Consider the following 72,089-nt stretch of genomic DNA (forward strand, 5'->3'; position numbering starts at 1 on the left):
TTCTTTTACAATCAAATAAGTTTAGAAATTCAACTAAACACAACTTTTTTCTAACATAAATTTATATCATATAAGATTTATAATCCTTGACTCTTCTAACATGTTTTAGTCAATATACACTACAACATTTTTAGGTTGAGGCAACATTTAAAAAGTGTTGCCTAAAGGTTGATAAAATGTTGCTTTTGATCCATGGCAACACTTTTGGACCTAAGGCAACATTTTTGGACGGCGTTGCATATGCAGCCGTTGCCTTAGATCAAGGCAACACTTTTTTGTTTCAAAAGCAACGCTTTTGAGAGCAACACTGGGTAAGCGTTGTCTTTGGTTGAAAAACAACAACACTTCAAAGATGTGTTTGAGACAACACTTTTGTAGTGTTGTCTCTTCTCTCATATTTTGGTCACTACTAAAAAGTGTTGCCTATTTGCAATAAAATGCAACTCTTTTACGTGTTGCTTATAAATTGGAATTTGCAATACTTTAAAGTGTTGTCTATTAGTTTTGAATATGCAACCTTTTAAAGTATTGCCTTTTCTTTTGAATATGCAACCTATACAAGTGTTGTCTTTTCTTTTGGATATGCAACCTATACAAGTGTTGCTTTTTCTTTTGGATATGCAACTATACAGGTGTTGTCTAATATTCAAAATATACAACTAATAAAAGAGTTGCCTTTTTGATAAAAATAAAAATTATTTTTGTAATAAAAATACAAAAAATAAAATTTACAATAAAATTTTTTGTTCATACATGTGTAATTATTTTAATTAATAAATAAATTTGTGCACAATAGAAAAAAAATTATAAAAGAGACAAAATAACTAATAATAAAATTCTAATTAAAATAGATATTAAAATGTTTAATTAGTATTTCAAATACATGTTCATCAATAATTCTCAACAAAATAATAAAATTCTTGTCTAACAATAATTGTCATAACAAAATAGTAATTAATATTTATCAAACAGATGTCAATCTACTTGCATATTTTATATCCATGCTTGACTTGTTCTATATGCTAAATCTGCAAATAATACACAACAAAAAATAAGCAACTTATCATTAAAACTGAAATTATAATAAAAATTTCTTTATGATATTAATAAACAATGATCAAAAGTTGCTACTTTACCAATAAACAATGATCAATGATCCATAAACAATGATCAAAAGTATAGGTAAATTCTGTGTTGAACAATCTATGTTGTACTCGCTGTGTCCTCGCTCAAAGGATTAAAGACTTAAAAGTAAATAAAATGGGAAAGAGGAGCAATTAAGGTTGGACAATGAAAAATTTAGATTTGATTGAGAAAATTCATAGAGAAGAACAATGAGTTAATGTATGTACTACATTAACAGTAAGTTATTAAGTTGAACAGAAAAGCTAGTGATCAAGTGAAATCAAAATTGAAAATTGAAAATTGGCCAAAGATAAGGCTAGGGATTCATTCTGAATCGAAATAGCTAGAAAATGAACAGAGGCAGGGGAGAGAACGTACCATATTTGTGTGAGATAAAGTAATGACAATGTTCCAGATATGGTGTATTAAACTATTAATTGATGATCTGAGAAAATAGCACTTCACCACCAAATTTAGAGTATAGTTGCAAAACTGTAAAATAACATATAACAAGAGAAAATTACAACTAGTAAGTACTTAATTGTTGATCAGAGTTTCATAAATACTTCAGATTTACTCACTTATGTACCAGATATGTGCATTGTATAGTATTCGATACTCGTATTTATATTCATGCAACATAAACCATAAAGAGAGAAGTGTCATTACTTGCTTGTGATAGAAGCATTTCCCTCAAGCTGGTCATATAGAAACTCCACAAAGTCTTTATAGAATAAAATAACACCTGCAGTAACACAACAAACCAAAAAGTTAGATGAATATTTTTTTAAAAAAGAAAAAAAAAGGGAAAACATAAGCAAACAAACAACGGAAGCCATACCTGGTTCCCAGGCACAAGGAGAATATGCATAATTGGAGCAACAGCGTGAATCTCCAATATTTCAGATTTGTAACTAAACAATATATATATATTATAACACATCATCACATGAATTATAAAATAATTCAATTAATTAAAAAATTATTATCTAACAGGTAAGAAATTCACATACCCTTGTAGCAAATTATTGTCTCTTGAAAGGGAAAAAAATTACCTACCTATACATATAACAAATTATTGTCTCTTGAAAATTTTACAATGACGAGACAGAAAAAAAAAGTAAAAACACAATAAAATTTAGTTTCATCTACTGATTTTTGCCAAGACTAAAGATCTAAGATGAACAGATTGATAATTAAAATATAGGAAACAAAAAGACAATTTGTAAAAGAGAAAAAATCTTAGTGAAACAAAATTTTTTTAAAATTTACCTGTGATTTCGTGTATGTATCTTAAGTAATGTTGTAGAATTCCTGCACATTCGAGGGTTGATTTTCTCATAATTCCTGAACATTGAGAAGTGAAAAAGCAATAATTAATTAATTAATCAATTAATTAGAATTAGGAAGTTTGATAAGATATATCATAAAGAATTTATAGATAGGAATTTATCAATGTTAAAAATGGACAGAAAAAAAATTTCTACTGCACACAACACATCACTAATTGCTTTATTTTTATGAAAGTTCTAAGTATAACAGTTTTGACCACTAACATGAATTCAAAGTATACTGAGTTGAAGAACTTGTCAAGAAACTCTCTTGAACTTTGCTGAATCTATCAACCTCTTCCTCCTACCTGAAGAAGTAAGTTCAGTTAAGCAGAGTAAAAGAAAAAGTGAAGATAATTGGAAGCATTGTAAAAAACCTGGCAGCAAATTGATTGAACCAGAAGCATTCTCAGCCAACTCCAACACCTACAACAACTATGAATCTAATGTTAAGTTTCCTAAATTGAGATTTCACCATCTGTTGTAAAGCATGATATAGGGGGAGAAAGAAGAGTAAAGCAAGGAGCCTATCTGTTGTAGTGCATGATATAGGGGAGAGAAAGAAAAGTAAAATAGAACATACACCATTGAGTCCAGGAACTCTGAATTCAGGTTATCTTCCTTGACATTGTTGGAGTTAGATTGATGATTCATGTAATTCTCCAAAGTCACTGATATAATCTATTATATAAGCCAACCACCCAAACAAGAAACAAGCTAAGACAGGAAGTCATCTGATTAAAGGGGGAAAAACGAAAGCTGTTGCAGCGAGTCCAAGATAATCTTGAAATTTAATAGCCAAGTTTTGGTTCGAAGTTTAGAAAATAAATAAATAACAAATTGAATCACAATGTTGAAGACAACATTTCTTTCTCGTATATAACTGTTTGTATCATTGAGCAATAGCCAAGAGTCAAAGTATGAAAAATATACTCACATCATCGAAATCCATGGAAAGATGTGAGTGCTCACCCATGAAACGCACCTAGCCATGGAAACATAGGAAAGAGAAAAATGTATGAACATGGGATAGTACAAATGACCTTAGGGAACTACCAAAAGGTATCAAATGGTATTCAGGCATGAATAACTGACTCAAATGATTTAAATATCTCCCTCTTGTAACCATAAGTTCACCCCAAATATGTCCTACTCCTCCACAAAGTTGTGTTCATAAAAAATAGTTAATGGGTGCATTTCTTTGTGTGCTACTATATCTTTAATAAATTTTTTGGTGTGTATTTTATTAAGAACAGTCCTAAATATATTGAATTATGGGAATGGAACAAGAATTAAGCAATTTCCAGAAGCAAAGGAAGAACCAAAGCAAGGAGCAGTACCATATAGGATAGATCTTGTAGTCCTGCTGAACGTAGATGCAGAGTTTGTTCATCTTTGCCCACTTATTGAGCTAATTGGCATAGTTTAAGTATAAAACCCTCTAAATTGAACACATATGTACCATCTATCTATTTTTAACTCAAAAAGTCAGAGATACAAAAATTGTTCCTTTTAGAAAAGAAAGAAAATATATAGGGCTAAAACATGCAATATCTATAGAAAGAACTCTGCTTTTTCTTTTTGAGCTAAGAGGTACCCACTTTTACCACCAAAACTAACTTCCACACAAATACTTTTCAAAGGGATTGTATATCGCTGCACAGTATCCACGGAAACCAATCATACATTGATGTTAACCCTAAGAAAGGTTTAATAATCAAATACCTGGCATTTTATGAAATCAACAAGAGTGTCGCAGCCTAATATCCTGATTTCATCTATTCGAGACTGTTCTAGAAGAGTCCGAATTATCGCTAATAAACTACTGGCATATAGTGGCCTGCAAAATAGGAGTATCACTTGCATACTATTACATATTCTGATTATTTGAAATAGAATGAAGTGGCAATCCAACAATCAAAATCAAATGAACCAAAACTTTATAGTACAGCAAAAATTGGCTGTCTGAGACTGGTTCAAAACATTTGGCAAACTAAAAAAAAGTAAAACCACTCATTAGGAGGGAATTTATCAGAATAATGACAATTAGTTTAATTACTATATATGTGCCACTGAACTTACATCTGCTCCTTACATGACGATAAGAATTTCCTATATATGCACAAGACAAATTTATTTGAAGGATTTAAGTATTGCACACTACATGGCCAGTTGGGAATCTATTCAGGAGATTCTAATTAGGCATTACAAAACTAATACATTTTTTATGCAGGTTATGTTCAATTAAGTTAATTGCCAAAAAAATTAGACCACTATATATATATCACTTAGCTTGAATTTAAGAAATTAATACCACTGAGCCTGAAACTGGAAAATCTGTGTGCAAAATAGAAGAATTTTCTCATTGTTTTCCATCAGAAGAAAGAAAACCTTGGCAGGAGCATCAGCAACTCTGAAAGCTTCTGCGGTTGCCCGTACTAACCACAAGCTAGGAAAAACACTGAAAATTCAGCACAGTAAATACATGATGATGAAAGTGAAAATAGAAAGAAAAGAAAAAATACACAGTACATACAGTTGTTTCTGAACATGTCTAGGCCTCGAACCTCAAAGCATAACATTATATGCTAGCGACTCAAAAAAGCATATTCAATAAGCACATACACTTGACCCTCTCAAAGAACATATATACATCCTAAACACATTCCTCAATTTCCCCAATCTGAGAATAGAATTAGCTTTCTAAGATTACAGAGGAGAAAAAAATCCTAACCTGAGACATGATTACAGCGAGCAGTGAGGAATACAGCAGAGACGGCTCAAGCAGAGTTAAATTTTTGGAAGAGCGGTGGCAGCCTCCAACAACTCAAAACAGAACCAGAAAGAGTGGCGGCAGCCTCCAACAACTTCGGTGAGCTTCCTCAACGATAGTGGTGGCAGGAGCTTCGACGGTGCTAACCGAGGCTTGACGGCGGCAGGAACGGCGGCGACTCCACACGCGACCGTGACAACAACGGCTTCACCTCCTCCACGCGCGCTCTTTCTTCTCCGTCCGTGGCTATGGTTCGCGCTCCCTTCCGTTCGCATTTCTGTTTCCGACGCGGCTCAAGGACGATCGGCGGCGATGACCAGATCTCCAGCAACGGCAAGAGGATGCACGACGGTGCCTTCTTCCTCCCAGTCCTGGCTTGCGCTCGTCACTCTCTCCCATGGCACCCTCCGTGAACGCTCTATCTCTCTCCACGGTTCGACAACGACGCGACGGCGGCGGTGAGGCCCAACGCGCCGGCGCGGTCTTCTTCCCCGCTCTCCTCTGCTTTCCCCAGATCTCTCTCTCTCTCTCCAGTGATGGTGGTGCGGCAGCAAGACGCATCACGGTCCTTCCTCCCTTCCCGATCTCCCTTCTCCCTCAGACTCCCCCCTTTCTTCTTTCTTCGTTTCTAATTGTTGGAGTTAGAGTTTCTAATTGAAAATAGGGCTTGCAATTTTGTTTTGAACTCAGGATTTGAATAAGTAAATCAGTAAATAATATATAAATTATAAAGATGTATTTTGTGTTAAGTTAAAAGAAGAAAAAAGCATTTTTTGTTAAAATATTGGGAGGAAAGGTCAAAATTTTAGAGGAAAAATTTTAATTTATTTTTGGCAACATTTATAATGAGTAGTTTATTAAAAATTTAAGAATAACACTTATAAAGTATAATATATAAATATCACAAATGTTGCTTATTTAATTTACAAAAGCAACACTTTTTATTTGTACTTTTAATTGATCAAAAGGAACATTTATGATCTGTTGTTAAAAAAGAGTTGCAATAGTTTTATTTTTATGTAACAAATATTAAGTGTTGTTTTTAATTAGTTTAGACAACACTTTTTGAGTGTTATTTGCAATATATGTTGCAATAGCTAAGAAATATTGTAGTGATAAAATTTAGCATGTTACTATCAATTTTATACTCCTGCAAATATAAACAACGAAAAGCAAAATTAAAAATAATACATAACACTATTTTTATCAAAGTAAAAATTAAGATAAAATCATATAAATTAAAATTAACTAATTTTTTGAGAATCTATTTTCAAAATTCACAACCAATCAATGAAAGATATAAATTATCAAGAGTTGACAATTTAATATATAAATTCAGACTAATTAATCGTCATTGAATCACAAATATACTTGATATGTTTTCTATAATTTTATACTCATAAAATTTCATAAAAAAAAATGAAATTCATGTCAAAATACAAAAATAAGACCTATCAGAAGAACCAAAAGAAACCAGTAATACATAAGGGATTAAGAACATATATACTACACCAATATGAGGGGAAAAAAAGCATTAACATCTAAAAAACAAAAAAAACTTAGACACCTAGTAATGCCACAAATTATCGATCCACCACGCCTTTGTCAACTATCACAAGAATAAAGCAAGACCTTAACTTAGCTTAATCATGTGACCATATTTAATTTTCTTTCATTTCTTATTTTCTCTTATTGCAAGATCAGCCTCATTATTTTTCCTTTTATCTCATCCAAATTTAATTTATTTCCTTTAAATACAACTCTATGTTTAGCATTTCAGAACACTAAATTAATAGATAAAATAAAGATTTAGGGTTAAATATATACGATATAATAAAATTAGTTTAGGAATATATAAATATTTATCTTTTAATTTACTAATTAATTTTAAAAAAATTATTTTAATTCAAAATTAAAAATAATCTCATTAATTTTCTTTATTCATAAAATCAAACACTAAATCTCAATTATTCAAATTAATTTATTTAATTTTATTATTTTTAATTATTAAAATTTTTAAATTTTAAATATGAAAAATACTCAAGATTATAAAAATGATTAAGAACTTTAATTAATTTCAACTTAAATTATCAAAAATTTGATTTATTAAAAAAATTTATGAAGTGGAGGTGAGGCGGAAGAGAGGTCAACAACACGACAACTAGGTAGGAGTGTCCGTAGATCGGATCGGATCAGATATGGCCGAAAATTCGATCCGATCTGCACAATTTCCATCGGATCGGATCGGATATGATATCCGCACTTTTTAGTGCCGGATCGGATCGGATATCGGATATATCCGCATAATTAAACCTTCTTTTTTTAATCATATTTCAATGTAAAAAAATTCAATAAAAATATTTCTTTCATACTTTTAATCTTATTTATTCCTAAAATATTTTTAATTAAATTCTTTCTAAATAACAAAAATAAAATAATACAATATATGAATAATAATTACTAACTAAAATATACAAAAAAGTAAATATAATACCAAACATATATATATATATATATATATATATTTTAATTATTATTGTGCGGATCTACGGATTTGCGGATCGGATACGCAGATGTAGAGTAGATATCCGCGATCTGATCCGCAAAGGGTGCGGATCGGATCCGATCCGATTCGATCAATTTGCGGATCGGATCGTATCCGCATTTTCGGATCGGATGCGGATATTTACTGCAGATCTGCAGATACGATCCGATCCATGGACACCCCTACAACTAGGACGACATTGGTGAGGTAATACGGTTGGAGAAATAGAGAGCTGTGATAGTCATAGCTCAGTAAGAGTGCGAAAAGAGCTTACTAAAAGAGGAAGAGTAAGGAATATTGGCTAATAGGACTTTAATTTTATTTTAATAAATTTTTATTCATATTTAACTATTTAAATATTTTTTATTTGAGAACTTAATTTCAAAAAAGATTATTAAAATTAACAATTTTTAATAAAGACTTCTAAAAAAGATTTGTAAAATTTTTTAACTTTATAATTTATCTTTTAATTTTTTTAAATTATTTAATTAACAGTTTAACACAAACAATATTCTAGAAAAACTAAAGTTTTGAAACAAATTAAAATTACCATCCAAAAAAGTTTGTAAAAAAAAATTCCAACACAAAAATTTAAACATTTTGAAATAAAATATTTTTTAATTACAAAAAATTCTTGAATTTTATGACAAACGATCGAATAATTTGTTACAAAAAATATTAAATTTTGTGACAAATTAGTAATTTGTTACAAAATATTTTAAACTTTTGAAATAAATGAATATTTTATTAAAAAATATTTAAAATTTTTGCAACAAATTAATCTGTGTTACAAAATATTATAAACTTTTGCAACAAAATAATTTTTCGTTACAAAATCCAACAATATTTATAATAAAAGAAAAATATTGTTACAAAAGATGAAATTTTTTTAAAACAAAATGTTGTCTTATTTTAAAAGATCCTTATTTTGTAGCAAAAACTAACTCTTGTTAAAAAAAACAATTTATAATAATTTTATATTTTGATACACAAATTTTGTTATAAATGTTTCATTTTCTTTTAGTATGCCAACACTTGATGAACCTTTAATTTACTCAGCAATTATTGAATGGAGATTATTTGAGTCTAAGTAGATCCTAGTATAGTATTCAGCTTATGTATTGTGCTTACCTTCCCTTGCTTGAAACTGATAAAGAAATAATAGGATAAACAAGACAAGAATTGATATTGAATAGAAAAGATAAATTGTAATTGAAATAAAAACAAATAAAAAGGGATAGGTTGAAATTGAATACATAGAGAATCACTCTACTTTCTATCCAATTTCTTAACGCAACAAGAAATGAACTTCTCAACCTAACTTGTCAATGCCATAGTTTGGAAATTGAATCGAAGGAACTCCTTAACCTTCTACCCAATTCTCCGATGCAACAAGAAATGGACTTCTCAACCTCAATTGTCCACACCATGATTTCATCACAAAACCAAAAAGGGATTTTCAAACCTCTAAATCATTATATTACGACTACCTAGTTTATGAGGTATTTATAACCTCTTATAAGGTTAAAATATAGAAAACTCTGAGCCCACAATCATAAAGTCCAATCTAGTAATTAAATAAATAAAATAAAATTACATCAAATTAAATTAAAATATTCTAAAAATATAAACTAATATCTTATAAATAATACTTGAATTCTTCGTATCACGAACATTTGAAACACGTATCATTCTCCTCCTCTTCAAAAAAGATTTGCCCTCAAATATTGTACGTAAAAAAAAGTATATGAAAAAGACAATAATTACAAAGAAGATATTTTTTTTTTCTTTTTTTTATCTTTTTTTGTACTATACGCTTTTTTTAACATAAAATCAACAATAATGACAAAATAATAATGAAACGCAAACAAAAATAAAAACTCAAGAACTTAAAAAAAGGTGCGACAGACAATGGATTCTTTTTTAAAGATAAAAGAAAAACAAATATAGATTGATAAGAATTAATCTAATACCTGAACTCTGATACCAAATGATAAAGAAATAATAGGATAAACAAAACAATAATTGAAATTGAATAGAAAATATAAATTGTAATTGAAATAAAAATAAATAAAAAGGATAGGTTGAAATTAAATACAAAGAGAATCACTCTACTTTCTATCCAATTTCTTGATGCAACAAGAAAGGGACTCCTCAACCTAACTTGTCAACGTCATAGTTTGGAAATTGAATCGAAGGGACTCCTCAACCTTCTACCCAATTCCCCGATGCAACAAGAGAGGGACTCCTCAACCTCAATTGTCCACACCATAGTTTCATCACAAAGCCAAAAAGGAGTTTTCAAACCTCTGAATTATTCTATATTACAACTACCCTAGTTTATGAGGTATTTATAACCTCTTATTAGGTTAAAATATAGAAAACTCTGAACCCACAAACATAAAGCCCAATATAGTAATTAAATAAACAAAATCAAAATACATCAAATTAAATTAAAACATTCTAAAAATATAAACTAATATCTTCTAAATAACACTTGAATTCTTCATATCACGAACATTTGAATCACGTATCAAAAACAATTTGAAGATACAAAGCTAATCTTAGAATCTTTAGATCGTCTTTATAAAACATACAGGAAAGGTATGAGAGAAGATATAAGAGTATGTAAAACATTGAATGAGGTGAAAGATAAGGAAGACTTTTAAATAACAAAAAAGAAATTTTTACTCTAATTGAATAGCTAAAGAAAATTGAAAATTTGAAAGAATATTTGCCATGAAAAATATAGAAAAGAGACTGAAATAATGTTTTATAAGAAATGATATGAAATAACAAATGACTAAGAATGAGAATGGCTAAGACTAACTGAGAACTGGAAACTGAAAAAGACATAGGGATTAGTAAATGAGAACTAAGTGATTGAAGGTTTTCCTGGCAAGGGTGAGGGTATTGTCCCACTTGCCCAGTACACGCACTGATTGATTGTTGAACTCGAAAAAATCTACGTACTCATTGAATGTTGAACTCAGTGACACCTACATACTATTGATTAATGTTTCCCATTGTGCGTATATTATGGCGTGTAGCTTTGCGATTGATGAGCGGATAATTTATACGCTTTTTGACATTATTTTTAGGTAGTTTTTAGTAGGATCTAGCTACTTTTAGGGATGCTTTTATTAGTTTTTATGCAAAATTCACATTTCTGGACTTTACTATGAGTTTGTGTATTTTTCTATGATTTCAGGTATTTTCTGGCTGAAATTAAGGTACCTGAGCAAAAATCTGATAGGAGGCTGACAAAGGAATGCTGATGCTGTTGGATTCTGACCTCCCTGCACTCGAAATAGATTTTCTAGAGCTATAGAACTCCAAATAGCGCGCTCTCAATTGCGTTGAAAAGTAGACATCCAGAGCTTTCCAGAAATATATAATAGTTTATACTTTATTTGAGCTTAGATGACGCAAACTGGCGTTCAACGCCAGCTCCATGCTGCATTCTGGAGTAAAACGCCAGAAACACGTCACAGACCAGAGTTAAACGCCAAAAACACGTTACAACTCAGTGTTTAACCCCAAGAGAAGCCTCTGCATGTGTAAAGCTCAAGCTCAACCCAAGCACACACCAAAGTGGGTCCCGAAAATGAATTTCTGCACTAAGACTTATTTCTGTAAACCCTAGTAACTAGTTTAGTATAAATAGAACTTTTTACTATTGTAGTCTTGTCTTTTGATGGATCTTTAATCAGTGTATGCGATTTTAGACCTTCATGGGGGCTGGCCATTCGGCCGTGCCTGGACCCCACTTATGTATTTTCAATGGTAGAGTTTCTACACACCATAGATTAAGGTGTGGAGCTCTACTGTTCCTCGAGTATTAATGCAATCACTATTATTCTTCTATTCAATTCAGCTTATTCTTATTATAAGATATTCGCTGCACTTCAACATGATGAATGTGATGATCCGTGACACTCATCATCATTCTCACCTATGAACGCGTGCCTGACAACCACTCCCGTTCTACCTTAGATCGAGCGCGTGTCTCTTAGCCTCCATTCCGAAAGATCGGAGTCTTCGTGGTATAAGCTAGAATTATTGGCAGCCATTCCTAAGATCCGGAAAGTCTAAACCTTGGCTGTGGTATTCTGAGTAGGATCTGAGATGGGATGACTGTGACGAGCTTCAAACCCGCGAGTGTTGGGCGTAGTGACAGACGCAAAAGAATCATTGGATTCTATTCCAACATGATCGAGAACCGACAGATAATTAGCCGTGCTGTGACAGAGCATTTGGACCATTTTCACTGAGAGGATGGGAAGTAGCCATTGACAATGGTGACGCCCTACATACAGCTTGCCATAGAAGGGAGTAAGAATGGTTGGATGAAAGCAGTAGGAAAGCAGAGATTCAGAAGGAACAAAACATCTCCATACACTTGTCTGAAATTCCCACCAATGATTTACATAAGTATCTCTATCTCTATTTTATGCTTTATTCATCCTAATTTTTGAAAACCATTATAATCATTTGAATCCGCCTGACTGAAATTTACAAGATGATCATAGCTTGCTTCATACCAACAATCTCCGTGGGATCGACCCTTACTCACGTAAGGTATTACTTGGACGACCCAGTGCACTTGCTGGTTAGTTATGCGAAGTTGTGACAAAGTGTGATTCACGTTTGAGAGCTCCAAGTCTTTGGCACCATTGTTGATGATCACAATTTCGTGCACCAAGTTTTTGGTGCCGTTGCCGGGGATTGTTCGAGTTTGGACAACTGACGGTTCATCTTGTTGCTCAGATTAGGTAATTTTCTTTTCAAAAAGTTTTCAAAAAATCTTTCAAAATTTTTTTTATTTGTTTTCGTTTTTCCAAAAAGAAATTTTGGAAAAAACACAAAAAAATCAATAAAATCATAAAAAGCAAAAATATTTTATGTTTCTTGTTTGAGTCTAGTGTCAATTTTTAAGTTTGGTGTCAATTGCATGCTTTTAAAAATTTATGCATTTTTTTGAAAAATTCATACATGGTGTTCTTCATGCTCTTCAAGTTGTTCTTGACAAGTCTTCTTATTTGATCTTTGAATTTTCTTGTTTTGTGTCTTTTGTTGTTTTTCATATGCATTTTTGCATTCATAGAGTCTAAACATTAATAAAATTTCTAAGTTTTGTGTCTTGCATTGTTTTCTTTTCTTGAAATTTTTTTCAAAAATAAGTCTTGATGTCCATCTTGATCTTCAAAGTGTTCTTGGTGTTCATCTTGACATTCATAGTGTTCTTGCATGCATCATGTGTTTTGATCCATAATTTTTATGTTTTGGGTCATATTTGTGTTTTTCTCTCTCATCATTAAAAATTCAAAAAAATAAAAAAAAATATCTTTTCCTTATTTCTCTCATAAATTTCGAAATCTTTGGGTTGACTTAGTCAAAAAAGTTTAAAATTAGTTGTTTCTTGTTAGTCAAGTCAAGATTTCAATTTCAAAAATCCTATCTTTTCAAAATCTTTTTCAAAAATCAAATCTTTTTCATTTTTTCTTATTAATTTTCGAAAATTTTAAAAATTGATTTTCAAAAAACTTTTTCTTAATTTTATTTCATAATTTTCGAAAACTTTACTAACAATTAATGTGATTGATTCAAAAATTTAAAGTTTGTTACTTTCTTGTTAAGAAAAGTTCAATCTTTAAATTCTAGAATCATATCTTTTAGTTTCTTGTTAGTCAAGTAATCAATTTTAATTTTAAAAATCAAATCTTTTTAATTTCCTTTTCAAATCTTTTTCAAAATATCTTTTCAATAATGTCTTTTTAATCATATCATTTTCAAATCATATCTTTTTCAAAATCAATTTCAAAAATTTTTTCTAACTTCTTATCTTTTCAAAATTTATTTTCAAATCTTTTTCAACTAACTAATTGACTTTTTGTTTGTTTCTTATCTTTTTCAAAACCACCTAACTACTTTTCTCTCTCTAATTTTCGAAAATCACCTTCCTCTTTTTCAAAATTATTTTAATTAACTAATTGTTTCAAATTTTAATTTTAATTTTATTTCTTCTCTTAATTTCGAAAATCACTAACTTTCTTTTCAAAAATAATTTTTGAAATTCTCTCCCTCTCATCTCTTTCTATTTATTTTATTTATTTACTAACACTTCTCTTCATCTTAAAATTCAAACCCTCTCTTCTCTTCTATGTTCGAATTTTTCTCCTCTTCATTCTTATTCTTCTTTTCTTCTACTCACATAAAGGAATTTCTATATTGTGACATAGAGGATTCCTCTTCTTTTCTATTCTCTTCTTTTTCATATGAGCAGGAGCAAGGACAAGGACATTCTTGTTGAAGCAGATCCTGAACCTGAAAGGACTCTGAAGAAGAAGCAAAGAGAAGCTAAAGCACAACAATCCAGAGAAAATCTTACAGAGAATTTCGAAAAAGAAGGAGACATGGCCGAACCCAACAATAATGCAAGGAGGATGCTTGGTGATTATACTACACCTACTTTCAATTTTTATGGAAGAAGCATCTCAATCCCTGTCATTGGAGCAAACAATTTTGAGCTGAAACCTCAACTAGTTGCTCTAATGCAACAGAACTGCAAGTTTCATGGACTTCCATCAGAAGATCCCTATCAGTTTTTAACTGAGTTCTTGCAAATCTGTGATACTGTTAAGACTAATGGAGTAGATCCTGAAGTCTACAGGCTCATGCTTTTCCCTTTTGCTGTAAGAGACAGAGCTAGAACATGGTTGGACTCACAACCTAAAGATAGCCTGGACTCTTGGGATAAGCTGGTCACGACTTTCTTGGCCAAATTCTTTCCTCCTCAAAAGCTGAGCAAGCTTAGAGTGGATGTTCAGACCTTCAAGCAAAAAGATGATGAATCCCTCTATGAAGCTTGGAAAAGATACAAGCAGTTGACCAAAAAGTGTCCTTCTGGAATGCTTTCAGAGTGAACCATTTTAGATATATTCTATGATGGTTTATCTGAGCTTTATAAGATGTCACTGGATCATTCTATAGCTGGATCCATTCACCTAAAGAAAATGCCTGCAGAAGCTCAAGAACTCATTGACATAGTTGCAAATAACCAATTCATGTACACCTCTGAGAGAAATCCTGTGAGTAATGGGACGCCTCAAAGGAAGGGAGTTCTTGAAATTGATACTCTGCATGCCATATTGGCTCAGAACAAAATGTTGACTCAGCAAGTCAACATAATTTCTCAGAGTCTGAATGGATGGCAAAATGCATCCAACAGTACTAAAGAGGCATCTTCTAAAGAAGAAGCTTATGATCCTGAGAGTCCTGCAATGGCAGAGGTGAATTACATGGGTGAACCCTATGGAAACACCTATAATTTTTCATGGAGAAATCATCCAAATTTCTCATGGAAGGATCAACAAAAGCCTCAACAAGGCTTTAATAATGGTGGAAGAAACAAGCTTAGCAATAGCAAGCCTTTTCCATCATCTTCTCAGCAACAGATAGAGAATTTTGTGCAGAGCCCCTCTAGCTTAGCAAACATAGTCTCTGATCTATCTAAGACCACTTTAAGTTTCATGAGTGAAACAAGGTCCTCCATTAGAAATTTGGAGGCACAAGTGGGTCAGCTGAGTAAGAAAATCACTGAAACTCCTCCTAGTACTCTCCCAAGCAATACAGAAGAAAATCCAAAAAGAGAGTGCAAGGCCATTGATATTATCAATATGGCTGAATCCAAAGAGGAAGGGAAGGACGTGAACCCCAATGAGGAAAACCTTATGGGACGTCCCCCAAACAGAAAGGATTTCCCTATTGAGGACCTAAAGGAATCTGAGGCTCATATAGAGACCATAGAGATTCCATTAAACTTCCTTCTACCATTCATGAGCTCTGAGAACTATTCTTCCTCTGAAGAGGATGAAGATGTAACTGAAGAGCAAGTTGCTCAATATCTAGGAGCTATCATGAAGCTAAATGCCAAGTTGTTTGGTAATGAGACTTGGGAAGATGAATCTCCCTTGCTCATTAGTGAACTAAATACACGGGTTCAGCAAACTCTACTTCAAAAGAAACAAGATCCTGGTAAATTCTTAATATCCTGTACCATAGGCACCATGACCTTTGAGAAGGCTCTGTGTGACCTGGGGTCAGGTATAAATCTTATGCCACTCTCTGTAATAGAGAAGCTGGGGATCTTTGAGGTACAAGCTGCAAGAATCTCATTAGAGATGGCAGACAAGTCAATAAAACATGCTTATGGATTGGTAGAGGACGTGTTAGTGAAGGTTAAAGGCCTTTACATTCCTACTGATTTCATAATCTTAGACACTGGGAAGGATGAGAATGAATCCATCATTCTTAGAAGACCCTTCCTAGCCACAACAGGAGCTGTGATTGATGTTGATAGAGGAGAGCTAGTCCTTCAATTGAATGGGGACTACCTTGTGTTTAAAGCTCAAGGATCTTCCTCTACAACCATGGAAAAGAGGCACGATAAGCTTCTCTCAATACAGAGTCAAACAAAGCCCCCACAATCAAACTCTAAGTTTGGTGTTGGAAGGCCACAACCAAACTCTAAGTTTGGTGTCGAGAAGCCCCCACATTCAAACTCTAAGTTTGGTGTTGGGAGGCCCTCATCATGCTCTGATAATCTGTGAAGCTCCATGAGAGCTCACTGTCAAGCTATTGACATTAAAGAAGCGCTTATTGGGAGGCAACCCAATTTTTATTTATCTATATTTCTATTGTTCTTTTATGTTTTATTAGGTTTATGATCATGTGGAGTCACAAAACAATTGCAAAAATTAAAAACAGAATCAAAAACAGCAGAAGAAGAAGCACATCCTGGAAGAAGAGCTTACTGGCGTTTAAACACCAGTAAGGAGTATCTGGCTGGCGTTTAACGCCAGAACAGAGCATGAAGCTGGCGTTGAACGCCAGAAACAAGCAGCAGTCTGGCGTTTAAATGCCAGGATTGCACCTTGAGAAAAGCTGGCGTTAAACGCCAGAAACAAGTAGCAAAGTGGCGTTTAACGCCAGAAACAAGCATAGAGCTGGCGTTCAACGCCAAAAACAGGCAGCAGTCTGGCGTTAAACGCCAGGATTGCATACAGAGGGCATTTTACATGCCTAAAGGGTGCAGGGATGAGAAATCCTTGACACCTCAGGATCTGTGGACCCCACAGGATCCCCACCTACCTTCTCCCTCTCTCTCACACCTTTTCATAACACTCTTCCAAAAACATCATTCACCAATCACCTCAATCACTCTTCCCCATCACCTTTTCACCACTCACATCCATCCACTCTTCCCCATAAACCCCACCTACCTTCAAATTCAACATCTCTTTCCCACCCAAACCAACCCTAAATGACCGAACCCACACACCTCTCCCTCTCCTCCATATCTTCTTCTTCTTCTTCTATTCTTTCTTCTTTTGCTCGAGGGTGAGCAATATTCTAAGTTTGGAGTGGTAAAAGCATAGCTTTTTTTTTGTTTTTTCATAACCATTTATGGCACCTAAGGCCGGAGAAACCTCTAGAAAGAGGAAAGGGAAGACAAAATCTTCCACCTCCGAGTTATGGGAGATGGAGAGATTCATCTCAAGGGTCCATAGCTCAGCAGTAAAGCATTTGACTGCACATCAAGAGAGCCCACTCATGGACCTCAACAAGAGCATGAGGAATTCCCTCATCAAGAAATCCCTGAGATACCTCAGGGAATATATTTTCCTCCACACAATTATTGGGAGCAACTAAGGATAGGAGCACCAAAATCACTAGGGATCAAGCAATAGAGGCAAGGAAGAGACATAGAGAAGCTCAAGGACACCATTGGTCCTTCAAGAAGAAGGCGCCACCATCACTAAGGTGGACTCATTCCTTAACTTCCTTGTTCTTATCTCTCTGTTTTTCGACTTTATGCTTTAGGTTTGTCTATATTTTGAGTCTCTACTACATGATCATTAGTATTTAGTAACTATGTCTCAAGGCTATGAATAATTCCATGAATCCTTCACCTTTCTTAAATGAAAAATATTTTTAATACAAAAGAGCAAGAAGTACATGAGTTTCGAATTCATCCTTGAAATTAGTTTAATTATATTGATGTGGTGACAATACTTTTTGTTCTCTGAATGAATGCTTGAACATTGCATATTTTTTACCTTGTTATTTATGAATGTTAAAATTGTTGGCTCTTGAAAGAATGATGAACAAGAGAAATGTTGTTGATGATCTGAAAAATCATAAAATTGATTCTTGAAGCAAGAAAAAGCAGTGAAGAACAAAGCTTGCGAAAAAAAAAGAAGTGGCAAAAAAAATTTAAAGAAAGAAAAAGCAAAAACAAGCAGAAAAAGCCAATAGCCCTTAAAACCAAAAGGCAAGGGTAAAAAGGATCCAAAGCTTTGAGCATCAATGGATAGGAGGGCCCAAGAAAATAAATCCAGGCCTAAGCGGCTAAATCAAGTTGTCCCTAACCATGTGCTTGTGGCATGCAGGTCCAAGTGAAAAGCTTGAGACTGAGTGGTTAAAGTCATGATCCAAAGCAAAAAGAGTGTACTTAAGAGCTTTGGACACCTCTAACTGGGGACTTTAGCAAATCTGAGTCACAATCTGAAAAGGTTCACCCAGTCATGTGTCTATGGCATTTATGTATCCGGTGATAATACTGGAAAACAAAGTGCTTAGGACCACAGCCAAGACTCATAAAGTAGCTGTATTCAAGAATCAACATACTTAACTAGGAGAATCAATAGCACTATCTGAACTCTGAGTTCCTATGGATGCCAATCATTCTAAACTTCAAGGGATAAAGTGAGATGCCAAAACTGTTCAGAAGCAAAAAGCTCTAATTAGAACTAATATTCATTGATATTTTGAGATTTATATTATATTCTCTTTTTTTTATCCTATTTAATTTTCAGTTGCTTGAGGACAAGCAACAATTTAAGTTTGGTATTGTGATGAGCGGATAATTTATACACTTTTTGGCATTATTTTTAGGTAGTTTTTAGTAGGATATAGCAACTTTTAGGTATGTTTTTATTAGTTTTTATGCAAAATTTACATTTCTGGACTTTACTATGAGTTTGTGTGTTTTTCTGTGATTTCAGGTATTTTCTGGCTGAAATTGAGGGACCTGAGCAAAAATTTGATAGGATGCTGACAAAGGACTGCTGATGCTGTTGGATTCTGACTTTCCTGCACTCGAAATGGATTTTCTGGAGCTACAGAACTCCAAATGGTGCGCTCTCAATTGCGTTGGAAAGTAGACATACACAGCTTTCCAGAAATATATAATAGTCTATACTTTATTCGAGCTTAAACGATGCAAACTGGCGTTCAATGCCAGCTCCATGCTGCATTCTAGAGTAAAACGCCAGAAACACGTCACAGACCAGAGTTAAACGCCAAAAACACGTTACAACTCAGCGTTTAACCCCAAGAGAAGCCTCTGCATGTGTAAAGCTCAAGCTCAGCCCAAGCACACACCAAAGTGGGCCCAGAAGTGTATTTCTGCACTAAGACTTATTTCTGTAAACCATAGTAACTAGTTTAGTATAAATAGAACTTTTTACTATTGTAGTCTTGTCTTTTGATGGACCTTTAAACAGTGTGTGATTTTAGACCTTCATGGGGGCTGGCCATTCGGCCATGCCTGGACCATCACTTATGTATTTTCAACAGTGGAGTTTCTACACACCATATATTAAGGTGTGGAGCTCTGCTGTTCCTCAAGTATTAATGCAATCACTATTATTCTTCTATTCAATTCAGCTTATTCTTATTTTAAGATATTCGCTGCACTTCAACATGATGAATGTGATGATTCGTGACACTCATCATCATTCTCACCTATGAACACGTGTCTGACAACCACTCCCGTTCTACCTTAGATCGAGCGCGTGTCTCTTAGCCTCCATTCCGAAAGATCGGAGTCTTCGTGGTATAAGCTAGAATTATTGGCGGCCATTCCTAAGATCTAGAAAGTCTAAACCTTGTTTGTGGTATTCCGAGTAGGATCTGAGATGGGATGATTGTGACGAGCTTCAAACTCGCGAGTGTTGGGCGTCGTGACAGACGCAAAAGAATCACTGGATTCTATTCCAATATGATCAAGAACCGACAGATGATTAGCCGTGCTGTGATAGAGCATTTGGACCATTTTCACTGAGAGGATGGGAAGTAGCCATTGACAACGGTGACGCCCTACGTACAGCTTGCCATAGAAGGGAGTAAGAATGATTGGATGAAAGCAGTAGGAAAGCAGAGATTCATAAGGAACAAAGCATCTCCATACACTTGTCTGAAATTCCCACCAATGATTTACATAAGTATCTCTATCTCTATTTTATGCTTTATTCATCCTAATTTTTGAAAACCATTATAACCATTTGAATCCGCCTGACTGAGATTTACAAGATGACCATAGCTTGCTTCATACCAACAATCTCCGTGGGATCGACCCTTACTCACGTAAGGTATTACTTGGATGACCCAGTGCACTTGCTGGTTAGTTGTGCGAAGTTGTGACAAAGTGTGATTCACGTTTGAGAGCTCCAAGTATTTGGCGCCATTGTTGATGATCACAATTTCGTGCACCAGCGATGATTGTCAGTGGTCACATACTGATTGTGTTCTTAACCATATCGATACATATGTGTGTAAAGTATGCAGTAAAAAGCCATATTTGAGATTTGTTCCCAAGTAATGTCAGGTTGTGGGATGCAAACCGATACATGAGCTCATGGCCTACGCTAGGACTAGACATGCATCATATTTGGTTGCGCATATTTCTGTGAATGTGTGTATGCTTTTGATTGATTGCTTTTCTATTCTTTGTTTGTTGAAGTTGTATCTGTTCTATTGCTTGTTTACTGTATAATAAAGAATAAAATGAACTTAACTGCTACCCCGACCCTACTTAGGACTCCCCAATTCTTACTCCCTCTTTTCACCCTATAGATAGAGATGGGTAAACCTTTCCATGATCTAGCAAAAGTTTCTTCTTACGAGGACCCTAATCTCATACGCGTGTATATACTCCATGAGCCGTCAGAGAGAAGGACCAAGAGAAGGACCATATGGTTATTTTTGTATTGGCAACATCCTATGTAGCTACATTTGAAGACCTAGAGTGTCTTTCCCTCACTTTTGTGACCTTAGAGGGGACTAGGCTTATAGAGAGAATTAGACTAGCTTGGTTCCAGTTTAGGAATTTTTTAGATACGCCAGGACTTGGGATGTCATATGCGCACACGCGCGCACGTGCATACACACACATAAATATTATCTAACTATCCTAGGAATGTTTCCAACTGGATTCATATGAGGTTGACGACGTTTGACTGTAAGCTTAGTTCTTTGTACATATGTGATATAAAAATGACCATGTTACTATTATTAATACTTGCTTTATTTGCTAGTCTTTTATAATCCTACTGCATATGTATTTGAATTAATGACTTAACATTTTTAAAAAAGAAAAAAATTACCCATAAATCAACAATATGTTAACTACGATCAGGCTCATATTTATTAAATAATAGATAATAATTACAAAGACAAGTCTAGCACTCAATTTTCGGTATCTAGACATACTAAAAATTGGACTTTTATAATTTGGTATCAAAGCAGTTTGTTCCTGTTAGAGCCTGGAGAATGGACTGAATCATGCATCACTGCATACTCTGTTATGTGTCTCATGCTGTTAGGGTATCCTTGAGATACATTTGACATGAATTTCTATGAGCGCTTATTTTAGGAATGTTCATGCTTAACTTGAGATATTAAGACTGGTCACTTTAATGTTGATTGTTTAGTACAGATAAGACATCAATAGCTGCGAATAGGCATAGTAATCGGGTGAGGAATTTTAAATGACAAATTGGTACAGGGTGTAACTATCTTCATAGCAGTTATGTCTTCCATGGCTATCGCTATGCGGGATACGATTGCTACGAGAAACAGACTGTTCTCTTCGTCAAGATGGCCTAAAGAAAATAGAACGCTTGCAGATGGATCCTTTCTGAACTTTCATCCTTAGCATTGTTTATATTCCTCTTCAAGCATCTTGTACCGTTTAATCTTGAGCTAGATTTGGGGTAATAATCAATCTTTAATTCATCAAAAATATTATCATTGACTTTGTTTGTCTATAATTGTGAACCTTGTGTTTCTTTGATTGAGTTGAAACTTGTTTTAATTTAACATATAATCTTTTTTTCTATTGTTGCTGTCAAAGTTCTTTGCCTCATATTTCTTTCTTAAGGTACGATTTAATTATGTTTCTGATACACTTCACTGTATCTATATATCATTATTTAATTAGAATTCTATTCAGCCTTCCGAACTCTTGTGAACAATGTCTGTGTTGTTCATCCTTTTCTTTCTGAATTTTGACTTCTTTTGCTTGAGTTTGAGTTTGTTTGGTGTCATATGTGATACCCTATTTCCCTCGGATACGGTTTGTGAACGCAGAAGGTGAGATCGGCTTATGTGTGATATCACAAGAAATCACAAAAATTGTAGATGTGATGGGAAGGCTTTGCGAGATGGTTATAGATTAAGGAAGTGGTCATGTTTCATTGAAAACTCTAAACGTATACCGAGTTATTTGTCAAACCCCGAGTTTCATACTTCTGAAGTTTAATTTGCATTTAACCTATCCTATCTCTGGTTTTGTTCTTCATTCTACGGATTAGTGATTATTAGAAAATAACTCTAATCTAACTTGAATTCTTTTGAATCTTGAAAAATCTATATTATTAGAATTACAACTTGAAACCTTTTCTCACAAATCATTAATTATTTAGACTTAATGTGGTACGTGACATATAACTGCATCATTTTTTGGGTTCTTAGGGTTTGTGTGGTTTATAAATAAGAAATTGGATTTAACCCTCTAATACAATTGGTTTATCAAGGAATTGACGGTTAGCTGAATTAGAGGAGATTGAATTGCCTAGAAATAGGAATGCAATCACTTGGGATTTGCCATAAACTTAATATTTGCACGATCAAGATAGTTGACATTGAACATTAATCCGAACATTTAAATATCTCCAAAGCCTTAACTCTATTCTCATACCATTTCTCAACGATTCATTATTTGTTTTCCTTAATTTATTGCCTTTTATGTTATTCAATCTTCACAACTCTCATTTCAATTTGTCTAACTAGAACAACTAATCAACCATTGCTTGCTTAGTCCGTTAATCCCCGTGAGATCGACACTCACTTACCTAAGTTTATTACTTGGTATGACTCGGTGCACTTGCTGGTAAGTTGTGGTTAGAAATTCCGCACCAAGTTTAATCTAAAATTGCATATGAAAATTGCTCATTTCTTTGTTTAATCTAAAATTGAATCCATGATAAAAAGAGTCAAATAACAAAGAAGACACAATAATTCTCAATGGCTCAATTATGGATCACTCTAATATCACTTGTTGAAAATTCTAAGATTTTCTTAATCCTAAGACCATCCATATTAAATCATTAAGAAAAAAAATACTAGAGAGTGGAAGTGTATGTAAATTTGTAAATATGATTGAAAGAATTTAGTTATTTGATCTTTTTCAACCAAAGCTTTCTGTATCCCTGATAAAGGTGAATCACAACTCCTCTAATGAAAAAAAAAGCTACGGAGGTGGCTCTAATTTGTTGGGACCAAAACCCTGAAGTCATTATTTGTATTTAAATGTGCCACTCATTAAACTCTGAAACCCAAATAAAATAGTATCTTTAATTTTATTTTCATTTAACTCTAAATAAAAAATAATAATTTATTCAATTCAATATTTATAATAATAAATAAGATCCCTATTTACTAAGTTATTTAATATAAAATAACTTAATTTATAATTATAATTAATATATATTATCTATAAATAAATTAAAAAATAATAATTTCCTAACACTAATAAGTAGGGAGTTACTATAATAATACTACTTGGTTCATGTACGAACAAGTAGCACTAGCATATGACAAACTATATCATAGCGAGCTATCAAAGGAAAGATTTACAAATCGTTATTTCGTTTAATTTTTTCTTTAAAAAAGTTAGGTATCCAATAAGTTAATCGCGATTTGGTGGTAATCCACACTAAATTACAAAATTGGAGTCACGTTTCACACTAGTAAAAGTAGTTAATAAAAATAGTTGATATATTTGCTTCGTATGAATGTTAATTTTAATTTCTTGCACACATCATCCTTTTGGTCTACAGGTCATTATAATTATTGAATTCAATTGGAGACCTAAGACATTGATTTAGTGATAAAATAGGCCCATATATAGTTATATATAGAAATCTAAATCTAAAATAGGCCCATAGTATTTCAATATATACACCTACGTCAACATATCCATACCCGTCTCGTCTGGCTCCTAATCTATTATGGCCTATGATCCCTTCACAAGAGAGATGCATCCACATTTTTATAAGGCATATTTTATTCTGGTCTCCAATCGAGATCGGACCTTATATTTCACTCCCTAATGAACCCAACATCCTCATTGACAAATTAATTTAAATATTGACTTTGATACCATCTTTGATAACATCTGCAACAACTAGTCCACTCACTCATAGATATTGTCTGTTTGGCACTCCAAATCTTATAATTTTATTTTTGATGGAGGAATGCAAAGTAAATAATAGCAGCCCATTAAGCAAGCAAGACAGATAATGTAATAAAAAGCAAAATCAAAATCAACCCAAACTTAGAAAGCAAACAAAGTAGATCAAATTAGGCATATATGAAAAGAAAGTATTAAAAAGCAGTCCATGACAAAAGCATTCCATATAGCAAGCAAATAAGAGCATAACCAACAAGGAAAGAAGATAAGAATGAGGCCAAGAATATGGTTGATTATGTGCAGTACATGAAGAAGAAAATAATAAAAACAAGGTCGCACGCTTGACAGAATCAAATTGGTGCAAGGACAAGAAGAAATCACAAAACAAAAAAAATCTCCTACATTACTTTATTCTGCGTGCTGATCTTAACAACAAAAGTGTTTAAAGTTATCAATTTTATAAAGGATTTCAACTTTCTTCCCAAACGCAACTAAAATCTTCATGATGAACTTAAGATTGGCAAAGAAAAAATAAATTAGAAGAAGTTTTGACTATGATTATAGTTTTGATAAATTGGACTCTCATAAAGAGTGATTGTTGATGATTATGATGAAAAAGAAAAAAAAAATCTAGAAGTTCTAATTTCATATCCTGATTTGACTAATGGAGCAAGTTATAATATAGAATTGATAGTCCTTCTAAAAGTTCTTTAGCAATTCTTTATTATCTTGATATAAAAATAATGATAAATTTAAAGAACTTTTTTCAAAAGACCTCTTCTTTTCATGCCTAATAATAAAGACATTAACGAAAAAGCTAATAAAATTCATAAAGATTTTACTATAAATGAATAATAAGATGATAATTAGAATCTTAATTAAATTTATTGTTTAGACTTCACTCGTTTCTTATTAGTAGTTTGGTTATTTTATTTGTTATTTGAATTTATTTTAATGTCGTATGAACTTGTAAATTGTAAATATATATTTTGATTTGTGAGTTAGACGATAAATTTGTATTAATTTATGAATTTGTGTTAATTTATAAATTGTGACTTATGACTTTTGACTGGTTATAATTTATATAAGTCAAGGATAATTTGATTTTATTTGAGATTTATTTTATTATTTTTAAAACTAATATTTGTTATTAGATTTATTGTATTTTTTATATTTTACTAGTCAGATTACGTTTATAATTCGATGAATTATGATTCTAAACTAATTTTTTAAATCAGAATAAAAACTATGAATTTACCATCTTAATAGTCAGAATTAAATTAGATAATATAAAATAATATATTTTTGTATAAATTATTTTTATTTTAGCAAACGAGTTATAGTTCAAATAATATAATTTTTTCATACTTACTTAAAAGATGTGAGTTCGAGACTTTTTATCTTTAAAAAAAATAACTTTCTTTTTAATAATTTTAAACTGAGAATTTAGTAAAGAAAAAATTTTTCGATTCACTACACTGACCGATTAATTCGCATTAAGTTAACCCAGAATCCCAGATAAATATCATACATATACCACTGTAATAGTGTTAACTACACAGAAAATAATTAGAGGAGACCCTAAAAATAAAAGAATAAAATGCTCGGGAAAAAGTAAGCATGCAAATACTAAAAATTGTAGAGCTGGACTGCTCGAGTGTAAATTATAAAAAGAGAAAAGGTGTGAATTGGAAAGAAACATATAGCGAGCCTTCCAGGCTTGACTATTTTCAAAGGTTTCAAGCATTGGACTTTTGACTCAATACTTTTCCAACCTTCCCTTTCATTCCCTCTTCTCCTCTCATTTGGCTGCTTCTACTTTTCTTTTATTTCTCACCCTCCCATATATATTCTCTATCTCTCTCTGTCACACACTCTCTCTCAACATCCTTCTCATAATTCATGTCTTCTTTGCTACTACTACTTTTCAAGAACATATAACTTGGCAGGAACATACAAGATCCAACACAATAATAATTTCCCTGCTCCCTCAATCCCCCCTATATGCAGGTGGGGCTACTCTTTTTCTTTTTTCTTTTTTCACTTTTCTGAGTTATTCTTCATGTCATATATGTATTATTATTATTATTATTATTATTATTATTATTATTATTATTATTATATTTTATTTCAACTGTTTATATACCCCTTGAAATTTTCCTCCCACAGTATTGGTAGCTAGAGATAGTGATCATCGCCCACTTCAATATACTTTTCAAATCACTTTCTCTGTTAATTATTTGATCTCTTCTTACATATTTCTCCTTTCATTCACACACAAGGGACTAACAGATAAATTAAATTACCTTAATTAATTGCCTTGCGTTGAGTTTTTCACCATAGGCCATATATAGTAATAATTAGTAACCAAAACATGTATTTTCATCATGACCTATTCATATATATGATTGTCTCCTTAATTAATTAGTCAGCAGAAACTTCCTTCATCAACTACTCTTCCACCAACACCATGATCAAGTTCATTTCCTTTTACTCTTTCTTTTAACTTTACTTGTTTAGTTTGAGACAAAAAAACACATCATCATAATAACAATGCAAGTGAGTCACTAGCATTGAAGTTTGTGTCCCAATGATGGAAGGTGTGTTCTTCCTGCCAGAAGTCGCCAGAACCGGTTATCTTCGCTCTATAGTGCAGTCTGTTGGCTGCGCCTACATTTGTCTCTGGTCCTTTGATCCCACTTCTTCTCCTAATAAGTATATACTATATACTATTAGTTAATTCCATTACTATATATATATATATACTTCTACTTCTACTGGGGAAATAATATAATTAATTAAATCAAATGAAATGCTGATTTGACTTGGTGTGGTTTCTTAATTTGCATATATAGTCGGTTGTTCTTCTTGGATGGTTTCTACAATAACGTCAGAAACAACCAACAAGCAAGCTCTTCATTGGGGAGTGTGGCGCAACAACTCTTTAATCAGTTCAGGACTTTAAGATTTGATGCAAATGATGAGTAAGTAAGCCTTATATATTTATATTTTAATGCAATTTGAGCATGCTTCTTTTTGTATATAATATTTAAATTCTCTTCTTGTATTTAATATTATTTATTATTGTTGAATGTTCAGCCGTATTCCTGGACTAGCTTTTAGGAACAACCGTCCGTACGTAGAGGTGCAGCAACCGGAACTTCTCAGACTCGCATGGACTCAAATACAAAAACAATTCTTTCAGGTACGTATTAATTACCGTCATAAACAAAGTAGTAATAATAGTGATGATGAGGACATTCATTTTTATCATGTATGTTGACATACGAACTTGTGTTTTTATGTTTTTGCAGGAAGCAAGGATTAAGGTTTGTTTTCTTTCCAAGAGAAACTTGAAATTCTTTTTGTTATTAAACAATCCATTAATCCATTGTTATCATCTTCATCACTTCTCAGACTGCTGTATTCATGGGGTGCAACAAAGGGGAAATTGAGCTTGGTTTCTTAAATTTGTCTCAGGTAATTAAGCACCCCAATTATATATTTACATATATCAATGTAAGAAGAATGTCAAGTGTTATCAAAATTTATTATTTTTTGTTATTAGTTACTTATTAATGTTTAAAAATATAAAATAAAATATAATATATTATTAGATTCCTAGACTAAAAGAATTGAGTTAATGAGATGATATTTTTGTTCATATACTGAACCGAATTATTGAATGTTAATTAATTATTGTTGCTTCACAGGCTGAAATTCAAACAGCACTTAACAGTTTGTTCCAGGAAGATTTCTCTTCTGGTCGGCAAATAATGGATCATCAGAATAATCCACCCTCATCATCTTCATCTTCTTTGAGATCATTATCCACAACAGCTGGCAGCCCTGAATACTCATCTCTCCTATTCAACATTCCTCCGGCCGGAGCCACCGCGGGAGCAATAGTACCTAACACAATGTCTCCTTTGTCATCCAACACACAATCAGCATTGCTAACAAATTACGTATTCCCGAGTCATCACCAGGAGATCGAAAACGAGACACTAATGAGAGTGTTCCTGAACGCTATATCACCACAACAGCATCAAAACTTGCCTTATAACATCACTGTGGTGCACCCTGAGAGTAGCGCTTTCAAGAGGTACAGGACGGAACCGGAACCGGGACCCGAACGGGTGCCGGAGAGTTTGCGGAGTAGGCAAAGCCTTATGAAGAGATCGTTAGCGTTCTTTAGGAGCATCAATGCTATGAGAATAAGGGAACGGATTCAAGCCACTCGCCCCTCTAGCACACAGCTTCATCATATGATAGCTGAGAGAAGAAGGCGCGAGAAGCTCAACGATAATTTTCAGGCTCTTAGAGCATTGCTTCCTCCCGGAACTAAGGTACCTACACAAAATTATTTGTTGGAATTTCTGTCAGGAAAAGTCTAGGGGGCAGCAGTTTTATTGAATTTTGGCCAGCATGTAACCAGTAGAGGAAGGTGAACCATTGGATGAAATTTCACACCAATCTCACACCATCAAATCATCATTGATGGCTAGTTGATGGCTAATAATTACAAAAATTGCTGGCCCCTAGCATTGCTCTTCCTGTCATCATAATACATTTTTCAAAATTTTAAATTCATAGGACAAAGTTACATAGCTAAATCTCTAGCATATTTTATACAAGAGCTTTTTTTAAGATTTGCCTGAATTTTTTCTTTTCATTTTTATGATTTAACTTACGTTAAAAAAAATTTCTTTTAATATTAATATTAATATAACTTTAATAATTTTTTGTCATATAAGTTTTAATATGATGTCAAAAATATTATTTGTATAGTAAAATAAATTACCATATATATATAAATATATGATATTTAATTTATTTTTAATAGATATTTTTGTGAAGAATATTATTGATTGATTTTAGTGTATATTTAATATGTTGGCGGTTATATTTTTAACCATGTCAATTGTGAATAATTGAAATTAATTAATAATTTGAAAGGGAAGAAAATATAATTAAAGCTTTATGTCTATTATTCTAGCTTAATAATGTTGACTTTGTTATTGTTTAATTTGATTTGTTTAGAAAGACAAAGCGTCTATACTAACAACTGCAAAGGAGACACTGAGTTCATTGATGGCGGAAATTGAAAAGCTGAGGATAAGAAATCACGAGTTAGAATCACGTTTGCCTGAAAACAGCAAAGAATCAAGCGCTGCCGATCAAGAAATTAGCAAAACTATGTTATTGGTGCCACCAAACGAGAGATTTCATGTTCAAATTTCAGATGTGCCACAATCATCATCATCATCGTCGTCAGAAGAGAGAAGGGTGGATTTGCATGTCGCTTTGACGGGGCAAATTTCTCAGATTGATGCGGTGATTCGGTTATTGGAGTTCTTGAAACTGGCTCAGAATGTGAGCTTGGTTACCATGAGAACAAATACCAATAATGTTGGTCAAGGGAATAATAATTATATTAATCAACTAACATTCAGATTAAGGATTCTTGAGGTATGTTACTTATCATTCATCAAAATGCATGTGCTTATAGTAACTTGTTAGACAAATTCTCCTTTTGTTTAGGATTTTATTGCTCTTTCTTGAATTAATTCTGGTTTTGCTGTTGCTATTATGCAAAAGTTATAGAAATATATACGAGCATTAGTTAATTATGATAAACTAACCTAGCTATTTCTTATAAGGCATGTATATAGGTTCCCACTTCCTGCATAGATTAACTAATTTAACTTGAATAAAATTGTGGTTCAAGCTAATTAAGTACATAGAATTCAAGATTTCAAAGTTGGTTAAACATTTTAGAAAATGTTCTGATTGATTAGAATTAGTAAACTATATACATGCCTAGGTGTACCTGCACACTGAGAATTATAAATAATTTCTAAAAATTTCAAGATGAGAATATCATATGTTTATATTTGATTTAAAGTTTAAAAAATTATTTTTAATAAATTTAATTTTTGAAAAAATTAAAATACCATCATTTCAATTTTTACATTTTTTTTAGATATATTTAATTCTCATGAGAATAAAATTTTTGTAATAAAATAATACTTAAACCACACACTCTTAGATTAGCCACATCATGAAACCTAATTATAAAATAATAAGTATTAAATGTGTTTTCTAGAAATAATTTTAATATTTGATTTGATTTAATTTTGTTCTTAATGTTTTTTATTTATGTCAAAATTATTTTTGATATTTATCTCATTTAAAATATTAAAGACAAAATTAAAAATATTTAGAGATAATTTAAAAAAAATAAAAAATATTAAAAATAAAATTAAATAAAATTAAATATTAAAAATATTTTTTTAAAAAAGAAATTGAGAACATTAGAAATAAAATGCATACTTTACGCAAATAATAATAAGAGAAAGACTCAAAGTTGGTTAAAATTTGTTTTAAATTTTTTAATTAGTTTGCTTCATTAAATACTAAGGAGATTATTTAAATGATGATATTGCATATCTTGCCATATAGTATTTTAACTTGTCATGTCATCAACATTTAATTTGTAATGTCAGTATTTAATGAAATAAATTAACGATATGACAACTTTTAAAATTTTACTAAATTCTAAATTAGTTAAAAGAAAATATTTAAATGAACAAAAAAATATTCAAAAAGATAAAAAGCTTTTTTAAGCTTAGAAAAATAATTGTTTCCTATATAAACATAATAGTTTGAATTTTAAAACATTATGTAGTAATTGTTGTATATAAATTAAATTTAAATTATTTAGAGATTTCAAACAAAATATCGACTAATTAACATATATTATTATGTAACCAAAAAGATAAATATTATTATTATTATTAATGAAAATTAATTATATATTCAAATAGTGCAATGTTTTATATAGTTAATACTTAAAAGCAAGTTGCTCTAATAATAATAATAATAATAATAATAATAATAATAATAATAATAATAATAATAATGGAAAAGAAAAAGAAGAATAAGGAAGGAGCCTGGCAAATGCAATTTTCATTTTGTCACTAGCAAGGTGGTTTGTGCTGATTATTTTGTCACCTTCCACGTTGATCCAAACTACATTTTCAATTCAAAAAGAGGATTCTATTTTGACAGCCATCAAACAAGAATCACCACTGATACATATAATCCATCACTTCTGTTTTCTACATATACGTTTATATTTTTCAAATAATTTTTTTCATCAAATCTAACTTTGTTTTGACTAATCAACATGTCTCATCATTTTCCTCTTTGAAAAATTATGACTCATACATACAGCCATAGCCACCGATAAAAAATAAATGAATATTTCTTTCCATTCATTTATACCAATTAAAGAACTCATTTCTAAGATATTTTTGTTTTATATTTAATTTATTTATATATACTAAATATTTTATTTTGAATTATGTTTAAATTTATAAAAATACAAAAAACATAAGTAAAAAGAAGACAGATAAATATTTTATTAACGTACTAGAATAGAAAATATATATTAAATCAATATTTAGAAAAATGACAATTAGTATAAAAGAAATAGAAAAAAATTGTCAACTGAAAAGTCAAAAGACTATCCGAAAAGACAAAAGATATAATTTTCATAGAAAAAAGTGAAACTCTTGTTGTGTTGTGGAGAAGAATAATCAGCTCTAATATTATTTTGATGCAGGGAAGTGAATGGGATGTTTCTGCCTTCCAGGAAGCAGTGAAAAGAGTTGTAGGTGATTTGGCACAGTTCCAAGTTGACCATTAGAGCCTACAATAATAACCCTCACTTACATCAATACCATAATTCATGGATTATGATGCTCACTTCTAGCCACAAGTTTTGTGTAATATATGTTTTAGTTTCATAATTAATTGGTTTCATTGACTAATAATTTGATTTTTACGCTTACTTTTCTAATTCGGTTCATATTTATATTCTATAAAAAAATAAATACTATAATATTATTAGATGGATTATACATGTCACATGATGTGGCTAATTTTTTAGATATAATTTTTTTTTGGTGCATTTAATTATTAAATTTTATGATATAAATTTTAAAAAATATCATAAAATCTAATCATTGTGTATTATACCAAAATTTTATCAATATATAAAAAAATAAACGACATGATGTATCATATTTATCAAAATAATTAATACATGCACAATATAATCTTAAGATTTAATATTCAATATAATTAGCAAAGTAATGAGCTAGCTAAAATTTGTTAGAAAATATTTAATTAAAACGAACAAAGTGTATAAATATAAACAAAATAGTTAATTTTATATATCTATTTAATTTCTATAAAACTATATGATTAACACTTGACTATATTCAATTGTTGTGGAAGAACATCAACGTTAACGTCCGCAGTAGTATTCAACAAATAATTATTATAACTTTTCCAAAAAATATTTTCCTTTTTGGAGAAGTGTTTTCACGTTTCTATATTTTATAAAAGGTTTTCACTTTCAAATAAACCAGGTAACGATTAGATTAAAAGTGGACCTAATATTTTTAGGTCATGTTCCGGACCCGAATTCAGGTCCTTCGTCGGTACAACCATAAATCCGATTATTTGGTTGCAAATTCTTTTTACCGTCTAAATCGATCTAATAACCACAAAATTTTTAATTAAGTATTTAAATTCGAATTTTTTTTTATTTTAGCTAAACAAGATAAGATGAGATAATCACTGTAAGTTATATTAAGGGAAGTCAGAGATTCCTCAAGTACGTAACTAATCTTTTTCTATACCTCTCAAATCTTTTCTGATTTGAGTATCAGAGTGTCTTCGCAGGTATCGCTCCCGCCGCTCTAAGAATCCAACTCGTTGCCATCAAGACCGGCCACTCTCCGATCTCTCTCACAACCCGTGACATCTTGTACATTAATGCCGTCTGTGGAGACTAGCCAAATCTTGGTGGCATGACGAAAGAATTCAAGAAGTGATCCTCAAGCTATCACCATGAATTCAACCCGCCAAATCTAATGCATAAACCACGAAACCATATTCTCCTACTAACCTATGGGAAAGTAACCAGTGTAGTGCACTGCCAGTCAATCTCTAACAACAGCAAACACGAAAAGATGGGATTCCTAAAAATACCGACGGCCTAGGAGAAAAGGCAATCCAAATAATAAAAGAAAAGAGTACAAACCCTGGAGGGCCAGATCGCTTCCAAAGAACGATACCAGCCAGAACACACGAGTCAAGCGACCTCTAGGAGCAGATCACGGCGAGAAACCCGGAACGAGAAATCACCTGACCGGCGTCGTAGCAAACGCCGAAATCACACCATCTCCCACGAGCCAGAACGTCGTCGAAATAATGAAGATAGGAGACACCGCCGAGATCCTAAATGGACAAAGAGCGAGTACGTCATAATAAGAGCCACCTTGTTTACCGAGAAAATCCTAAAGGTCAAGCTGCCAAAAGGTTTTGACAAGCTGATTGATATCAAATACGACAGCACGAAAGACCCCCAGAAACGCTTAACGGCCTTCGAAACCAGGATGAACCTGGAATGAGCCACCGGCATGGTCCGATACAGGGCATTCCCAGTAACCCTGGCCGGCCCGTCAATCAAGTGGTTTAACGCCATCCCGAATGACTCGATTGTCGTTTTGATGATATCTCCAGGAAGTTCATGGCACAATTCACCACTAGGATCACCAAAGCAAAACACCTGATCAGCCTGCTCAGAGTCACCCAACGACAAGACAAACCCACGAGAAAGCACCTCATTAGGTTCAACGATGAGTGCCTAACGGTCGACGAGCTCACAGATTCCATGGCCAGCCTTTGTCTAACCAATGGACTAATGAATGAAGACTTTCGAAAACACCTAACCACCAAGCCGATGTGGACAATGCATGAGATTCAGAATGTGGCAAGGGAGTACATAAATGATAACGAGATCAGTTAAGTCGTGGCCGCCAATAAATGGCACCATGGCAACATGGCACCGCGAAGCATCAGCCTGCCCAAAGAAACCCCAAAGGAGCACTTCAAGCCTGCCCCCACCAACCGACCACCCAGAGTGGAAAAATGCATAAACTACACAGGCCTACCAGCCCCACCACCGAGATCTATTACCAGATAGCAGAGCGAGGCATCCTTCAAAAGGCACGACATTTGAAGGAATGGACAGGGGACTATAAAAGCCTATATTATGACTATCATAGAGGATACAGCCATAAGACTCAAGACTGCTTTGACCAAAAAGACACCTTGGAATAAGCCATCCGAGACGGCAAACTTCCCGAGTTTGCCAAGATCATCCGGAAACCCCAAAAAGTTGAATATGAAAGATCACCAGAATGAGAAGGGCACAATCCCATGATGATGAGACAAGCGCACCAGGAAAGCCTAGAAGTCGACCCGACTATAATAGTGAATGTGATTATGGGGAAAGGCACACCAAAAAATTCCAAGTCAATGCTAAAAAAAGATCTTTGGGTACTAGCCGTGAAAGACAAAAGACAACCCTCATATCTATCGACAAACCGATCTAAATTAAACCGCTCATTCAATCTAATCCAAACAAAAAAAATCGCATTATTTCGGATTTGATTGGATTCTCTTTCTTGCAAACCGCTGGATCGGATTGGATTTCGGATCTATTTTTCATAACCGGTCCAATCCAATCCAAACCGTACAATATGCTATAATATTATTATTTTATTATTGTATTTACAATTATACTTATAACATGTTCAATTTGTTATACATTTTTTTATTATTCATGTATTATTATTATTTAATAAATATTTTATGTTCAAAATTTTTATTTTTTTATTTTAACTAACCTATAATTTTATTTCAATTATTATGTTATCATTGGCTTTTTAAGATATTGTTAAGACTTGTTATGTCATTGTTGGTTATTTAAGATTTGATGATGAGATTGGTTATATGTATTTAATTTTTTTATTTAAAAAACCGCAAATCCAAACCGATTCAAATCGCTTGTAATCGGATCGGATCGGATCGGATTGGATTTCCAAAAAAAGTTCATCCAATCCAAACCACATCGCACATAAATTAAGCATTTGGATCGGATCACTTTTTCTCTTAAAACCGAACCAAACCGCACCGCGAACACCCGTCCGTTACGTTCTCCCCCGATGATTGCCAAAATGGCACGACAGCGGAGCCCTTCGTCATCTCAGCAAGGATCGGAACTGGACTAGTAAAATGAATACTAGTAGACACTAGAGCCGATTCTAACATGCTTTTCAGAGGAACCTTTGACAATCTCAGACTCTGAAATTAAAACCTACAAAGCTACCACAACGAAGCGACTAGACTCGGGGACAACTTCCTTAAACTGGAGGGATCCATAGTACTGCCAGTAACCATCAGAACCGGAAGCCAGAGGAAAACCATAATCTCTGAATTCGTGGTCCTTAATAACTCCACAGCTTATAATATCATCCTGGGGAGGAAAACAACCAACTGGCCTATCCACTGTCATATTCACCAAGTTCCTCATCATGAAGTTCCAAGCCAACAACGGCACCATTAGAACAATACACGGTGACTGGAAAGTCGCAGTAGAGTGCGATAATACCAGTCTTGCTCTCTGGATGTCATCCCAAGATGCGGTAGGGATCTTCCTAGCCAACCTCAACGCACGACAAGATGACCAGCCGAGACTAGAACGAGAGGGAGACATGAAAAAGTTACAGATAGGATAGACCAAAGAGAAATTCACATTCATTATAAAAAGCTTGCCCTTTAGCCTAAAGGCGAACTCATGAAGCTCCTAAGGCAAAACAGAGACCTATTCATCTTCACCCCCGGCCGACATGTCAATAATAAACCCAAAATTAATGTCTCATCGATTGGCCGTAGACACCAAGGCCAAGCCAGTAGCACAAAGAAGAAGAAAGATGTCTATAGACTGAGCGTCGGAGGTCAAAAAGCAAGTCAAGAGCCTACTTGAAGCGGGTTTCATTCAGGAAATCCCCTATACGACCTAGCTAGCCAACGTCGTTCTAGTAAAAAAGGCAAATGGCAGATGGTGAATGTGCGTCGACTACACGATCTTGAACAAAGCTTGTCCAAAAGATGTCTTTCCTCTGCTAAACATTGATAGACTAGTAGATGCTGCCTCGAGACACCAATACCTCAGCTTTATGGACGCGTACTCTGGATACAATCAGATACCAATGCACCGACTAGACGAGGAGAAAACCGCATTCGTAACACCTGAAGGCATGTACTGCTATACAGTCATGGCCTTTGAACTGAAAAATGCAGGGCCACCTACCAACGGCTCGTCACCAAGATTTTTAAAGATCTCTCGAGGACCAAACTAGAGGTCTATATTGACGAGATGTTAGCCAAAACACAAACCGTAGAGGAACTCATTGATGACTTAAAGCTCATACTAGGTACATTAAGGAAGCACCAAATGCGCCTCAATCCAACAAAGTGCACCTTCGGGATGGAGTCCGGGAAGTTCCTGAGATTCATGATCACATAATGAGGAGTAGAGGCAAACCTAAAAAAGTGTAAGGCTATCCTCGAGATGATCAGCTTCGCAAACCTTAAGGACGTCCAAAGACTAATGGGATGACTTGCCGCCCTCTCACGTTTCCTCAGAGCCTCGGCCTAAAAAGCCACCTCTTTCTTCAAACTCATGAAAAAGGGCATAAGCTTTAAATAGAAATCCAAGTGTGAAGAAGCTTTCGAGCACTTTAAAAGAATACTAGCAGAACCCCCCATACTCTCAAAACCAAGAACGGGAGAGACACTTTACCTCTACCTATCGATCACGGAGGAAGCATTAGCAGCAACTCTCATCCGAGAAGACGAAAAAAGGACACAGAGCCCGGTGTACCTCATAAGTTCCTCAAAAACACTGAGACACAATATTCCATACTCAAGTAGCTTGCCTTTTCACTACTCACGGCATCCCAATGCCTTTAGCAGTACTTCCAAGGCCACCCCATCACGATTTGAATGGATCAGACGATGAGGCAAGTGCTACAGAAACTGGACCTCGCAGGATGGATGCTTGCTTAGTAGGTCGAGTTATCACAATACCGATTAGCTTCGAGCCTAGAAATGCAATTAAGGCCCAGGCTATGACAGACTTTATAGCTAAAATGATTCTAGGGAGCGAATCCACAGAAGTATAAAAGCTCCACGTTGACGGCTCGTAAAACGCTAACTCGAGGGGATCATGAATAACATTGGAAAACTAGAACGAGATCTCTATTAAATAATCCATTTGATATGAGTTTCCGATCTCCAGTAACCAGGCCAAATACGAAGCCCTCATAGCCGAACTGGCGCTGGCAATGGAAGTTGACCCGAAAACACTAAAAGTCTGCAGCGACTCCCAAGCAGTCATCTCAAAAATAAACGGGGACTACCAAACACGGGACTCTTTATTACAACAATACTTATCCAAAGTGAAAGAGTTAATCTCCGAGTTTGACGAAGTGACCATTCGGCATATTCCTAGAGAACGGAACGCAAGGGCCGACTTACTTTCTAAACTTGTAAGTACCAAGTCGGTCCCAACAAACCGATCATTCATCCAGGAAGTCATTAAAACACCATCTGTCATGGCCATGACCACGACAAACCTCGCCATATCAGACCATCACTCTCAAACTTTCCTAATCCTTCGATACTTCACCAACGGAAACTTACTCGAGGACTCGAAGGAAGGTGAGTGTAAAGCGAGAAGCCCCCAAATACACCACAATAGCGGGGAAACTATACAAGTAAGGACTATCCCAACCCCTCCTCAAATGTATAGAACCCGGCAACACGGACTACATACTTCGTGAGATTCACGAAGGATGTTGTGGCCGTCACATTGGATGGAAGACCTTAGCCCAAAAGGTCATTCGAGATGGATACTTCTGGCCCACCATCATCAGAGATTCCCTCCAAATGGTCAGAAGCTATCCAAAATGCCAAATCCACGCTGACCTCCACCAAGCGACTCCGTACTAGCTCAGTGTGATAACAACAGATTGGCCCTTCGAAACATGGGGAATCGACCATGTATGACCCTTCCCCACGGCTCCCGAAAAACTCCGATACCTTATAGTCACCATCGAATATTACACATAATGGATTGAAGCCGAGGCACTAGCCACCATTATGGCCACCTAATACCGGAAGTTCTTCTGGATGCAAGTCATAACCTGTTTTGGAATTCCTGAGGTTGTAATCTCAGACACTGGGACCCAGTTCATGGACAAATAATTCAAGGATTTCCTAGAAGGACTTGGTATCTCCCAACGATTCAACTCGGTGGAACACCCGCAAACCAATGGTCAAGTAGAATCGGCCAACAAGATCATTGTGAAAGGCCTCAAAAAATGACTAAATGAAGCCAAAGGCCCATGGGCCGATGAGTTGGGATCCGTTCTTTGGTTATACCAAACATCCCCTCGAATCTCAATCGGAGAAACCCCCTTTGGGTTATCGTACGGTCTTAAATCCGTCATTCTGGTCTTAAATCCTTCAGGACTGTGGGAGGACACGACGAGAGCGTAGAGAGGGACCTCGTAGATGAAGTCAATAGCATAGCAAGTCTACGGGAGTTCGCCCTAAAATAAAGGATAAGTCTAAGGTACAATCACAACGTGGTAAAATGAGACTTCAGACCAGGAGACCTCGTCTTACGACGCAACGATATCGGCCCCTCACCCCGAAAGAAGGAAAGCTCACACCTAACTGGGAGGGTCTTACCAGGTAAAGGTTGTAATCGGGAAAGGAGCTTACAAACTCGAACAACTTAGTGGACCGAGTTTCCAAGTTCGTGGAACATCGTGAACATATGACGCTACTACAAATAAGAACGCACTACCGAACTGATACATTTAGCAATTAAGGTCACTCTCTTATTTTTCTTCTCGTCTCTCTTTATTTTTTTCTTTCTTTTTTTCTTTGTCGGAGATTCTTTCCTACCTACAACGGGAGGTTTAACGAGGCCTAACCCTTAATAAAATCACTCTTACATTTTCCTTCCAAAACCATTTTCTATGTTCTCACCAAACCGACAGCACGAACAGCATAAGTAAACGGCTAGTCGGATACCCTCACGGCCAAATCACCCCTGAGGCCAACATAAATGGATATCCAAAAACAAGAAAATAAACACAAGTATTGAAAATGGCTCATTAAAAGAAAGCCTACCATTCATGCATAAGTAAATGAGCCCATCAAGAGGCCTTCAACAATATTTTAACGAGCCGAGAAAATGGCTTACAAATGCAAAAAAGTAAAAATTGTTTCGAAAAGAGTATAACACCGAACAAACGGCTTACAAACATGAAATAAAACATAAAAACGGAAGCGAGCTACTTAAGGTCCACGATCATGGACATATCTACATCCTTCCCGGTCCGGAAGGCTCCCATCATGGACATATCTACATCCGGAGCCAGAACCTGGACTTCCGCTTCAAAGTCTCCACGCCAGCCTTTGGCGCCTCTGCCTCCAAATGGGTAACTGTGGTGCACGAATCCCCACACTTTATACAACTGTACCAACAAGTGCACTGGGTCGTCCAAGTAATACCTGAGCGAGTCAGGGGCGATCCCACGAGGATTGTGGTTTGAAGCAAGCCATGGTTATCTTGTAGATCTTAATCAGATGGATAGAGGTATTGTTGGATTTGGTTATAAGCATAAAAGGAATAATGAGATCTAAACTAGGTTGACCTATTTATAATGATAAGAAAATGGTTAAGGCTTGGAGATGCTTTGTCCTTCTGGATTAACTCTGGTCTTACTGTCTTCTTCAATTGTGAATGATTTATTCTATGGTAGGCTATATGTGATCAACGCCGTACGGTCGCGGTCACTAATCTCTTCGAAATCTGAACTCCAAGGTTAGTGTGGATCCATTCTGGTTGAGGGTGAAGCTCCTGCAGTCCATTCTCCTTAATGATCATACTCAAAATGCCACAGACAAGGTCGAATATTCCGGATTAGAGAATGCTGCGCCTTTGAGTTCTAGCCTCTACACAGAGACCCTAATCTCCCCATACCTCAACTGAACTGGTGTCTCGAGAAGTCCACCAATGAAGTCATGGATTAGCCGTCTAAGAGATGTATAATCAAGCTGACAGTTCGATACTTTCCAGTTACGTATTCACATGAACCCAAGAAGAACACGGTCTTAGTATGAAGGACGAAGATGATTGTCACGGGTTATCCCATTCATCAAGTTGAAGAACGAAGATACATCTTAGAATCGAATCAAACACGGATTGAAGAGAAACAATAATACTTTTATTAATCCATAAAACTCAGGAGGGCTCCTCCCCTCAACCTAGGAGGTTTAAAAACTCATACTGATAAAAAACACAATGATACAACAAAATATGGCACAAAGTCCTCTAAGATTATGTAAAATATCCTTTAAATACTAAACTAATGACTAAGGATTACATGAGAAGGGTAAAACAGTCTTTTTAGTGCTAAAATTCACTTCTAAGGTCTACTTGGTGAGTGTTTGGGCTGAGCTTTGATGAGATCCACATGCTATGAGGCCTCTAGGACGTTGAACATTGGCTAGGGAGACCTCTTTGGGCGTTTGGATGTTGGTCTCCTCCTTTGGGCGCTGGACGCCTGGACTGGGGCAGGAGGCTGGCATTGGACGCCAGTTTTGGACCTTCTATTCTGAAGCAAAGTATGAACTATTATATATTGCTGGAAGGCTCTGGATATCAGCTTTCCATAGCCATTAAGAACGCTCCATTTGGACTTTTGTAACTCCAGAAAAGCTCTTTTGAGTGTAAGGAGGTCATATCCAGACAACATCTGTAGTGCTTTCTCTGTATCTGAATCAGACTTTTGCTCCAGCTCCTCAATTTCAGTCAAAAAATACCTAAAAGTGCACAAAACACACAAACTCATAGTAGAATCCAAAAATGTGAATTTAACACCAAAACCTATGAAAACTCAATAAAACTTGAACAAAACATGCTAAAAACTATATGAAAATGATGCCAAAAAGCGTATAAAATATCTGCTCATCAAACAGCCACAGCCTCAACTTCAACATCCAGCTTCTGAGCCATAACGACCTAGATCGACAAATCGGTCTCCCCCTCTGACAATCTTAGTATCTCAGCACCAACGTCCTCGACATCCTTAGCTACCTTCGCTCGAGCGACCTCGGCTGCCTCTAGCTGTCCTTTCAGAACACCCATATCCACTTGAGTCTGCCAAAGCTTCCCATTCAAACAGAAGGTTTGCAAAAGCGCCAGGTTGGCTTTCTAGCTAATAACAGAAGATTGAAGCAAGGCATGGTAGACGGACTTGGTCTGGCTCGAAAGGTCGTAATCCCGAAAGAACTCGCCAATACCTCGTGGCTACACCCTCCGGCCTCTTACGTTTTCTATCAAGCGCCGGAATCAGAATCTCTTGAAGCTCATCATCTCTGGTAACCCCCTTTTGAATGATCTCCTATAAGACAGTCTGAGAGCTCGGTACAGAAGCCGCTGGGTGGGTTGACTGAGAGGACCCCTCAACTCCAACCTTCAAAATCTCCACGAAAGCGACCTTCAAGCGCTGCAATGTCGTCAACTAGTCAGCCATTCCAACTGAAAAACAAAGGAGACAAAAAAATAAATAAGTCACATGATCGGAGAACAACACACTTAATCGCGAAAAAACAAACAAAAACCCACCAACGTGAATCTTGCAAGCCACCAAATCGCCCATCACATCTCTAGGATTTAACGGTCTATCACCAAAAAGTGCCAAGAGAACATCAACGATATCCCTATTCTCGGGAGTCAACATTTCATAGGTAATTCGCATCAAGTACGACTCTCCAGCATCGAAGTTCTAGTATGTGGCGAAATGACGCTCGCCCTCAAAAGTTAACCAAAAGGAATGATGCCCCCAAACAGGCCGAACCTTAAAATACTCCTCTTTAAAACCGAAGGTCCGCCGATTCGGCTGAGCCCAGAACGATACGTAATCTTTTTTGTGCTTTCCTTCCTTGGTACGGAAGGGCGCACAAAAAGAAGAAAAGGAATACCTCAAACGGAAGCTCCAGGTACTCACAGACCAATCTGAAAGTATGGATGACCGCCCAATTGTTGGAATGCAGTTGAGACAGTGCCACCAAACAACGATTAAGCAATGCCTGGACAAACTCCAAAAAAGGGAGCCGTACACCCAACCATGTGAACATTGATTCATAAACCCACATCCAGTCGACGACCGGGGAGAGTCAGGGTTTATATAACAAACCTTCTTGTCCACCCTAGAGAGCATAAGCTCATATTAATGCTCTACCTCGCCACCCCCGAAAATCGCACCCTCGTCACGGAGCTTCTAGAGGTCCTCCTCCGTAACCCGAGACGGCATCCCCCATACATCAGAAGTCACCCAATAAAAAATTTTAGGAACACTACCAATTGGGACCACAGGAGCCCTAGTGCCATCAATCCTCCGTTGCACCATACCTAAAAAAGGGGACACCACCGTTAGCCCACTCCCCGGAAAGGGAAACCATACAAATTCTCTCATTAATGCACCTAAAAAGTGAGCCTAAGAAATAGCGGCACCTCCCCGTTTTCCTACCATTACCGCAAATCACTATCACTAAACCACATCAAAGCAAGAATATTCCCCCTAATTGATATACCATTTCTAACTAGGAAAACAAGCCCCAAAGGAAAAATCGCAACAGCAAACAAATCAAAAGGGAAAAACACCGTACCACATAACAAAATAAGAACTACATACAAAGTAGAAGGCACCAACCTGATCCTGAATAAAACAGAAGAGACGAAGTACACGCAATAGCGGTAGAACGCATGGTATGCCAGGGAAGAAGCAAATCACCAAATAGAGAACTATGAAAACAGAGTGAACGAAAGAAGAAGAAAGAGCCACGAATGAAGGAAATAAAAGAGATACAAAAACGGTTACAAGTGTAAAACCAAAGGTTTCAAAAAAGAAACACGATGGGACGAAGGGCAAAATGGGATGGAGAAACAAAACTTTTCTTCACATTTAAAACTCTATTATAACACCTGGAAAACCGCAGCTGGCAAACACCCCCTTTGAAAAAGCAATGGGCAGGTGACAAGATGGCCAAGCACTCCCTGGATTTTTGACCTCGATTAAAAAACCTGGATGATATCCTTCCAGCTAGGCTCACAACAATGGTCGAAGACTCCTCCAAAGATGAGACTGAGCACACTCATTCTCTCGCTCTCGGGGCAACTATTCTGGACCCGGTTCCCGGGTCCTCCGTTGGGACAACCACAAAACCATTCGGGTTTGGACCCTCCTCACTACCCAATAACCACAAAACTCCTAACCAAGCATTCAAATTCGAACTCCTCCCTTATCTTAGCTAAACAAGATAAGATGGAATAACCACCGTAAGTTATATAAAAAGGAGACAGAGACCCCTCAGGTACATAACTAACACTTTCCTATACCTCTTAGATCCATTCTAACTTGAGTGCCAGAGTGTTTTCGCAGGTACCGTTTCCGTCACTCCAAGAGTCCGAACCATCACCATCAAGATCAGCCAGTCCCCGTTCCCTCTCACAACCCGTACGAGTAACATCTTGTACAAATCACAATATTATTTAACGATAAATACTAGAGGCCATTAGAATTTATTATTTTTGACATCAATTAGTCATTAACATTTAAAAATATAGGATAAAGTATGTTGTTAGATTACTAAACTAAAAGATTTAAACTAAAAAAATTAAGTTGATGGCTAAGTGATAACTAAAAATAATAAATTCTTACTGTCCCTTAGCATTTCTCTTATTCAAAATAAACATGGTATATCAATATATGTATATATACTAAAATTAGCTATTAATATAAAATACATTTTAAAATACAAAATATATATTAAAATAAATTAAATAATATTTATATTTATATATAAATACATAATAATTGATTTTGATATACACGTAGTATTTTCATATTTAAAAAATTAAAATCTCATAATAATATTTTTTCAGCTAAAATATAAAAAGAGTTTAATTTTGATATACTGACAATGTAAAACGTCTTACACAATCATGTAATTATAACATTTTTTGGATGAACATTCATCTGATCAATGTAAAAGATAATTGTTCATATCTTGTCCCAAAAATAAAGTCAGGCCTAGTAAGGATAAAAGGCCCATCCAAAAGGATGGCTTCTCCCATTTACCTGACTTCTTAAAGAGGTCGGACACAACAAGAAGGGCCAGCTTTCCTTATCCAAATAGGTAAACTGCTTCCCGAATCTCTCATACTATCTCTATATCCACTAAAAGATATTTCTTAATAAATTCTCAAGATAAAGGGAAGGGTTATCCGCCAACAAAGGTGGAACTACTTCAAAAAGTGGTTATTTACTCTACTATAAATACACTGGCACCCCTCAGGTATATTAACGTTTTAATCTAAAAAAAATCTGTTAAAAGTCCTTGTTAACTTAAATATTGGAGTCTCTTGCAGGTATCACTCCCTATCTCCTCACGAGTAACTCGGACGACAGCACTTCGGCATAAGAATACGTCGGACACTACCTCACAAAGAGTCTAAACCTTACGTTCAGATCCAAATTAACATTTCAGGTAATTATTGTAACAATAATTATTTTTACTAATGTAATAATATATAATTAAATGTACGTATAAAATGATTTTACACTGATAATATATTAAAATTAAATTCATATAAAAAATAGGCAAACTTTCTTGCTCTGGTGAAAACTTTTTGTGTCGCCTATATTGACCGCAATTTTACACAACGGAGTAATATTTTGCTATAACTGAAAAATAATATGAAAATTAGAAAAAATGGTGATGGAATTGAAAGCTACGTTATCCAATTCAAAAGATAGTCAAAGTAATGAGCTAAGTCACCGTATAATATATAGTCCCAAATTTTGTATTATACTATGACACTTGTTATTTTTCTACATTATATATTTGAATTCCAGAGTTAGTCAATGAAATTTCTTTGTGGAAAATCGATTGGCATCTCTATAGTATAGACGGCGGTTTTGACTGTTCAACAGATTCAATAAAATTTTAAGAACTAATAAAATTTTGCAATTTTTTTTTCAATAAAATCCAGAATTTAATTTTAAGAGCAATGTTACGTAACTAAAAATTTTTTTTATCAATATTTGACTAATTTTGAGTAATGAAAATTAAATTTTAAATTATTAATTTTAGTAATATAAAAATAAAATATTGAACTAAAAATATTAACTAATATTAATAAAAAAATATTAATCTCTTAATATTTTTCTAATTTTAAGGTTTATAAAAAAAATTACAATATTTACATCCAAGCACACTAATAAAAGTGCCTACCTTATATATTCATCACGTATACAATCGGAAAAAGATGCGATATAATTAAATAATTCTATTAAAAGTTTTACATCGTCGCAAAAAAAATTGTACATTAAATTAAAATTACACTCTGAAAACTATACCTAATCTGAACACAGTAGAGAAAAGGTGAGGTCACAATTTTCTACTAGTTAAATATAGTCCACATGAACAAATTTCAGTATCCACCTACTTTCATTGAACAATTATTAGTTGTTACTACTAGTCTATCACTATTGGAAATCACATAACATATCATATATACGCTGGCTTAGATAAACTAGTCCTGAAAAATAGGTTATTTCTTAAATTTATTTTTAAAAAATTTTATTAATTCAATTACTTTTTAAAAAATTATAAATTTATTATTTTTATTTTTCTATCACTCTATTAATAATTTTTGTTGATAGTTAGTGATATAAAATTTTAACTGACAATATACATAATATTTAATATGTTCAACTGGACACTAACCAAATATATTTATAAAAATCTATCAATTTAACCTCTCTTCTTAATTACATAAATACTAATTTCAATATAACCAAACAATATTAAATTAATAAATTTTATAAACATATTTATTCAGTGTTCAATTAAATATATTATGAGTTATATATATTATTAGTTAATATTTTATATGATCATAATAAAACTATAAAAGAATGATAAAAGAAAAGATGGAGAATGTTATGCTTTGAATTTTTTTATTGAAAAATTATAAAGATAAAGCTAACTATATAGAGAGCATTGTCTATCAAATATAAGAATAAACAAAAATGAGATAAGAATTGTTGAATTTGAAAAACTAGAACATGATAAAAGTTATGACCAAACATTTGAATTATTATCAAATTGGTTTTATGATATATTTTGTTTAGTGTGCAGAAATTGAATTGAAATAAAACAATTCCATTAAACTTGTACCCAAACCCACACGCATACTGACCCAACATCAAGTTCAGCATAAACAATATTTGATTCAATAAGTTGTTAAAACCATGTGAAAAAAAAGAAAGAAAGTTGGCCCAAGCAAAGATCCAAGTCCATTTTGGTGAACACACACAAATCCATCTCTCTTCAACCTAGTCATCAACCTAGTAAACAAATTAAAGTGTATTTGAATCTCTCTTCACTTCCACCAAACACAAACTCTCTATTCTCTCTCTTTCTTTTTCTTCCTTATCACATCAATCTCTGAACCAAGAAAGAAGAAAGAAGAAAGAGGAAAGATCCGAAACTAGCGCAAAAAAGGAACAAAAAGATAGCTTCCATTTTCAAGCAAGAAGGGAAAGTAAAAGGGTTACAACAAAGGGAAGATCTCAACGCAACAGAAGATCACAAAAACATGATTTTTCCATTTGTGCTTCAACGATACATTGTGAAGAAATGCTTTGAGCTATAAGCACCATTCGAGTAACTATGAAGAGAGTAAAGTCAAAAATGTTCAATGGCTCATCAACGATCAAAAATCAAACTTGGAGCTAAAGAAAAGATACACGGCCCAGATTCAAGGAGGCTAAAAAAATGAATGAAAGAGAATGGTATGGATGCATGTCAATGTCTCAGCCTTCTCTCTCTCTTCTCTGATCACGCCACTTTTGGTTCTGATATTGGAGAAGAAGACAAGCCAAGTGTTGAACTTGGTTCAAACCTTGAAAGTTTCACTCCTCTATAATAGGAGTGAACGACCAAGGATTGAGCAAGAGAGAAAGAGCACTTGTTTCAGTTTCCATAGCTCCCCGAGATGTTCTAGTTCTTCTCCTTCATGATTTTTATTTAGTATTTCTTTTTTTCAATTTAGTCTGTCTGAATTTCATTAGAAAAAAGGTAAATATGGTGAAGTTTGTAAGAAAAAACTAATGAACAGTAAAAGGCAAAGAGTTAAACTTGGAGAAAAGGGCTAAATTATTTCAGAAATCCTTTGTTAGTATTTTTGTTTTGTGTCATGATCCTGAGTAGATTTTCTTGCAAGTTGGGTCAGAACTTTACTGTTGAAAGCTAGGGTGAGTCTTAGTCAAGTTCAGGTTGGATTAGAATCTGGACTTGTCCCAGATAGGATTAGGGTAAATCCTAGGTATCATTATTGTGATGGAGACTGGATGTAGGCTACATTGTACTAAATAGCTGAACCAGAATACATCTATGTATCACTCTCTACTCTCATCTCTATTTCTGGTTCTGCAAATTAGGAGACAAAAACAAAAGTGTCTCCTGATTTATCAACTCAACAACGTCTCATTATATTTTTTCTAAAAATGCCACTGAGTTCTGGCCCTTCTTGTGTGTCAAGGGACAAAACCAAAATTTCTCTTGTATTCCACATCAAAAAGTAAAGTAACAGGCAAAAAAAGGAAGGCCAAGATTCAATTTTCCTTCTCTTACTCACTGATTATCATCAATTGGTATCAGAGCTTGGTCTCAACGAGATCAAGCTTTGCAGCTTGGAAGAAAGATCCTGATGGTAAGCAACAATGGTTCCAACGTGGTAGCTTACACTCTGATGAAAGGTCAATCAAATAATAGACATCCATTCTTCAATGGAAAAACTACAACTATTGGAAAGAAAGAATGAAGATCTTTGTTCAATCGGTGGACTACAACATATGAAAATTTATCATGAATGGTCTTCAATTCCCTACCAAAACCAGTGCAGATGGAGTTGTCACTCCCAAGACTGAAGCTGGATGGAATGATGAAGACAAAAAAAAATATAAAGCTCAACACTAAAGCTGTCAACATGTTAAACTGTGCAATCAGCTTCGAGGAATACTGAAAGGTATCAAAATGCAAAACAAAAAAAATCTAGGATAATCTCCAAGTCACACACAAAAGTACTGCTCAAGTCAAGCAAACCAAAATTGACATGCTGTGTAAAGAATACGAGATATTTTCTATGAAGGAAGGAGAATCTATTGATGATATGTTCGAAAGATTCTCCATTATCATCAATGGCTTAGATGCTATGGGGATTACTCATTGTGAACTAGTGCTAGTGAGAAAAGTCCTAAGAAGTCTTACAAAAGAGTGGGAAACTAAGGTTATAGTCATAGCCGAGAGTGGTAACATTGGTAAAATAACTTACGATGAACTAAGAGAAAAATTATTTGCTTTTGAAATCACTCACTTAAAAAATGATACAAAAAAGAAAGGAGTGGCTTTAAAATCATGTACTGAGTCATTGGGTGATGAATCCGGTGATGATTCATCAAATGACAAGTTTGTGTTTTTTGCCAGAAAACTCAAAAGAATGATGAAATTGAGAAGAAGAAGCAAGGGAAGCAATTCAAGAGGATTAAGGAAGGACCTAAGCAAGGTAATCTGCCACAACTATAAAGAAGTAGGACACTACAAATATAACTGCCTAAAACTGAAGAAAGAAGACAATTCCCGAAAGGAAAATAAAAAAGGGCTTATGGCCTCTTGGAAAGACCTGGAGAATGATTCAAATGAAGATGAAGACTCGGACATTGGCTCTCAAGCCTGCCTTATGGCCGACCATAGCCAACCTGATGAGGTAATTTTTATTGAACCTTCTAACGAAGACCTTCATCTCATGATTGATCATCTCACTGAAAAATTAAAAGGTTTTTTAAATCAGTGTCATGAAATTGAAATTGAAAATGACGTCTTAAAAGTTGAAAATACATTTCTCAAAGACAAATGGAGGGAAGCTGAAACTACTGTTGATCTTATTGAAGAAAACAAGCGGCTTAAGCCTGAACTCAAAGGTTGTGAAAAATAGCATTCAATAATTGCATATTTAAACTGTTTTAAAGAAATGAAAGGCTGCATAAAGAGGTTAAAAGTCTAAAACAGGATCTAGCCAAGTTTGTTCAAAGTTCTGAAAATTTAAATAAAGTATTGGCTAGTTAAAGACCTCTTTATGAAAAGGATGGTTTGGGTTATTGTGAAAAACCAGAATCTATTTTCAAAAGTTCACAATTTGAAAATGTGGCTTCCACTTCTAAAGGCACAATATTTCAACACCCAAATCTCATTAAAAAAAAGCAACAAAATTTTTTTTGTCACATATGCAACAAAGAATGCCATTTTCATATTCAATGTTTCATCCATAAAAGGAAAATTTATGGACAAATCTACAAAATAGTGGGAAAAAATAATACTCTTGGTCAGAGGAGATGGTTTAACATTAAAGGATCCAAAAAAATTTGGATAACTAAGGTCACTTAAGAGCTTTTTGCAGTTTTGCGTAGCATCCTGATGAGCGAATATTTTATACACATTTTAGTACTATTTTCTTAATGTTTTTTATTATGTTTTGTCAAGTTTTATTAAGTTTTAGTAGGTTTTAATGTTAAAATTACCTTTTGGATGCTACTTTGAGTCTTTGTGATTTTTCTATGATTTTAGATGAATTTTGGGTGATTCTGGCAAGTTTTGGAAAAAGTCTAATTCAGAGACAGAGAAAGAACTACAGATGCTGCTGGATACTGACCTCTATGCACTCGAAAGAGTTTTTCTGGAGTTACAGAGGTCCAACGGCTGCGCTCTCAATGTCGTTGGAAAGCTAACTTCCAGCGATTTCCAGCAATATATAATTGTCTATACTTTGCTTTGGAAATGAAGGTCCAAAACGGGCATTGAATGCCCAACACCAACCCCCTTTCTGGCGTCCAATGCCCAAAAGGGAGTACCAACTCGTGAATTCACCCCAAGAGGAGCCCCACACGTGGATACACCCCAGGCTCAGCCCAAACACTCATCAAGTGGGCCCAGAAGTGAATTTTTGCACCCTTTAGCTTAGTTTATAAAATTTTTTTAATTTTCAATTATTAGTAACATCTTTTAGGTCTAGTATTTACTATAAATAAGAGACTTCCTTCCTCCTGAGGATTATTATGCCTCCCAGGAGGGGAGAAGCATAGATATATTACATTACACCTTCTTAATGTGTCTTTGAATATTATGAGCAACTAAACTTCCTAGCTTAAGGTTAGGAGCTCTGCTGATTCTCATGGATTAATAATATTACCGTTTCTATTTCAATCTATGTTTGATTCCATTCCAAGATGTATCTTCGTTCTTCAAACTAATGAAACTGGGTGGAACGATAGTATGACCCATTTTCTATATGGATTCTTGTGAGTCCTTAGCTGGATAGCATTGAATCACAAGCTTGATTATACATCTCTTAGACGTCTAATCCATGACTTTGTTGGGGACATGAAAATATCTGTTCAGCTGAGGTACGGGGCGATTAGGGCCTTTATGGTATAAACAAGAATCATAAAGCTCATTCTCCGATCCAGAAGATCCGCCCTTATCTGTGACATTTTGAGTAGGATCATCAGAGATTGAATTGCTAGAGCTTCACCCTCATTTAGATTGGATGACCATTAGCACCAGCATGTGATCTGATTTAGAGGAGATTAATGACCACTAGCCCCGGCATTAATCACTTATAGTTTGTCATGGAATGAATCATCCATTGTTGAAGTAGACAGTGAGAAAAGTTGATCCAGAAAGAGGAAGCATCTCTGAAGCCTCAATCGCTCTCTTAACATCGAATTAACACCAATCAAGTAACTCTTCCTTTATTCTATTTTTATGCATTTTTCACAGACAACCATCTTTTCTAATCGCCTGACTAAGATTTGCAAGATAGCCACTACTTGCTCAATTCGACAATCTCCTTGGGATTCGATCCTCACTCACATGAGGTATTACTTGGACGACCCGGTGTACTTGCCGGTCCATCTGTGCAAAAATTGCGGAGTCAATTTTGCGCACCAAGTTTTTGGCGCCGTTGTTGGGATTGTTTTGAGACTGACAAACTACCGGACTATCTTGCTGCTTAGATTAGGTACTTTTTGAGGTTTATTTGTTCTTTTAATTGTGTTCTTGCTTTCTTTTTCTTTTTCAAAAACGTTTTCAAAGCATTTTCTTTATCTTTTTTTGAGTATTGTGTCAATTTCTAAGTTTGGTGTTTTCTTTTTTTATTTTTTGAAAATCAGTGTCTTTAATTACAAAATTCTTAAGTTTGGTGTCTTTTTGATGTTTCTTGGTTTTTCTTGAGTGTTCTTCTTCGTATTCAAATTGTTCTTGTTTTTTTTTGTCTGATCTTAAAATTTTTAAGTTTGGTGTCCTTTTGTGTTTTTTCTTTAAAAAATTCAAAAATTTTAGCTTTTGATTTCAAAAATTTTTAAGTTTTGTGTTTTCTTGTTAGTAAAGTTTAAATTTTAAAATTTTAAATCTTATCTTTGAAAATCTTTTTCAAATCGTTATCTTATCTTGTTTTAGTTTCAAAATCTTTTTTAAATCTTTATCATATCTTTTTTATCTTTCTTTGAATTTCAAAAAGATCTTATCTTATCTTGTTTTAAATTCAAATTTTAAAATTTAATTTTCAAAATCTTTATCTTATCTTAATTCAAACTCAATTTTTAAAATCCAAATATTAAAAATTTAAAAATTCAAAATTTAAAATTCAAAATTTTCAAAATCAAGTCTTTTCAAATCTTATCTTACCTTGTTTGACTTTCCCTTTTTAAATTTTGAATTTTCAAATCAAATCTTTTATCTTTTTTTCAAATCTTGTTAGTTAATTAGTCACTTGTTTAATCTTATTTTAATTTTAAAATTTTAGTGTCTTTTGATACCTTTTTCTTTTTAAATTTCAAAAATTTCAAATCTTTTCTTTTCTTTTCAATTAAATTTTAAATTTTCAAATCATATCTTATTTATCTTTTCCTTGATCCTAGTTAGTTGATTCTTCATTTAAATTCAAATTTTAAATTTAAATTTTAAAGTTTGGTGTTTCTTTGGTGTTTTCTCTTTCTTTTTGAATTTTGAAAATTTTTAAATCCCTTTCTTTTTAATTCTTTTAAAATTTTTCAAAAATTCTAGTTACTTTTTATTTATTTATTTTCATTTATTTTTAAATTTATTTCAAAAAATTTAATTTTGTTCTTTCTTTCTTGCTTTTCTGTTTACCACCTGGTGCGTTTAATTTTGTTTGGTGTTTTGTGCTGAGGAACAATCATGGAGAAAGATCACATGGGTTACTACTCACATCCAAGGAGTGATTCAAATTACTATGGATGGAGGAATTATCCAGACTTTGGTTGGGAAAGCCAAGACCAAGGAAACTTCAATGCTCCATATTGCTCATATCAAGAATCATCATCTTCTTATTCAGAACTATCAGCTTTAGAGCATACCATGAAAGAATTGAGGGATGCCACTCAAGATTGCATAGAAGATATGAGAATGAGTGTCAATAATGTAGAGGAGAGCATGTGGAGGTGATTGCCAAGCGTTTGGCAGAGGAACAAGCACACTCACAAGGGAAGTAATGCAAATTCATACAAAAGAATGTGAGGGAATCATTCAAAGAAGTCTATACCCCAGTGAAGTAGAAAACTCTCTACCCTCACACATGGAAGAAGAAGAAGATGCACGAAAAAAAGAGGTTGTAGGAGAGGAAAACATTTATGAGAATTTACACTCCAATGAAGTAGAGAGCTACATAGAGGGCGAGTTCATTGAACCATCAATTCAAGAGGTTCTTGATGAAAGGTACACTCCACCCACCGTACAACACCCAAATCCTGAACTCAGAGTGGTAGAGGTAATCAAAGAATGTACTGAAAAAGGGATTGTGACCAAGGAAGAAAAGAAGATATCCATGAAACCGAGAAGCTCAGCCAAAAGCAATCCAACCCCTTTCCTAACAAGCAAAGAGAATCAAGCTGATAACAATACTAGAAAGATTGTTAGGAGGAATTCAAAACCAAGGGCACTATTCTTCTCCTCTTTCCCATTGGAGTAATTTCTTTTAACCAACTGGAAGAAGGGGAAGAAAGTCAACAATCAAGTGTCAATCTAATGACATTAAAGAAGCGCTCGTTGGGAGGCAATCCAACCATGAGTAGAGTACTTCTGTTTTTCTTCCTTTTATTTATTTTCATATGAGTTCATTTTAGTTTATTTTCATAGTTTTTCCCTTGCTTTTTCACGTTTATGATCATGTGCAGCACTTAGAACAAAGACAGAGATGCTTGGGATGGAAAACAGAACACCCTGAGAAGAGCTCCTTGCTGGCGTTGAACGCCAGACAACAAGGAAGCTAGGCGTTCAACGCCCAGTCAGGAGAGCAAGGCTGGCGTTGAACGCCAGAGAAGGAGTACTCTGGGCATCCAACGCCCATCAAGGAGAAGAAAGCTGGCGTTGAATACCAGGGAAGGAGTGCCCTGGGTGTCCAACACCCATAAGGGACAGAAGAGCTGGCGTTGAACGCCAGAAAAGGGGTATCCTGGGCGTTCAACGCCCACATAGAGGCAGTGAAGCTCAAGTTTGAAACCTCCTCAACCAGTGGTCCCACCCAAAACTTCACCCACTCCAAATTCAAACCTTCCCCACCCATTCTTTCCCCCCTCCTAATTTTTCTTTGCTTGGGGACAAGCAAAGTTTTTAAGTTTGGTGTTGCAGTGCGAGCTCTAAGTTTATATTATCATCAATGGCACCAAGGGAAACTGAATCATCTTCAGGAAAGAGCACAGCTTGAGGAGCAGCAGCTGCCATCACTAAGGTTGTTGAGTTTCATTCTCCTCTTATCTATGTCATTTCTGTTTTCCTTATACTTTACTTTATCTGTCTTCTATTCTAGTGCATGATTACATCTAGTATTTTATTTCTTTTTAGTATCATTCTCTTTTGTTTTATGATGGTTATAAGATATTCAATCTATCCTCACCAGTGAGATGCATGATTTTCGAGTACATCATGACTTATTTCTAAATATTTTGATGTGGTGGCCTTGTATTTATCTTCTGAATGTATGAATTAACTGTGCATATTTGATAGTGATGTGAAGAATGTTGACTCTTGAAAGAATAAAGGATTTAGAGAAGTATTATTGGTTCTCTGAAAAATCAAACAAATATTGATTCTTAAAGAAAGAAAAACAGCAAAAAAAGAAAGAGAAAGAAAAAGTAGAAAGAAAAAGAAAGATAAAAGGGAGAAAGAAAAAGAAAAAGAAAAAAAACAAAAAAAAGCAAAAGAAAAATCCAAAAGCTCTTTAAACCAAAAGGCAAGAGCAAGGGTCCAAGGCTTTGAGTATCAATGGTTAGGAGGGTAAAAAATCAGGCCTAAAAAGCTCAAATGAGCTGCTTCCCTAACTACATACTTGTGGTGTGAATGTGTCAAGTGAAAAGCTTGAGACTGAGTAGTTAAAGTCGTGATCCAAAGCAAAAAAAGTATGCCTAAGAACTCTGGGTACCACTGTCTGGGGATTCTAGCAAAGCTGAATCACAATCCAATTGGGTTCACCCAGTTAAGTACCTGTGGCGTTTATGTATCCGATGGTAATATTGGAAAATAAAACGCTTAGGGTCACGGCTAGGCTCAAAAGAAGCTTTGTTCAAGAATCAAGAAAAACTAAACTAGGGGAATCAATAATATCACCCGGATTCTAGTTCCAAGAAATGTCAACATTTCTCAGCTTCAAAGAAAAGTGAGATGCCAAAACTATTCAAAAGTAAAGAAGCTAATAGTCCCGCTCATATAATTAGAGTCATGCTTCATTGAGAAGCTCTGAGACTTATTGTATTCTTCTCTTCTTCATCTTATTGTGTTTTTGGTTTCTTGGGGACAAGCAACAGTTTAATTTTGGTGTTATGATAAACGGATATTTTATACACTTTTGAGTACTATTTTCTTAGTGTTTTTTATTATGTTTTGTTAATTTTTATTAAGTTTTAGTAGTTTTTAGTGTTAAAATTACTTTTTAGATACTACTTTGAGTCTTTGTGGTTTTTCGATGATTTTAGGTGAATTTTGGGTGATTCTGGCAAGTTTTGGAAAAAGTCTGATTCAGAGACAGAGAAACGACTGCAGATGCTGCCGGATTCTGACCTCCATGCACTCGATAGAGCTTTTCTGGAGTTACAGAAGTCCAAATGACGCGCTCTTAATGGCGTTGGAAAGATAACTTTCAGGGCTTTCCAGCAATATATAATAGTTTATACTTTGCTTTGGAAATAAAGGCCCAAAACAGGCGTTGAACGCCCAACACCAACCCCCGTTCTGGTATCCAACGCCCAAAAGGGAGTACTAATTCATGAATTCTCTCCAAGAGGAGCCCTAGCACGTGGATACACCCTAGGCTCAGCCCAAACACTCACCAAGTAGGCCCAGAAGTGGATTTTCGCACCCTTTAGCTTAATTTATCACATTTTTTTTAATTTTTAATTATTAGTAACATCTTTTAGGTCTAGTATTTACTATAAATAAGAGACTTCCTTCCTCCTGAGGATTATGCCTCCCAGGAGGGGAGAAGCACTGATATATTACATTACACCTTCTTAATGTGTCTTTGAATATTATGAGCAACTAAACCTCCTAGGTTAAGGTTAGTAGCTTTGCTGATTCTCATGGATTAATAATATTACCGTTTCTATTTCAATTTATGTTTGATTTCATTCCAAGATGTATCTTCATTCTTCAAACTAATGAAACCGGGTGGAATAAAAGTATGACTCATTTTCTACATGGATTCTTGCGAGTCCTTAGTGGGATAGCATTGAATCACAAGCTTGATTATACATCTCTTAGACGGCTAATCCACGACTTCGTTGGGGACATGGGAATATCTGTTCAGCCGAGGTACGGGGCGATTAGGGCCTTTGTGGTATAAGCTAGAATCATAAAGCTTCATTCTCCGATCCGGAAGATCCGACCTTGTCTATGGCATTTTGAGTAAGATCATCAGAGATTGAATTGCTAGAGCTTCACCCTCATTCAGATTGGATGGCCAGCACCAGCATGTGATCTGAAGTAGAGGAGATTAATAACCACTAGCCTTGACGTTAATCACTTACAGTTTTCCATGGAGCGAATCTTCCATTGTTGTAGTATATAGTGAGAAAAGTTGATCCAAAAAGAGGAAGCATCTCCGAAACCTCAACCGTTCTCTTATCATCGAATTCACACCAATCAAGTAACTCTTTCTTTATTCTCTTTTTATGCATTTTTCACAAACAACCATCTTTTCTAATCGTCTGACTAAGATTTGCAAGATAGTCACTGCTTGCTCAATCCGACAGTTTCCATAGAATTCGACCCTCACTCACCTGAGGTATTACTTGGACGACCCGATGCACTTGCCGGTCCATCTGTGTGAAAATTGCGGAGTCAATTTTATGCACCACATCCAAGAAGAAGGATAACATGTGGTACTTGGACAGTTGATGTTCTAGGCATATGACCGAAAAGTCTACCTTCGTCATCAAGCTTGATAAATATGATGGTGCTTTGTGACTTTCAGTGATAATGGTAAAGGTAAAATTGTGGCCATAGGTAAAGTAGGTAAAAGTTTCTCCTCCTTCATTAATAATGTATTCCTTGTTGATGGATTAAAACACAACCTTCTAAGCATTATCTAATTATGTGACCTAGGGTATTTACTAATTTTCAAGAGATTGGTATGCTTGGTTATATGTGAAAAATCCGATGAATCTTTATTTGAAGCTAAAAGATGCAACAATGTGTATAGACTTACTCTAGAGGAACTAAAAGAACAAAATGTAGCCTGTTTCACCTCTATGGAATCCAGAAAATGGATATGGCATAAGAAATTAGGACATGCAAGTATGTTTCAGATTTCTAAACTTGTAAAGAAAAATTTGGTTAGAGGTCTTCCTAACATAAAATTTGACAAATGCATCACTTTGATGCTTGTCAATTGGGCAAACAAACTAAAACATCTTTTATGCCAAGAATGACATCTCAACCAAAAGGCCATTGTAAATGCTACACATTGATCTTTTTGGTCCCACTAGGTTCTCAAAGCCTAGGAGCTAAATCTTATGGTTTAGTAGTAGTTGATGACTATACCAGATTTGGATGGGTTCTTTTCTTGGCTCATAAAAATAATGATTTCATTATTTTTTCAACTCTTTGTAAAAATATCCAAAATAAAAAGGATTTGAAAATTATTTCTATAAGAATTGATCATGGAAAAGAGTTTGAAAATCAAGATTTTGAAACATTCTGTGATAACTTTAGAATTTCTCATAATTTTTTATGTCCTAGGACACCTCAACAAAATGGAGTTGTTGAAATGAGAAATAGAGGTCTCCAAAAAATGGCTAGGGCTATGCTATATAAAAATGAAGTTCCAAAATTCCTTTGGATAGAGGCTGTAAACACAGCTTGCTATATCTTGAATAGAACCATCATTAGAAAAGGATTAAAGAAAACTACTTATGAGCTTTGGAAAGGGGTACCTCCTAATCTCAAGTACTTTCATATTTTTGGATGCAAATATTTTGTGTTAAATACTAAATATTTTCTTGAAAAATTTGATCTAAAATCATATGAAGGTATATTTGTTGACTACTCAACCACTAGTAAAGCCTATAGAATTTATCTCAAAGAACATCGAACCATAGAGGAGTCCATACATGTCACATTTTGTGATACTAACCTTATTCTAAGTACTGTTGTTGAAGATGATGCAGGGACAGAAGTTGAGTTAAACTCACAAAAAGATTAAGAAAAAGATAACCCAGTCTCCACTGTAGAAAATGCTGGCCTTGACTCTACAGATCAAAATCCAGAAGACATTTCTATTTTGTCTCCTACTGAAGCAGAAGATTCTGGAATTATGAATCCCGTAGATCAAACAAAAATCTTATCACCAAAACCTAGAGAATGGAAGTTCTTGAAGAACTATCCCCACGAATTCATCATTGGAGATCCATCCCATGGAGTCACCACTAGATCCTCAACTAGAAAGAAGGCCAAAGTCAACAACTTTGCTCTCTTATCTCAAATAGAGCCTCAAAATGTGAATGAAGCTCTTGAAGATCTATCGTGGTTAAGGAAATGAAAGAAGGGTTAGTTTAATTTGAAAATAAACCAAAATGGCAAGAAGGTAATTGAAACTAAATGGATCTTTAGAAACAAATTAGATGATGATGAGAGTGTAGTTCAAAATAAGGCTAGACTAGTGGCCCTTGGGTATGATCAAGAAGAGGGCATTGATTTTGATGAGTCATTTGCTCCAGTGACTAGAATGGAAGCAATAAGATTATTGCTTGCCTATGTGGCCTACAAAAGATTTAAACTCTTCCAAACGGATGTCAAATGTACCTTTTTAAATGGTTTCATTGATAGAGAAGTGTACATAGTCCAACCCCCCAGATTTGAAAATAATGAGTTTCTAAACCATGTTTTTAAATTTTGCAAGAGCTCTATACGGTTTAAGACAAGCTCCAAGAGCTTGGTATGAAAGACTTAGTTCTTTCTTATTACAAAATAATTTTCAAAGGAGCACTACGGATACTACTCTATTCATTAAAGATTCTAATGATCATTTCATACTTATTCAAGTGTATGTGGATGACATTGTGTTCGTTTTTGCAAATGAAACCTTGTGTGAAGAGTTTGGAAAACTAATGACTAGTGAGTTTGATATGAGTTTGATGGGAGAACTCACATTCTTCCTTGGATTACGAATCAAACAAACTCCTAGTGGTATTTCTATACACCAAGATAAATATGCCAAAGAATTAGTAAAGAAATTCAGTTTAGAAAATTCTAAACCTATGAGTACTCCAATGCATCATAATACAAAACTTGACAAGGATGAAAATGGGAAAGATGTTGATAAGACTCAGTATAGAAGAATGATCGGATCACTTATGTATCTAACATCCTCTAGACTGGATATTGTTCAAAGTGTGGATGTGTGCTCTAGATTTCAATCTCACCCAAAAGAATCACATCTTTCGGTTGTTAAATGGATCATTAGATACATTAAAGGCACATCTGATCTTGGTCTATGGTTTCCTAAAACTGATGAATTCTGTATATTTGGGTATTGTGATGCAGATTTTGCAGGTAATTGAGTGGATAGAATAAATACTTCAGGAATTTACTGCTTTCTTGGACAATCCTTGAGAATTTGGTCAAGAAAAAAATAAGCTACTGTTGCCTTGTCAACAATAGAGGCCGAATATATCTCAACTTCTTGTTATTCTTAGTTAATTTGACTCAAAACTTAGCTTGCCGATTACAAATTGAAAGCCAATAGTATCCTTTATTTTGTGATAACTTGAGTGCCATAAATATTTTCCAAAACCCAATTTTACACTCAAGAACCAAGCACATTGAAGTTAGGTTTCATTCTATAAGAGAACATGTACAAAAGGGAACAATTGATATTCAATTTGTAAAATCAGAGGATCAATTGGCTGATATCTTCACTAAACCTTTGTGTGAAGATAGGTTTTGTAAATTGAGAACTGTACTAGGAATAGTGGATGCCAAGTTTGTGGATTGATTGTGTCTAATGTATTTCTGATTGTTTTTGTCTCTCAGGTTGCAGGGAGACAAAACTGAATAGATTACGACTTCCTCTGAGGATTAAACAAAGTTTTGAACATTTCTTTTGATATAAACTAAAATTAAATCCATGGTGGCCTAGTATGTTTCCTAAACTTCACCGCTTGGCCTGTGAGAAAATGGTTTGTTCAATGAAATAGGCCTCTTGTCTTTTTTATTTTTAATTTTATATTGAGTCAAACTCTTGTCAGTTACATGTCAATTCACCTTGTCTAGTCTCTTCAAAACTAAATTCTTAAAATTTTAAATTCCTTAAATCCCGTTTCTATCAGTTTTATTTTTTCAAAGAAGTTACTTTTGCATTTAAAGCATTTTTTAAGAAAACTTCTCTCCTTTCCACTACTCCACACCGTCATATCTCCCCTTTTCACATTCCTTTCTTCCTAATGATGAGAAAGAAAGTGGCCACTCGTCAAGGCACATGTTCTTATCACCCTCCTCGTAACCCTCCTACTTCCAAACCCTAATCTCACACTCACATACACATTTACTCATACTCATCCTCTTCACATTCCTCTCAACCTCTAGTTTCTATGGCAAGAACAAAGACTGCAAACCCCAGGCCTTCTTCTGCACAACAAGAGGCTGGTTCCTCTAGGGCCAAAGTAGGGAAAGAAAAAAGACCAATGATTGAAGAGGAACATTCGCCGTCTCCTCCCCCTCCTCGCTCATCTTCTCGTCCCTCAGGATGCTCTGTCCCTTCTAATCGTCCTTCTAAAGGTACCAAAAGACCTGCCCTTTAGTCCATTCTTGAACCTCCTAATCTTGACTCTCTTGCTTACAAATCTCACTTTGGGAAACATTTTCATTCTCACTATGATCCTAACCGTTTCACTTCATGTATGGATTTTGAATTTCACAACGAGGTTATCTCCAAACGCACTTTATGTTCATCCTATGTCACTGACTTGGATGCCCTGGCTGACAAGGGTATAGATTTTAAAGAAAATTTTCATCTGTTAAAATGAAAAAACCTCTTCAAAATCTGAAAGCCTATGTATCCTGACTTAATTAAGGAATTTTATGCAAACATGTTATATCATGAAGGAGACATTTACTCATATGTTAAGGGCCATCAAATAATTTTAAACAAAGAATCCATAAGTGATGTTCTTGATTATGATGATATTGGGGTGAAAGCCTTCATATTTGGTAAGTGAGACAACAATCTGGGCATATCACATAAGGATGCCCTGGCTAACATATATGAGAATTTCTCAAGGACGGTATGACACCAACACACAGAGCTTTAGGTTTGACTAGAACCCAGTTTTACCGCATCATTACCCACATCATTCTACCTCAAAGAGGCTCCTACCAAAGGGTTACCATCTGTGACACCATGGTTCTTTATGCAATCCTAAATTTCTCTCCTATTTCATTCGCATATCTCATGATCCGCCACATGATTGACTGTGTGACAAGCGATAAAAATGTCTCTCTACCTTATGGAATATTTTTAACATGTGTTTTTGAGCATTTTTTTGTTGACCTAAGTAATGAGGCTATAGAGAACAAAATTTCATCTCTTAAAGGTGGCAGTGCAGTAAAACCAACCAAAGGAAAAGGCACTAAGGCCACTAAGAATCCAATTATAGAAGAAAGTGAAGACGAAAGTCTTCCTCCACATTCAGTTGCTGGCACCTCTAGCTCTCACAAATACTTTATCAATGGAGTAGTCAAAGATGTACTTCAGGAGTTTGTAAATATGACCAAACAGAAGGTCTGCTCCAGCAAACAAACACGCAAACTTGAACTTCAAAAAGAGAAATCCTTGCTAAAAGCTTAGGACAAAGTTGAGGTACTTCTAAAGTACCTTGATTCACTGGATGAGGATCAAGTGTTATTTGAGCAAGAGGAAGATGTCTTGGGTACTGAAAATGAGGATTCTGATGCTTAGTCTTTGTCTCCCTCTGCTGATGTAAGATTTATAGTTTGTTGTTATTTCTAGTTATGATTGACACTCTCTTTTGCTGTGTTCTAGCTACTGAACACTGTTTCTATAACTATTTTTTTTATAACTGTAATAGTTTAGATTATTTATGTTGCTTAACTGGTTAATATATGAGTTTGCTTGGTGATCTTATTTTTTGTAGGTTTCCCTCCTTGATAACAAAAAGGGGAGAAGAAAAAGGAAAAATAAATTGAACAAGGCTGTCTTATTGACTGTTTTGGTGTGAAATTTATTGGGTCAAGTAATTACCAACAGATTTACACTTCTGACGGTAAATGCGCCGGTAATAATTGGAGAAAAACGGGAAAAATAGGCGTGAGATTTACCAGCAGATTTTTCCACTACTAAACCTAATTAATAAAACACTGTATTTTGTTGACCCATAATGCATTATCATCGGATTTATCATCAATAAATCTGACAATAACGAGCCCTAAAATCCGAAGCGCTAACTCTCACCCCCTTAATTTCAAAATCCCCCCTCTCTCTCTCTCTCTAACCTCTCTTCTCCCACTCTCTCTATAACCATATCCTCTCCTTGCCGCTCTGTCAGCCCCGCTGTTGCTGGCGCCTCTTTTTGCCGCCTGCTCTCCCTATCACCGAAACCAGCCCCTTCCTCATCTCCCCTCCATCAGCTACGACTCTTTCTCTCCCACTCCATCAACTGTGACTCCCCTCGATCAAGTAGAAAATTATGTGCTCTCTCTCTCTCTCTCTCTCTAGCTGCAAATAGTGAGTTCCAATATTTTCTTATTCATTTTATGCTTGGTCTGTTATTGAATTATGTACTTGTCAATGTAGTGATTATCTTGTTCTATTTTTGTGTCCTAATTCATGCTCCATATAATTTTTTGATACTATTGGAGGGATGCATTGAACAATCCAACAATCTAGCTAAAAAATAAAAATAAACCAGTGTCAATAAAAAAAGGATATCATCATTATTTTTGTTAGGCTGAATCTATTATTCTTGTTCTTGTTGTTTGTGTTAATAAGTAGGAAGAAGTAGTAGCAGTAGCTTGAATTCGATGTAAAGTAAATTTTGTTTCTTTAAGGCTTAAGTTTATACCATTTTATTGTAGTAATGATTCAACATATGTTGTTTGTGTTAGTAGTTGTATCTTGCAATTTATGCAATGTAATCACTTCTATAAATTAATGAGAACGTAAAATATTAGTTCTAATTGAGTATTCATTATGTTAATCTATATGAATGCATAGAAAATATGAAATTATATATAAAGATGAAGTGATATATTATGAAGTTAATATATTTTGCTAAAAATGTTGTGAATTTAATTGAGTTTTGAGTAATATTGTGGATTGAGGTTTGTTGGATTTGTGAAAACCATAAAGATGGATATATGTCCAATTTTAAGGGAGGCTATCTCAAAATTTTTCTGAAACAATATAATTATTGAAGGATTTGGGTTGTATGTATGTTGATTAATGTTAATTGGTATTCTCTTTGTAAACATGATGATAGGTAGCAGAAGTGTCACAAGTCTGTCTTGTGGTCGTCGTAGAGGGAAGGTTTCCACTACCAGTGGCACCCCAAGGACTTTTCAGTCATTGCCGTCTATCCCGACTATCCCGTCGACCTCTGTGACGTCACAGGCGGGTCCAACGAACCAGTAGTTCATCATAGTCCCAAATCTCAACGACGTAGCTCCTTCTGTTATGGCTCCTCCATCCCCTGCAGCTCCAGCGACAGAGCCCGAGGTGAATAATTCCTCTAACGCATCCCATCCAGATGCCCCTCCACCACCGTCCGTTATACGGATGAGGATTTGGCCTGATGGCATGCATGCATGAGTACATACTATTTTAATTTCTTTTATCTGCAGTCTATTTTGAATTTGTTAATTTTATGCGTTTTTATGTGTTTGCTAATCATAAGATTTTCATTGATAGGTTTGCACGAAACAACAATGCATGTACACAGGAGATTTCCAATATGATTAAGTCCATGCACGACAATCCATAACCGAGCTACACAAAGATCCCTGTTGAGACCAGAGAGCGATGATTTCAGAAGTGGGCAGTAAAAATCCAATGTTGTTGAATGATGAGCGGATATTTTGTACACTTTTTGACATCATTTTCATATAGTTTTTAGTATGTTTTATTTAAGTTTTATTATATTTTCATAGGTTTTAGTGTAAAATTCACATTTTTGGATTCTACTGTGAGTTTGTGTGTTTTTATGCAATTTCAAGTATTTTTTGCTGAAATTGAGGAGCTGGAGCAAAAGTCTGATTCAGAGGCAAAGAAAGTGCTGCAGATGCTGTCAGGATTTGACCTTCTTGCACTCGGAAGAGCTTTTCTGGAGCTACAGAAGTCAAAATGGAGCGTTCTTAACAAGTATGGAATGCTAACATCCAAAGCATTCCAGAAATTTATAATAGTCCATACTTTGCTTCAGAATTGAAGGCCCAAAACTGGCGTTCAACGCCAGCCATCTGCCCTATTCTAGTGTCCAACGCCCAAGGGAGCAGAGACCAGCGTCCAACACCCAAAAATGACCCCTAGCTAGCGTTCAACGCCCTAGAGGCCTCCTAGCACGTGTCTTACTCTTTTGCTCACCCCAAATACTCACCAAGTGGGCCTTGGAAGTGGATTTTCGCACTAAAAGACGGTTTTACCCTTTTTATGTATTCCTTAGTCATTAGATTAGTATAAATATAACAAGGCTCTCATTGTTAGAGAGGTTCCTTGCCCACTTTCATGTTTCACATTGTATTTTCTATCAGCATGAGTCACTAAACCTCTTACGTTGAAGCTAGGAGCTCTGCTAAGTTTTATGGATTAATAAAAGTACTACTGTTTTATTTCCAATTCATGTTTGATTCTCTATTCTAAGATGTATCTTCGTTCTTCATCCTTATGAATACATTGAACCGGAACAAGGTTATCTCATTCTACATGGGTTCAGAGTGCGTCTTTCATCAGACAACAAAGAACCACTAGCTTGATCATACATCTCTTAGACAGCTAATCCACGACTTTGTTGGGAACTTCTCGAGACATCAGTTCAGCCGAGGTTGGGGAAATTACAGTCTTTGTGGTAAAGGCTAGAACCCAAGGTGCAGTATTCTCTGATCCGGAAGATTCGACCTTGTTTGTGGCATTTTGAGTAGGATCATCAAAGGGAATGAACTGCAGAAGCTTCACCCTCAATCAGGATGGATCCACACTAAACCTTGGGTTCAACACTGGAGGAAGATTGGCGGATGCTCAAACCAGCGTTGATCACATACAGCCTGCCATAGAAGAAATCATTCACAGTTGGAGTAGACAGTAAGACCAAATTGATCCAGAGGAACAAAGCATCTCCGAGGCCTTAACCATCCTCTTATTACTAGTTATAATCAAACATAGTAATTCCATTTTATTTTACTTTTATGCATTCCAACAAACAAGCAACTTTTCTATCCGCCTGACTAAGATCTACAAGATAACGACTGCTTGATTCAAGCCGACAATTCTCGTGGGATCGACCCTGACTCGCTCAGGTATTACTTGGACGACTCATTGCACTTGCTAATTCAGTTGTACGAAGTGTGGGAATTTGTGCACCAAGTTTTTGGGCCGTTGCCAGGGATTGTTCGAGTTGAATAAACTAACGGATTATCTTGTTGCTTAGATTAGGTATTGTTTTTTATTTTGTTTGAGTCTTTTATTTTCTTCTTTTTTTCGAAAAATTCAAATAAATTTTCAAAAACCTTTTGTTTATTAATCTTTGTTTTTGGTTTGAGTCTTTTGTTTGTGTTCTTTGCGAATTTTTGAATTTCTTGAGTCTTTTTTTTTTAAATTTTCAAAAATAGTGTCTTTTGTTTGAGTCTAGTGTCAAATTTTAAATTTGGTGTCCTTTGTGTATTCTTGTTTCCTTTGAATTTTTCGAATTTTGTTTTTGGTGTTCATCTTGATCTTCAAGTTGTTCTTGGCTTTCTTCTTGTTTTGATCTTAAAATTTTTAAGTTTGGTGTCTTTTTGTGTTTTTCTTTACAATTTTCGAAAATTTAGTGTTTTAGATCTAAAAATTTTTAAGTTTGGTGTCTTTTACTTGTTTTTCTCTTTCTTCATTAATTTCAAAAAATCAAAAAAATATATTTTCTATCTTATCTTTCTTTTAAATTTCAATTTCAAATCTTTTTCAAATATTTTTTTATATCTTTTTCATATCTTTATTTTATCTTTATCTTTAACCATAATTTTCGAAAATCACACATAATTAATTTCAAAAATTTCTAAATTTGGTGTTTTCTTGTTAGTTAAGTCAAGATTCAAATTTTAAATTCATATCTTTTTAAAATCTTTTCAAATCTTTTCTTTTAATTTTGATTCTATCTTATCTTAACTTTCTTTTAAAATTTAACTTTCAAATCTTTTTAAATTTAAAACTATCTTTTCAAATTTGATTTCAAAATCTTATCTTTCTTAACTTCTTTTTCAATCCTTTATCTTATCTTATTTCAAAATTCAATTTTTAAAATCAAATCTTTTTAATTTAAAACTTATCTTTCTTAACTTCCTTATCTTATCTTTCTTACCTAACTTATCTTATCTTGTTGACTTTTTCAAAATTCAAAATCAAATCTTTTTCAAAATTAGATTTCAATTCTTATCTCTCTTTAAATCTTTTTCAAATCTTTTCAATTTCTACCTTATCTTTTCTAGTTTTAAAATCAAATCTTTTTCTAATCATTTATCTTATCTTGTTTTCAAATCTTTCTTAATTAGTTACTTGTTTTCTTTTTCTTCTTTTTCAAAACTTCCTAACTTATCCTTCTTTCCTATTTTTGAAAATATCTTCTCTCCTTCTCTCTCTTCTTTTTCGAAAAACATATATTTAATTTTCAAATCTTTTTAATTAATTAGTCATCTTAATTCTTAGTTAGTTACTTATCTCTTTTCTTTTAATTTTCGAATTCTCTCTCCCTTCTTTATGCGAATTCTTCTTCTCTCTTCTCCATCTTCATTCTTCTTTCTTCTTCACATCTCACAGGGAGTCTTCTGTTCTTGAACAATGTGCTCCCATTCTTCTTCCTTTTTGTTTACCATTTCTTGTTTATGAGTAGGAATAGGAATAAAGAACCCCTCTTTAATCTTGATCCTGAGCCTGAGAGAACTCTAAGGAGGTGCCTTAGTGCACAACACTCCAGAGGAAATCTCATAGAGATATTCGAATAAGAGACAAGAAATACAGACATGGCAAATAATGCTAATGGTGGAGGAGAACAAAGAAAGGTTCTTGGAGCCTATATTGCACCCAATTCAGACTTTTATGGGCGCAGGATATCAATTCCTGCCATCAGTGCTAACAACTTTGAGCTAAAACCTCAACTGGTTACCTTAGTTCAACAGAACTGCCAGTACTATGGACATCCACAAGAAGATCCAAATAAATTCATATCTGACTTCTTGCATAGATGTGACACAATCAAGACCAATGGAGTAAGTCTCGAGGTCTATAAATTCATGCTCTTTTCTTTTGCTGTAAAAGACAGAGCTAGAGTGTGGTTAGATTTGCAACCAAAAGAGAGTTTTAACAAATGGGAAAAGGTGGTCAATGCATTCTTGACCAAGTTCGTTCCACCTTAAAAGTTGAGCAAACTTAGAGTGGAAGTTCAAACTTTCAGACAAAAAGATGGTGAATCCCTTTATGAAGCTTGGGAGAGGTACAAGCAACTTATCAGAAGATGCCCTCCCAACATGATATCAGATTGGACCACATTAGACATATTCTATGATGGCCTTTCTGAGATATCCAAGATGTCACTAGATAACTCTGCTGGTGGATCACTGAAGAGAGGAACTTTTGCGTGGTCTAGAATTCAGAATAAATTCCCGTTGCAAGTATAGCTTCTAAACCAACAAAAATCCTTTCTTACAAACGTTTTGGTTGTCACAAGTAACAAACCCCTAAATAAATTGATAACCGAAGTATTTGAACCTCGGGTCGTTTTCTCAAGGAATTGCAGGGAGGTATGTTCTTATTATTGGTTATGAGTTTTGTAAATTGGGGGTTTTGAAAGTAAGGAAGAAGTATGTTAAATGACAAGTAAAATTAAAATAGTAATAATAAAATAAACTTTTGGCAAGGTATTAGAACTGGAAGTCCTATCCTTATCAATTGTGATGAGAATTGGATTTTAATCCCACTTAGTTAACCTTTACTAAAGCAAAGGAAAGTCAAGTGGAATAATTAGTTTGATCCTCAAGTCCTAGTCAATCCTTGTGGGAAGACTAGCTTTAGCGCGATCTGTCAATTTCAACCACTGCTTTATTTGATAACTCAAGCGTCACCAATTACTTAACCAGAGCGAAAAGGAAAAATTCTAAATTAAATTGAAGACATCATAAATAGAATAAAGCAAGCATAAATCTGAAATACCTCAATTGCATTAATAAAAGCAGTCAAATCTAACATGGAAAAGTTCATAAGCCAATTGGACAATATAAGTCAAATACAAATAAAAGCATTAGAGTATCTAAAAGTGAAAGAAAAATATAAAGTAAAAGGAATATTGAACCTGTGATGAAGAAGAAATAAATCCTAACTTCTAAAAATCCTAATCCTAAATCCTAAGAGAGACGAGACAGCCTCTCTCTCTCTAAAAACTACATCTAAATTATGAAAAGTGTGAATTATGAGTCTCCTTTCATTCCTCCACTTTGCAGCCTTTAATCTGTATTTTCTGGGCTTAAAACTGGGCCGGAAATAGCCTAGAATTCGCTGGTTATGAAATCTGTCACGCTGATTTTCGCAGATGCGACGCGTCCGCGTGGAGTGCGCGTTCGCGTCGCCTACCTGTATGGCCACTATGGCAAATTATATATCAAATCGAAGCCCCGGACGTTATCTTTCCAACACAACTAGAGCCGCATCGTTTGGACCTCTGTAGCTCAAGTTATGACCGTTTGAGTGCGAAGAGGTTAGGCTGATAGCTTAGCAATTTCTTCAACTTCTTGTATTCCTTCAACTTTTGCATGCTTCCTTTCCATCCTCTAAGTCATTCCTGCCCTATAATCTCTGAAATTACTTAACACACATATCAAGGCATCGAATGGTAATAAGAGAGAATTAAACATAGCAAAATTAAGACCAAAGAAGCATGTTTTCAATCATAGCACAAAATCAGGAAGGAGAATGTAAAATCATGCAAATCATATGAATAAGTGGGCAAATGCTTGATAAGAACCACTCAATTGAGCACAAGATAAACCATAAAATAGTGGTTTATCAACCTCCCCACACTTAAACATTAGCATGTCCTCATGCTAAGCTCAAGAGAAGTTATAAAGAAGTGAAGAGGAATGATAGAATGTATGAAATGCAACCTATCTATATGAATGCAACTACATGCAAAATATTTCTACCTACTTGGTTAAAAAGTAAATAAATTCTCCAAGACAAACATGAATTAAATTCCACTAATTCAAATCATACAGTAAAAGACAAGTAAACTTGTAAGAAGATAGCTTATGAAAGCAGGGAACACAGAATCAAGCATTGAACCCTCACTATTAGTGTATATGCACTCTAATCTCTCAAGTGTCTAGGGTCAATCACTCTATTCTTCTCTAATCATGCTTTCTAAAACTTTGTTCTTCATCTAACCAATCAACTAATATTTAATGTACCAATGCAAACATCATGAGGTCTTTTCAAGTTTGTAATGGGGCCAAGGCAAGGGTGAGGATATATGTATGGCTAAGTGAGCTATAAATTGAATCTTTGAGTAACCTGGGCTATCACCTAACTTACATACATTCTATATAACTTCTAAAATCATGCCTAGCTACCCATAATTCCCACTTTTGTATCACATACTCATGTATAAACTTTTCTTTTAATTTGTGTCACATATGCATTGATCTTTTATTAACTTAACATTGGGGTAATTTTGTCCCCTTATTTATTTATTTATATTATATATTTTTTCTTTTTCTTTTTTTTTCTCTTTTTTTTATAGAGACATAAAAACTAAAATAACATATCAATGCATATGGAATTTTTAATTTTTTGTTTTACATGAGTAGATACCCAAATTTCTCAATATTCAGAATTAGAAACATGATGCATTCCCTTATTAACCCATGTTCCCACAGTTTCCCCACACTTAGTTGATGCACAATGATGAGCGGATAATTTATACGCTTTTTGGCATTGTTTTTAGGTAGTTTTTAGTATGATCTAGTTACTTTTAGGGATGTTTTCATTATTTTTTATGCTAAATTCACATTTCTGGACTTTTCTATGAGTTTGTGTGTTTTTCTGTGATTTCAGATATTTTCTGGCTGAAATTGAGGGACCTGAGCAAAACTCTGATAGGAGGCTGACAAAGGACTGCTGATGCTGTTGGAATCTGACCTCCCTGCACTCTAAATGGATTTTCTGGAGCTACAGAACTCCAAATGGCGCGCTCTCAACGGCATTAAAAAGTAGACATCCAGAGCTTTCCAGCAATATATAATAGTTCATACTTTATTTGTGATTAGATGACGTAAACTGGCGCTCAACGCCAGTTCCATGTTGCTGTCTGGAGTCAAACGCCAGAAACACATCACGAACCGGAGTTGAACGCCCAAAACAGGTTGCAACTTGGCGTTCAACTCCAAAAGAAGCCTCAGCTCATGGATAGATCAAGCTCAGCCCAAAGATTCACCAAGTGGGCCCCGAAAGTGAATTTATGTATCAATTACTTACCTCTGTAAACCTTAGTAGCTAGTTTAGTATAAATAGAACTTTTTACTAGTTTATTAGGAGTCTTTTGATAATTCGGTCTTTTGACCACGTTTGGGGGCTGGCCATTCGGCCATGCCTGAACCTTTATCACTTATGTATTTTCAACGGTGGAGTTTCTACACACCATAGATTAAGGGTGTGGAGCTCTGCTGTACCTCAAGTTTCAATGCAATTATTACTATTTTCTATTCAATTCGATTTATTCCTGTTCTAAGATATTCGTTGCACTTCAACTTGATGAATGTGATGATCCGTGACACTCATCATCATTCTCACCTGAACGCGCGGGACTGACAACCACTTCCGTTCTACCTTAGACCGGGCGCATATCTCTTGGATTCCTTAATCAGAATCTTCGTGGTATAAGCTAGAATTGATGGCGGCATTCATGGGAATCCGGAAAGTCTAACCTTGTCTGTGGTTTTCCGAGTAGGATTCCAGGATTGAATGACTGTGACGAGCTTCAAACTCCTGAAGGCTGGGCGTTAGTGACAGATGATGTGCGGAAAACGATCCGACACAAAACTCACCGGCAAGTGTACCGGGTCGCATCAAGTAATAATAACTCACATGAGTGAGGTCGATCCCACAGGGATTGAAGGATTGAGCAATTTTAGTTTAGTGGTTGATTTAGTCAAGCGAATCAAGTATTGGTTGAGTGTTTTGTATCCAATAGGAAGTAAATGACAGGAAATGTAAAGGGGGAAGGGAGAATTGCAGTAAATTAAAGAGCAGGAAAGTAAACTTGCAGAATCTTAAAGAACAAGAAAGTAAATGACTGAAACTTAAAGTGCAAGAAATGTAAATTGCAGTAACTTAAAATGCAAGGAATATAAATTGCTTGAATGTAAAAGGGATTTGAGGAATGGGATTTCAGAATCTAAGCAAAGAGGAACTGAATTGCAACAATTAGTAAAGCAGAGATTGAATTAAAAGTAATTAGAGCTCAAACAGTAAGGAAATTGAGTGCAGCAAAGGTTCACGGAAGAACTAAAATTAAATTGGGATCTCAGGACTCCAGAGACTAGGTAGCAAAGCCTAGATCTCAATTGCCTTCCCAGATCCAAGTTCACAAAGCAATTAACAAGAAATTGAAGAAGAAACAGTGAAGGAAGTTGAAATTGAACTCAATTATGCAGAAAGAAATTAAAGAGATTTTGAATGGAGATTGAGACAGAATTTCCTCAATTCTTCACACCCAAAGCTCAAAACAAGAAAAGTAAAAGTGCTTAAGCAAGAACGAGGAAGAAGAGAGATCAATTCTCCTCCCCAATTCTCTGAATTCTCAGTGAAGTCACCAAGAGAAGTTTCAACAGCTGCAAATAAAAGCAAAGGTTCAAAGGAAAATTCAAAGTTCAAAAGCCAAGCTAAAA

At 34.7% G+C, this 72,089-nt stretch overlaps 2 protein-coding genes and 1 non-coding gene across 3 annotated transcripts; 2 read left to right on the forward strand and 1 right to left on the reverse strand.

The window, feature by feature from the left end:
- Positions 1–26,398: 26,398 nt before the first annotated feature.
- On the forward strand, positions 26,399–32,155 carry LOC130970748 (putative transcription factor bHLH041). The gene is made up of 8 exons (XM_057896923.1): positions 26,399–27,029; positions 27,170–27,298; positions 27,414–27,519; positions 27,629–27,643; positions 27,732–27,794; positions 28,028–28,663; positions 29,358–29,786; positions 31,945–32,155. Exons 1-8 carry the CDS (start codon positions 26,905–26,907, stop codon positions 32,026–32,028), a joined length of 1,587 nt encoding a protein of 528 aa, XP_057752906.1. The 5' UTR covers positions 26,399–26,904; the 3' UTR covers positions 32,029–32,155.
- Positions 32,156–58,680: 26,525 nt separating this feature from the next.
- On the forward strand, positions 58,681–60,061 carry LOC130966057 (uncharacterized mitochondrial protein AtMg00810-like). Its single transcript, XM_057890815.1, has 3 exons — positions 58,681–58,753; positions 58,998–59,507; positions 59,988–60,061. Exons 1-3 carry the CDS (start codon positions 58,681–58,683, stop codon positions 60,059–60,061), a joined length of 657 nt encoding a protein of 218 aa, XP_057746798.1.
- A 7,516-nt stretch (positions 60,062–67,577) lies between these two features.
- Positions 67,578–67,686, reverse strand: LOC130972495 (small nucleolar RNA R71). Its single transcript, XR_009083658.1, has one exon. It is a non-coding gene; the product is annotated as a small nucleolar RNA R71 (small nucleolar RNA).
- Between the last annotated feature and the right edge of the window lie 4,403 nt (positions 67,687–72,089).

Source organism: Arachis stenosperma, chromosome 3 (assembly GCF_014773155.1).
Source record: "Arachis stenosperma cultivar V10309 chromosome 3, arast.V10309.gnm1.PFL2, whole genome shotgun sequence".
Lineage (NCBI taxonomy): Eukaryota > Viridiplantae > Streptophyta > Magnoliopsida > Fabales > Fabaceae > Arachis > Arachis stenosperma.

Bases quoted from the DNA above. Each gene is read 5' to 3' on its own strand.
- LOC130966057 (XM_057890815.1), top strand. From the start codon at position 58,681: ATGGAAGCAATAAGATTATTGCTTGCCTATGTGGCCTACAAAAGATTT. The intron at 58,754-58,997 runs GTACCTTTTTAA...TACTTATTCAAG, and splicing joins CTTCCAAACGGATGTCAAAT to TGTATGTGGATGACATTGTG. The intron at 59,508-59,987 runs GTAATTGAGTGG...TTTGTCTCTCAG, and splicing joins TTGTGATGCAGATTTTGCAG to GTTGCAGGGAGACAAAACTG.
- LOC130970748 (XM_057896923.1), top strand. From the start codon at position 26,905: ATGATGGAAGGTGTGTTCTTCCTGCCAGAAGTCGCCAGAACCGGTTAT. The intron at 27,030-27,169 runs GTATATACTATA...TTGCATATATAG, and splicing joins CCCACTTCTTCTCCTAATAA to TCGGTTGTTCTTCTTGGATG. The intron at 28,664-29,357 runs GTACCTACACAA...TGATTTGTTTAG, and splicing joins TGCTTCCTCCCGGAACTAAG to AAAGACAAAGCGTCTATACT.